Source organism: Durio zibethinus, chromosome 3 (assembly GCF_047325235.1).
Source record: "Durio zibethinus cultivar Kanyao isolate XHJ-2024 chromosome 3, ASM4732523v1, whole genome shotgun sequence".
NCBI classification, from domain to species: domain Eukaryota; kingdom Viridiplantae; phylum Streptophyta; class Magnoliopsida; order Malvales; family Malvaceae; genus Durio; species Durio zibethinus.
In genome coordinates, this window is record NC_143164.1 from 8,906,163 (window position 1) to 8,973,463 (window position 67,301).

The following is a 67,301-nucleotide window of genomic DNA, read 5'->3' on the forward strand; positions in this document are numbered from 1 at the left end:
ATCCCTCCCCTAATAATAATAATAATTTAGTTGCTTTATTGTTCCCTGCAGCAACACCTATTCATGATGGCATGAGAACACCTATGCGTGATAGGGCCTGGAATCCTTATGCACCAATGAGTCCACGCAGGTTTATTAGCAGATTCCATTCATCTGGAGCATCCCATGTTAATTGTTTAAATTCACGCCATGCTTTGACTCGATATTTTGTTATGTTGACTGCAAAATAGGGATAATTGGGAAGAAGGGAACCCTGCCTCTTGGGGAAACAGTCCACAGTATCAGGTTAGTATCTTGCACAATTAGGTTCTATCAGCGATATAGCTATTTTTTTCCATACTGTATTTATTTAAGTTTGGTTCTTTGTTTGTAAAATAACTGGAATGCTATTACTTTCAGCCAGGAAGTCCTCCTTCTAGGGCATATGAAGCACCTACCCCTGGTTCAGGTTGGGCCAGTACTCCTGGTGGTAATTACAGTGAGGCTGGAACACCAAGGGATAGCAGTTCAGCTTATGGTTGTATTTTATCCTATTTTTGCTATTTGAATGTTTTAGTGTTTTTTAGAGTTACTTATATCGTATGTTTGTTGCAGCCAATGCTCCAAGTCCTTATGTGCCCTCAACTCCCAGTGGGCAGCCTATGACACCAAGCTCAGGATCCTATATTCCGGGTACACCTGGAGGGCAGCCAATGACACCAGGAACTGGTGGTCTTGATGTTATGTCTCCCGTAATAGGTGCTCTTTCTGTTTCCTCACCTGTTTTTTCCAGAAAAATGAACAATCATCATTTGGGTCATTGGCTAGTGGATATTTTACGAAATTTAAATTCTCTCATAGAATACAGTAATTCTTTTTTATATAAAAAATGTTTTTGCTGATGAGCTTATCTTGGGGAATATTTTAAGTTTTTATTTTTATTTTTTATTTTTCTGATTTGAACCTTAGAATCCATTTTTCAATGGTTGTTACTGAATAAACTAAGTCTTGAGACTTCTGTGGGATTTGTTGAGTGCTTTCAGTTTATCTGGAGTTATTTCCTCCAACACAGTTCTAAGTTTTTAAGAAAATAAAAGAAAAAGCAAACTGTAAATATACCTCAAATTTAATATCTGGCTGCCTGCAGGTGCTGACAATGAAGGACCATGGTTCATGCTAGATATTTTGGTCAATGTGCGCAAATCTGGAGATGAGACTCTTGGAGTTATCCGAGAGTTGCTTCCGGTATGTCTTCCATCAATTTGTTAATGCTATTCTCTTTTTCTTCTATTTTGCATATCTCCCATGTGATATCAAGAATCCTTCAGCACTGAGAATTGAAATAGTTTTGGCTTACTTTTAATGATTATATATTTCAAGTAGCTCTATGGAGTATAGGTGCACACACCATCCACGGATTTCCTTCATGAAATATTTGTATCAGTCCAGTCTCCAGTATTCTTAATGTGTTCTATAGATATTACCCCTAAAATAAACCGTCGTTTTTAGCCCTAATGATTGGACCAAGTTCTTGTTGAAACCTCACCTATGGTGAAGCATATTATAGGCATTTTTGGCAGTTACTGGCTGTAAGTTTCAAAAACTTATTATAAAGAACAATTTATTTCATAATTGATGGTCCATGATACAGGATGGCTCATGTAAGGTAGCACTTGGGTCAAATGGAAGCGGTGATACAGTAATCGTCCTGCCTAGTGAGATGGAGATTGTACCACCAAGGAAATCAGACAAGATCAAAATCATGGGTGGCTCACTACGAGGTGTTACTGGCAAGTTAATCGGTGTAGATGGCACTGATGGCATTGTAAGGATAGATGACAGTCTTGATGTCAAGATATTGGACTTGGTTATACTAGCAAAATTACCTTGACCAACATGCAAATAAAAAAAAAAATAACAATGTATATTATCATATTATTTATTAGTTATGAGCAAATTTTGTGAGGAGTTCATATTATAGTAGCTCTACCCCTTTCTCTCTGCATTTGCATAAATGCAGAACTTGCACGTCCGTACTGATGGTGTGATTCTCAATTCTCAAAAATTTTAATGCAAGTAGACGCATAGATTAACAAGGCTCTTAAATGTGCTCTATAGCTTTGATATGTCCCATTGAGGTTGAGGACGGGAGTATGGTCGTTTCATATGCATGTTAATCAAGGTTTAGGGTTATTTATGGTCACGACCATGTTATGCTGCGGTCATGTTTTCCCGCCGTCGTTATAAAGCCCAAATTTGATTGTTTGGAAGTTTAGTAGTGAATTCTATTTCAGAATCTTTGTATGATTTGGCTAGGATTGAAATCAGTGTACTGTAGAATGTGTTGGTAAACTTAGGCTTCATTTGATTGATGCATTTATGTAGAGCATCCAAATGGTTTGATTTACGAACTAAACTTGAATCTAAAAGTAAAAAGATTGGTTTGGACTTGTTTTCGTGATGACTAAGCTGAACTTTGAACATACGGTTTTGATTGGATAATTTCGACCATTGCCAAATTTGAGCCTGGACTTCTCAAGCACATTGGCAGGGCCCAACTCCTACTACTATTGTTATGTTGAATGTTTTAAGAAGGAAGTTGAGTCTCCTTTTCCAGTTTACGTCCAAAAAAAATTGCTTTGATAGTAATCCAATTAGGAAACTACACGGAACGAAATTCAGCAAAATCTAATATAAATGAGAATCAAGTGTAAGTTTAGTGATTGCTAATGTAATTTTACCTTCGGGAGTTTGTAAGCCTTTCGAGACATTGGCACAGCTTTTTAGATGATTACGTGATAAATACCCCTAATTTAATTAGTATGAATTAATTGGTATAAATTAATTTTGGATGAAGTGTCGAACAAAGTTAACGACAAAGTTGATCCCTGTCAAGTTAAAAAAACAAAGAAAGAGAACCAAATGAAAGGGAGAAAGGAAAAAGGAAAGACAAGACAGGAAGCAACATTCAAGGAAAGTGGGGATGGAGGAGCCGAAGATGAGCATGAGAGAGTTGAGAAGGACTGATGCCTGCGGTTGGAGCGGAACGGCGCAGGGGATTGGGCATGCGGTGGCAGTCAGTTCAGCTGGGTCGTGGGGCCAACCGCACGCCTCATATCACCTTTTCACCTTTATATCTGAGATCTCCACACAGCCATAGAAAGCTTTGCCTCATATATTGCAGACACTGTACCGTCCCCATCCCACCATGATCATCTCCCTTTTTTTTTTTTTTTTTTTTCCTTTTTTGGCAGCTTCTCTTGGCTATTTCACCCTTTCTCGCTTTCTTAACACTGCTTGTGCCAGCTGCTATATGTTTTGATACTTTCAAAGGCCATAATTATATAAATGCATGTATGTGCACTAATTCTAAAAACGATCTGTGCCCCTAACCTCATCTTGGTTTAATTTGTGGTCTATAAATAGCATCTAGTCATTTGGGTACCTTTGTGCTACAGCTTAATTCCTAATTCATGCAATTATTGATTTAGTGCGTTTCAAATAATATACACTGAAAAACTCATGGTTGAAGCATGGATCAATAGATGAGTAGCTAGTCTATGGAATTAATTTTATCACTAATTGTCATTTTTGTATGATAGCATTTGCAATATAAATATTAATGCATTTAGAAATCAGATAGGAGGATGCATTAACTTATCCATTCTTTAAGAGGAAAATAAAGTAAATTACATAATGGTTATTAAACTTTCACAAACTGTCATTTTCGTTATTAAATTTTAATTTGTTTAAAATTAGGTCACTAAATTTTGCCAACTGTATTAAATTTATTTACCTAACAGATTTCAACCAACCCAAAAAATGATGTGACTATCACATAAATTACTACATAAACTATCACATCAATCAAAATCACGATCCTAATCTTTTTCATCTGAAATTCAAATTATATACTTGCTTGTGAGGAGAAAAAAAAAAAGAGATAATTAAGAGAAGAGAAGGGAAATAAAAAAAATGAAATGAAATTTTTTTTATTAATTTTTTTCGCTTGATTGGTGGAAATTCATCAAAGTGATCAGATTTGGTATAGTCCATAAATTTCATTGATGATTTAAAATAAAGTAAAATTCAGTGATTAAAATGAGAATTTTGTGAAGGTTTAATCACCATTCATGTAATTTATACTATGATCTCTTTTTCAAAAGCTTTGGAAGCTTTTTCTTTTCATTTCCAAATTTTGAGTTATACAGCCAGAAATAATCATTTTTTTTGGAATAAACTTAAAATTTCTTTTTCCATGAGTATATTTTAATCAGAACATTTCTTTTTGCTACTTTTGGCATTACGATTTTACAAGTAAAGGACTCGATGAGATTCATTAGAAAGAAAAAAAATTAAATTACTGAAAATCAAGAAAGCTTTATGGTGACAAAACAACGATCTTTATGGGAATTGAAAAGGTTAGGCAAAGCTTTTCCCACTCCTCCTATACATAGTGAAAGGCAAATTTGCAGCTGAAATGTTAGATCCAAAGTCAACTGTTACTTCAACTTTATAAAGAAACCCAAAAATTAATGAAACCCTTTGAAAAAGATCATTGCCCCCCTAGATTTTGAAAGCTTCTTTCTAGATTCTCAACGATCACACATGGCTGTAATGCAGTGTTGGTAATAGCAAAGATAAGGCACGATGGTTTTAATGCTAAGATGAGGACACAGTTGTTGAGGCGGCCGGCCACTCAGAAATTGAATAAGCCTTTTGATCTAGCCTTTCTTGGCAGCCTGAGACATGAATTAGTATCATTTTTATTTAGTGGGAAAAACTTTACAAATGTGATGGAGTCCTGTCAGCTGCTTCATGCTTTAACTTGGAAGTTGAATCCGCTTCTCCCTTTCTTTTTTTTTTTTTTTCAAGTCATTAGAATTACCCATCAATGATCAAAGTTGAGATCGTTTGTTTCTCTACTTATGGAACATACTACAATCGTAATTTTTATGTACAGTTTTTTTTAATCTTAAATAGCATATTTAGTTGTAACCTCTAGTCTCTATATATTCTATTTATAAATGTTGGATGCATGATTGTCATCTTTATTATTCTTTCTAATTATTTCTACTATATGTAAATTATCATGTATCTGGATCTTATATTGCTTTTTCTTCCAATAAAAAGCATTGCATTATCTTCCACAATTAGTGTTAAGTAAAGGAATCGGAAAAACTAAACTCAATTGACTTATTCATTTAAATTTTGTTCGATTTAATTCAAAATTGGAAAAAATATGAAATTTAGTTTCAGGTTTTCATTTTAAAAAACTGTTAAAAATCGAATCAATTATTATTATTATTATTATTATATGGATATTTGAACTGTAACATTAAATTTGGTTTTGGTTTTGTTCTCAAAATTTCTTTGTAAGTCTCTTATTTTCTTTTCCAAAAGTAGCTGGCTCTCTATCTACTTTCTATATAAATCAAATACATCATTGTTACTTGATTTATTACATTCCAATAGAACTTAATAATATTTGGAATAGGAAAATTACATTATAGGCATTTTGGATTTTAGTAGCGTTTTTTTTATCGTTTAACGGCATTTATTAACGTCACTATAAGGTTTGCGGCATTTATGAAAAATACCATGCAAAGTGCCACCTATACACACGTCGTGGTAAATAATGACGTTTTCAAAAAAATGCCTCAATATTAGTGACGTTTATAGATATAAAACATTACCATTTTAGTAGTGTTTATATCTTTGAGATGCCGATAAATTAGTGGCGATTTTATGACAAAAAATGACGTTGCTTTGATGGCGTTTGTAATTGAAAATGCTACTACTTTAAAGGCATTTGAATATGAAAACGTCTCAATATTAGCGGCGTTTGTATCTTTTAGTCACTGCTAATTCAATGGCCGTTTTATGAGGAAAACGCCATTGCTTTGATGGCGTTTTTATAAAAAACGCCACCTAACTAGCGACGTTTGCTGGTAAAAGCGTCGCTATTTATAGTGGCATTTTATGCTGCAAATGTCACTAAATTATTCATTTAGTGGTATTGCCTAATGCAAATGCCGTCATTATGTAAAAATATATATTTTTTAATTTCTTATAATAAATTTTATTTTTAGTAAATAGCTTAAATTCAGAAACTGAAATTAATATTAACTTCATTCACGTTTAAATATACATCTAATCAATACAAAGTTTAATAATTAGTATAATAACATTCAAATATTTTTAATACATTAACAAAATAAAAAATTAAAATGTATGAAATGGATGACTGCATATATTTTGCTGGCTACCAATTTATGAAGAAAAATTTTCACCTTGGTCATTAATGTGCTTAAGAACCTACTGAATAATACCATACAATTTTCAACACTTCATTGTATGCTTTTTTTTATTTAAAAATTTTAATATTTACTAAATATAATACCTAAGTTAGTGGAGCACCAAGATCATTTTCTGAAAATTGTTGTTGCATAAAATTTATAAGATGATCGAATCAATCATGCAACTGCTGAAATTTTGCACGTTCTAGCTCCATTATATCACGTTCTTCTTCAATTTTGACGCGCTCTTGTTCTCTTTCTGCTTTCATTTGCTGAAAACATTGTTGCATAGTTTGCAACTTTCTCTCAATATTGAAATGTCTATCAAAGATTGACTTGCTGAAAGTGTAAATTGCTAAGAGTTATGTCCATAGTAGGCAGATGGTGTTGGACCCAATCCAAGGCCTCGGACCCATCCATGCCTTTCTTTTCTAGCAACTTCTATGAATATCTGATTTTTCATTTCTTGCATGTTCAGAGAACTTTTAGATGCTACTTCAATCTTAGCAGTCATTTTCTCTTTCGCTTTCTCCTATGAATTTGTCATATACAACTATCAAGTTTAATGATTAATTGATTATATGTTAAAAAGAGTAAATATTTATTTTCTATTAAACTAGATGATACAAATTATCACAATTGTTTATGTTTCGATATTCATGTAAGATCCGTCTTTTTTTGTGTGTGTTACGCGAAAAAGTTTCACACGTCTAATTGTACCGCCCATCTCATTCTCCTATACAAAAACATATGGTATTTGATAGGACACATATCATCCATAACTTATTTATGCATATCAATCATGTTAATCAAGTATTAAAATTTTGAATAATTTTAATATCATGTATTTATATTTTGGTCCCGTAACAACACAATAGTCTTAAACATACGTAAACAATAAAAGCATTTTGGGCTTTCACACATATCGATCATGGAAACCAAATTCAATTATTTTCTCTCGGTTTAATATGAAGGATTGAAGCCATTCAATATATTGAAAGGCATCCAAAATTTTAATTTGTATATTTGCCTTTTATATGCAAAAATATTCTCAAACAGACATAACTGACAACTTTTTCTCTCATATCAACCATAGAAACCAAGTTCAATCAATCAGACAAGCTTAATATCAAGTAATTTAAGCTATCAAAATTGTTAAAATACAACAATAACAACAAATTTGTATTAAAGGCATAAATATACGTAAACAATAACTTTTCATATATATCATCTGTGTCAACTAAGTTCAAAACTTTCGATAAGTTTAATATCATGTATTGAAACTATCAAATCTATTAAAACAGAACAATAAAAATGTTAATTTGCATATTTACCTTTTAACAGCAGAAAAAATTCATTCATTGGAATAAGTTAATTATCATAAACTTACGATTTCTTTTTGCTTTCTTGCAAAACTTTTTGATCCACTTGTGTGGCTATATTTTTGTTGCTTTCTACTACCAATCCCAATCTGTTCTCTTTTCTGTCATAAAAAATAATTGCTTATATGATAGAAATACAAATATTACCAACTGAAATCATCAAATAGTTTCATCATTTCATTCTATTATACAAAGTTATAAACTAGTATGTTTTCTTTTTCTTGAGAACCAAAATCTAAGCAGTTGTTCATATTACCACCTAATCACATTACGGGGTAGATTTTGCATCATCGCCTCTATAGTAGTATTTCGATCAAAATACTTATTCTTTAAACTATGCTTATAATCTTTCCATTTTTTTCCCAATGACTTAAGCACAAATGAAGTTGGTATTTCAAGTACAAATATTGACTGTAATAATACAATAAGAAAAGTTTGAATAAGTAAACAAAATGTAAAATAAAAAATTTGAATATATCTAATTAATTATACTAATACCTCAATAAAGTTTAACGCATCGACCTTAACTTATTCTGGAACATTATGCCATGTTTCATAATGAATAGGCAATTTCATTTCATTACGGGCTAGCATGCCTAGAAATCCAGTCAATAGTTGAGCTTCTTTACCAATTGGTTGCCTATCAGAGTTTACAGACACTACAATACGCTCGTTAGGAGGTAGTGCAAACAATTTCTTCAAAGTTGTCCGGCCTCTGATCATCCGTTGACCATTGTTATCAACTACAGCAAATATAAAATATATTTGTAAAATCACAATACTTTTATCATTATACTCAAATTTTAAAATTGGAGTATATCATACCTGCATTCAAATTTAAAGCATAATCAATTTATGGGGTACTATCTAAACCTGGACCTCACGTATTGCTAGATCCAATATCAGTTGAAGGGTTAGAAGTGACAGAGTTAGATTCGACAGTACATTCATTTACCTCCAAAAGATTCAGTCCATAGCCAATATCTATAGGTGCCACAGATGGTTCTGAACTAATATCTTTGATATATTTTTCATTCAACCTACTTCTTCGCGTTGTAGCTTACCCATATCATAAAAGTGAATATAAAAAAAATGTTAGCTCAGAACACATATAAAGAACATATCGATTTAATTAAATCAAAATATAATGTATGATTTAGAAGACAATAATTATACAATAACGAATGTGACATTATTTACATATTATTATTTACTACATTATATCTTAAACACTCGAATTACAAATTATAGATGCACCATTTCATGGTTCGTAAATGTCTTCAGTAACATCTTGGCGGACCCACTGAGCGTAGGTACTAGAAATATTCTCATCCAAGTTTTGTTCAGCAAAAAGATAACATTCAATTTCATGTTCAACATCATCTTTGGTATCTAACCCCATATCAAATAAGTTTCTAGGTTTGTTTCGAATAAAAACAAAACAACCCAATTCTTTCGGATCTTCAGAGTAAAATACTTGTTTAACTTGAGATGAAAATACATAAGGTTCATCGATGAATTGTTGTCCAATGTGAATTAATCGAAAAAAATTTACAAGTGTAAATCCATACTGATATTTCTTAATACCCCTCGTACTATTCACATTAGCCCAATCACACTGAAATAAGATAACTTTTCACTTGCCATAATAATCTAACTCAATGATGTCATTAATCATGCCATAATAGTCAATATTTTCCTCTAAAGGGTTTGTGTCCCTAGCACTAGCATAGCTAGTAGTTGATGAAATCATAACAACTCTTGAATTTTGTGTACTTCTAAATCTCTCATGAGATTTAGTGTAAAATCTAAATCCATTGATGATGAAAGCTTTGTATCATTTCACAATCCGGTTCAGACCGTGTGAAAGACACTTCACCTCTTCACTAACAAGTCTTCCACTCCAAACCTATAAAAGTGAAATATATATATATGTGTTATTAATGTTATTTTTATCGTAAGCATTCTATGTAGATAAAAAATAATGAAAAATATGGCATTACTTACAGTTGCTCCTAACTATTTATGAAAATTTTCAGTGAACAACTTATCGAGCTCTTAAGAGTTTGATCGTCGATAATGTGTAGGATCTCTCGAATTATTTTTATACTCACTATAAAGCATGATGATAATGTATTAACAATAAAAAAAATATAATAAATTATGCCTAATGTAATGAATAATTTTCTTACTAAACAACTTACATGTGAAATGATTCAATTAAGTTATGATGAAAAAGAGCATATCCATGTGCTTGTGCCTAAGATTTATCATCTAACTCCACCAATTCAGCTTTGCCTATGGGTTGTCCAAAACTTTGAAAAAGATAATTGTAGGCCGAGTCTGTATGCTGCATACCAACATTTTTGGTAGTCTATTAAATCTCATTTCAACATCTTCCAAATAATGAGAACAAAATGTCATACACTGTTTTACTAAATATCTTTCAACAATAGAACCTTTCGGATAGCGTTTGTTGCGACAATAAGACTTTAACCTCCCTAAAAACCTATAGCATAAAACATTAGTCATATGTTATTTTAAGTAGATTGGCTTGATAATCAATAAAAACGTAATTAATCTATTAAGAAATAATATCTTTCAATAGGATACATCCATCGATAATAAATCAGCCCACCAACTTTTGCTCATATGAAAGGTGGATAACCAAATGCATCATAATAGTGAACAAGTTTAAAGAAAAGATCTTATCTAAATGGCATAAAATAATCACGGCTCGATCTTGAACTTTGTCAAGCTCTTCCACATTCATACATTTTTTATATAGAGATTTAAATATGTTACTCAATTCAATTACCACAGAAGTCACTTGCTTTGACATTGATGAACGTAAAGTAATTAAAGTAAGTCTTGTATCAAAATGTGATAATCATGTGACTTCAATAAAGAAAGTTTTCGCTCTTTCATATTCACACATCTTGATATATTTGATGCATAACCATCTAAAACTTTGACATTTATTAAAACCTTGTAAAACATATCTTTTTCAGCTTTAGAAACCCAAAACAAGCAGGAGGCAATCGATAGTTGCCATTAGGAAGCAATGTCGGATAAAGGTCTGGGCAAATCCTTATATCAACTAGGTCAAGCTAACTCTTTAAGTCATCTTTGGATCTTTTATTCACATTGAAAATTGTCTCGATAAAATTTTTGCAAACATTCTTCTTTATGTGCATCAAATCAAAGTTATGACGTAATAAATTATGTTCTCAATAAGGCAACTAAAATAATATACTTCTTTTTTTTCATAACTTATACTCATTGGGGTCATCTGCTTTATCGTCCTTTTCATCACTTTGAACATTAAGATCATCAACTTCTGTATGACTATCACCAACTTGCGTAATATGAGGTCAGACACCTTCAAAGATGTCCTTAACTCTTTTCCTTGATAGTCATTTTTTCATAAGTGAAATTGATATCTTTTAACTTTGACAAGATATTAGACCCACTAATGGGTAAAGATGATCTCTTCAACTCTTCAGTTTCATCAAAAAAATGTTTTTGAAATCTAAATCGATGGTTATCATCTAACTATCGACGATGTCCCATATAACAGAACTTCCTACCATTACGTAACCACATCGAACATGTCTCTGTAGCACAACATGAACAAGCATAATGACCTTTTATACTCTAACTAGATAAATTTGCATAAGTAAAAAAATCATTGATGGTCCATAATAAAACAGTACGCATATTGAAGTTTTTTTCTTTGATGCATCATAGGTCTGAATTTCTTCTCATAATTACTTTAACTCTTTAATAAGAGATTGTAAGTAGATGTCTATATCATTACCTGAACCTTTTTTTTCAAAAATTATCATAGACAATATAAATGACTGTTGCTTCATAGCAATCCATGGTGGCAAATTGTAAAAAATCAATATAACTAACTAAATACTATAGAATTATTCATCATTTTGAATGGGTTGAATCCATTAGATGCTAATCCAAGCATAACATTTCGAGAATTAGATGCAAAGACTGAAAACTTAAAATGAAATGACTTTCATGCCAAAAAATCTATAGGATGCCTCAATGATCCATCATCCGTTCGCTTCTCATGATGCCACCTCATTGAATCTGTAGTTTTGAAAGACATATAGAGTCGTTGAAGTCTTGGTATTAATAGAAAATAGCGTAAAACCTTAACATGCTTTTTTTTTGACACATACCTTATCACCATCATCATTCAACCTTTTATCGAGATTTTTATCGACCCAACGAGAAATACCACACAAATAATAAAATTTTTTATTTTTTTATCCCTCTAATACAACATGCAATCATTGGGACAACTAAAAAATTTCTCATATCCGAGACTTAAATCTTTGATCATCTTTTTTGATTCCTTACAAGATTCAAAAATTTTTATAAAAGGAAACATTTCTTTCATAAACTGTAATAATAAAGTCAAAGAGTTTTGTGTCCATCCACAAAAGCATTTCAAGTGAAAAAGATGAACACAGAAAGACAATCTTGAATACTTTGATCCCTTAAAAAGTTCTTCATTCATCTCCTCAAGCAATCTATAAAACTTTGATGTTTCTCCTCTAGGTTATTGGTCATGTACACCTATCCCAGATTCACCAAATTCATGTATTTCAATATTGGACTAATTAAATCCTTCATTTTAGAGAAAAAGATTACGAAAATTTGGTTATGAATGTTATAAACATCTTGTAACATGCCTTCAATGTCATCTGCTATAAAAGGATCATGTTGGTGATGAAGAGCCTTTGATGTTAAAAAAACTCTAGTTGAAGACCTTGATAGTACAAACTCTCCATGAAAATACCAATTAATATATCTCTATAGAAATCCAATAAGATTAAATGTTCAAAAATAACTTGACGCATTTGCGACTCGATATTAGCACACTTCACACATGGGCATAATATCATATTATCTTCACTTGTATTCTTAAATACAAAATTAAGAAAATTTTCACCTATCTCTGTACTTTTGACTTAATCTTGACTTTTGCATCCAACTCTTATCCATTTAGTAGTTGCTACATTATCAGACCAAATGTTTATAAATAATTTATATGAAAATGAACATGTACAATACTTAAGTTTACTATGTCAAAAGATAATAACAAGACCAGTACTTACACAAAATGAGAATTTCTTATTGTGAAGTAATTTATCAGCTACCAGATATTATAATTGTTAAAACTCTGCTGCTAACATATATAATACCCAAGAGTATTTGTAGTTGGGGTTGACATAAAGTGAAATAAGGTGGGTTTTAAAAAGAAATTTTTACACCAAAAAGAAAATCGCAAATTACAAAAGCTGAAAGAATAGTTGAATGAAGTAAAAGCTAAAGTCAATAAGTAATGAATAGTCGAAATAGGGTTCTAAAAGATAATGCTCGAATACTAAAAGCAAAAGGAAAGGAAAAGTAAATTATACTTGATCTAGAAAGAAAAATAGTATAATAATGAAGATGAAGCTTGAAGTTGGTGATTGGATGCTCTAAGTTTGAGGAGATTTTTATTGGACAGGATTATGGAAGGCATTTACTAACAAAAAATGCCAATAATAATTCCCTCATAAATATTTTTAGAATATATTATAGGCGCCATGAACATATCGCCACACAAATTTTAACATAGTTATTAAAGACGTATATCTAAAACAGATGCCTTTAATAATTTTTATCACAGTTTATAGATAATTAGTGAAGGTTGTTGCAGATAACAACGCGTTCAATAATTTCCTTAAAAAAAATTTTTTGAATTATTAAAGGCATCTTTTATTATGAAACGCCTTCAATATACCACGATGGTTATGGAAGGTGTTGATTCGAAAAAGTGCATTCAATATACATTTAAACTTAGTAATCCATTACTGAAGGCGTTTGTTAATAACAAATACCTTCAAAATTTTTTCACTAAAAATTTTAAAAATTATTAAAGGCATCTTCTACTATAAAATACCTTCTATATACCGTCGCATAAATTTTAACATAGTTATTAAAGACGTATATCCAAGAAAGACGACTTTAATAATTCCTATCACAGTTTGTAAATAATTAGTGAAAGCGATTACAGATAACAATGCATACAATAATTTATTATACACTTTAGAAATCCATAATTGTTGAAGGTGATTTTGTACTGAAAATGCCTTTTATAATTTTTAAAAATTATAATAAGTTGGCTGGACAATTTTAAAGGCTTATAATTAAAGGCGTCTTTTTTATGAAAAACGTCTTCAATAATCTCTAATGTGATTATTAAAGGTGTTGTTCCATAGAAATGCCTTTAATAATTAATTTTATATTCATTTCCCTGCCTTGAACATAGGAATTTACAGACGGCTAGTACACAGAACGATTAAAAGCTGCGTTATTCAACCAAACAAACAAAACCCTTAAACACATTTTTAGCAGACCATTGGTTTCTTTATTCTTATCATCACCACCGACCTTTAACAAATCACCGCTGCAAACCACTATTTTAACCGGTAAGTCTTTTTTTTAGTTTATTGTATTATTCACAATATTCAATAGAGATTTTTTGTTTTTTAGGTTCCTTAATATTGACATATGCGTTTATATATTTTCATTAACATCACTGTCAGCATAGTCGTCCAAGATTCTATTCATATTGCAAGTATGTTGTTTCTATGTAGTACGTATTAAATATTATGGTTTGCTAAACCTTGTTAATTGATATTGTATTACCGAATGGTATTGTATGATATTGGAGGTCTGAATCATATTTCATGCTGAATGGTTTGCTGAACCTTATTGTCTGATATTATTTTACTGAATGGGTTTGAATGAAATTGGAGGGCTAAATCGTATGCTGAATGGTGTTTATGAATGGTTTGCTAAAGGGTGTGTATGAGCACATTGCTGAATGGTGTGCTAAATACTATTTCTGTACGTAGTATGATATTGGTTGTATTAAATTACATATAGTGATCAATTTAGAGGGTCATATTGTGTAATTCGTATAATTGTGATCAATATTATAGGTATTATGGACTCCAAACAACATTATTCTCTTTCTAATGAACATGCAAAAGATAGAAGTGTAGGCTAAAAAAGAAAGGGAATGAGTCTAAATAAACAAATTAAAGTGACTGACACAAAAATTCATGTTGACTTTAATCAAAATGGGTAGCCTGTATCGGAAAGAGCTACCAAGATGGCTACTTATATTGGAGTCATTATCCATTAGAGGATTTCAATTACATACATCGATTGGCAATGAGTTTCTGATGATCTAAATGATGAGATATGACAGTCGATTGTGGTATGTTTATTCAACTATTTCGTAAAATTTGTTAAATGATCATTTAATTAAAATTTAATGTGTTGATACTAATTGTGTTAACTTATTTAGGAACGTTTCGACGTCCCAATTGAATGTAAAAAGATTACGTTACAATCTGTTGGGAAAGCATTTAGAGATTTTAAAAGCATATTGACAATCCATTATATTTTACCGTTAGCTAGTGAAAGTGATGTATTGACCGTTCCACCTGCGGCATATGCAGATGTCATAAGTGTTGAAGATTGGATAAATTTTGTTCAATATCGACTTTCAAAAGATTTCTCAGTATGCAAACCCATTACCAAAATAGTCTAAGTTTATTAGTTTTTATGCAATATAGCCTTTGATATTCATATGTGATTGATGTAATTTCTTGATTTTATAGAAAATCAAAGAACAACATCGGGACATTCAGGCTAAACAATAATATCACCATCGAACAACAAGAAAAGGATATGCAAATGTGAAGTATGAGCTTGTATGTATTCGTACACTTATTTTATCTTATTAATGAATATTTATGAACATTCATTTCATACATTTTGATTCTTTTATTACGATAATTTAATAGGAATCAGTGAGCTCAAACATAAAAGTTTCCAAATGAGATGTCTAAAAATAAGGACATCTACAAAAGGATGGATCATTCACAGATGAAACAACTAAAGAAATTATAAAAAGATTATATGTATAATTGATTTTTTGATATAATGTATGATTGGCATTGTGGTTGTATGCATGAGTGTATACTACCTTGTATAGATTTGTTCTAACAGCGTAACTTATTATTATCTTTTAAAATGATTATGCTGCCAAAGTCAAATCTGGTGAACTGGCAACTCCTTTATCTTTAGCATTAGGCACTAAAGAAAGGTCTGATCGGGTTCGTGAGGTTGGTAAATTTGTCTTGCCATCAACGTTTTTTTGGTAAACAACCAAAAATCCTACGAATGAGAAATGCATGATATGAAGTAATAATTAAGCAACAACAGCAACAAATTAATGACCAGGAGCAACACCTCAATGACCAACAACAAAGATTCGCTGCTTTGGAGTCCATGTTGGTAACAATGCAGCAGGTTATGCCAATAGCTAGACTTGATAGCATCATCCCCATACGAGAAGCTTCCATTGCAAGTAAGGAAGCGATCTCATCATCCGCTACCGGCCAAAAAGTATGATATTGTTTATAATTTGAATATTAATTTTTTTATTATATTGATTGATTTGGTTTTAATACTTATATTTTATTAAATATTATAACAGGATGTTCAGATTCACAGTATGACCCTTGCCCAGGCTTCCATGGATGAGTTAACAAAATATTTGCTGGAGCATTTATTCGATGAAAACTTCATATCCATTGAGTCTGAGGAAAAGTTATTTCATAAACAATCATTTTCTTTCATTGGTGTGAATGAGGTTAAAGAATTTTGTGAAATTGATGAATTATTAGCTGCTGAAATCATTGCTTATATGAGGTTAGCTTATAAATACAAATATGCACATTCAATATGTAGTAAGTTAGTATTAGGGTGTAATACTAACCAGCAATGTTGATTGTTATCGTGTAGCTTCCTATATAGAAAGCTAAAAGGGAGACAGTTGACGAACAGATTTAGATTCATTGACCTCAACTTTATTAGTGAGTAGAGTGGCACAGTCGTGTATCGTGCTAATCATGTGATCCTATATATGAAAAGACCAGCTAATTATTATTTGCTCCTGTATAATGCGCAGTAAGCTATATTCTAACTTTAATTACTCTAACCTTACCCAAATATGATCTGATATGTATTCTGATTATATCATTGTTATTATTTTGTAGTCGTCATTGGGTGCTTATTGTGATTGACACAAAATCCTTAATGTCATACTTTCTTAATTCAGTTAATCCAATGACGATGCCTAACTCCGATATTCAAACTTTTATAAAGAGGTATTACACTTTATTATATTATATATGTTCTGTTTCTTCATAAGTAATTTTATTTATGTTCTCACTATTTTTTTTTCTTTTTAATTTAAGGTAATATCTACATTCGATAAGAAGATAAAGAAACTGAAATGAGTGTCATTACCAGTAAATGTGAAATATATTCTTTTAATGCTGTGTTTGTGTAGATAAATATTTTCTAAATCCATTCAATTTAATTTTCAGGTACCTCTGAATGTGGATATTATGTCATTCGTTTTATGCGAAAGATAGTGTTACATGATTTTATGATCACACCATTCAAGGTTAGTATAAATTTCATAAACTCGTTATATATTTAAAAATATAAAATGATACATTATGTTCTCATTTATTAACATTTACTTCTGATATTTTTTTTAGTGAAAGGGTAAAGAAAGCTTCACGGAAGAGGAGCTGGATGAAGTCTGTAAAGAATGGTATGATTATGTATTGTCATTTATCAATGTTGATAAACCTTCATATTGGACATTATTGGTTGAATATAAATATATATGGAACAAATTGTTATAATATTTTTAACATGCCATGTTAAATGGAAACTTTAAGTTTGTACATTAGGGGTATTAGTTTAATATTATTGTTATACTTAATATGAATACACTATGTGTACTTAATAAATTATTGAGTACGATTATTTCAGAAAAGTATATTAATATGGCAACGTTATCAGTTTTAATTTTGGATGTGTGGTCAATTTATTGAAATACAACAATGTTCATTATATAAATTCCAAAATGTACATCATAGTATCAGATATATAAACCAAATATTTTTTAGGCATAAATATACAACTAACTGCAAACGTTTTTCTGGGCATAAACCTATAACTAACTTCACATATATAGTATCAAATATATTTTTTTGATGAGATTAATGAAGGTGTTTTTAGCAAGAAAACGCTTTTAATCACCCCTAACAGAAAACATTGAAGGTGTTTTTTACCAAATCGCCTTCAATAATCCCCCCATAAAATTATTGTGTGAAATATTAAAGGCATTTTGGTTGGGCAAAAAACGCCTTCAATAATACCAACTAAAAATTAATCGAATAGATTATGAAGGACATTTTCATACGAGTAACGCCTTCAATAATTTCTAACAAAATGTTTATGAAGGCGTTTTTGGATATAATTGCCTTCAATAATCCAACCGTTAAAATTTATTGTTAGGAATATTAAAGGTGTTTTTAGGGAAAAACGCCTTCAAGCATCCCATCCAAGTTTTGTCTATGGATTATTGAAGGCGTTTTTTAAAAACCACATTTAAAAATCTCAAAAAAAAATTTATTAATTGGATTATAGAAGGCGAGTTCAGCAAAAAATGCCTTCAAGAATCGACTTCATATTTTTTCTATGGATTATTAAGGGCATCTCTCCATGAAAAACGCCTTTAATATTCTATGAAATTTTTTTTAAAGCAATTAGTGAAGACATTTTTGTCAAGAAAACGCCTAGAATAATCAATTACAAATAATTTGTGTAAAAACCCAAAAAAATGCTAAATGAGGGATTGAACCTACAAACTTATGGTAAACATCTGTACGATCCAAACAATTTGATAAGCTTAATATTGAAGGTATCTTCGAACAAAATAAATTCGATAAGCTTGCGAAAATTTTTGGTCCAAATATTAAAGGCGTTTCTTATGGAACATGCATTCATTAATCTCATACAATTTTTTATGATATGATTATTAAAGGCATTGTTTGCCAAAAATATGCCTTAACTATTTACTGAAATTTTTAATAAAAAATATTCAAGAAACGCCTGTAATATCAAGTCTTGGGTGACGTTTATAAGTAACGCCGCTATTTAAAGGCGTTTGAATAATAAACGTCTAAAGTTTTATAAAAACATGAAAGCTAGCGACGTTTGTAAGTTAAATGCCATTACAAAACTATCGCTAATACTCCATTTTACTGTAATGTTACCTATTTACGTAGTTGCATTTTCAATAAAAAATAGACATTTAATTATTGATCATCTTACACTCCATTATTAAATTAATCATTATGTCAATCTTATTAATAAATAAATTTAAAATTTTTAACAATTTTTAAAAATAAATAAATAATTTTTTTCTAATTAATTATTTAAAAATTTACAACATCATCGATATGTGCTATAAACAAAATGCTATTAGTCTCTCAAACTGTTGAGTGATGAGTGACACAATTGTAATACCCAAACTGTCTATTAAAGTCTATTAAAGTCTCTCAAAATTCTTACAACCTAACTAATACCCAAACTGTCATGCATAATTGTAATCACTGCTTTCCTTGAAGGCCGACTTAATTATTAGTAATAAAACTTGTTCCAGTTTGTCAAAAAGGTTTACGATAAAATATTTTTGCTTTTACCCACACAATGAAAGCTTCTTCGATTTATAGGTTAGCATTGATAAGTTAGACAGATACAGATAGGCTAATGTCTTCGTTTCTATTACTAAGACTAAGACAAGCTTCAAGCTAGGGCTAGCTAGTTCGGTCTACCATATTATATACTATCATATATATATTTAAAACATGGACCAGGCAAGAATCCACTGGCCAAAGAAAATATAATAAAACGAAAACATTAGAGCATGCTGGATTTTCTGATTGCTTTGACATATATATATATATATTATTATTAAAGGCAGAATGATGAGCTTTGAAGAAGGGGTTGTTTTTTCTCTGAATCATGCTTGTTATGGTCCATCCGTGGCAGGCAGGCCCAGCCAATCGTGTGATCCCCTCAATACGATCCATCACCAAACCTCTTTGCCAATTCCTGAATAATTTGCACCGTACGTACAAAATGACCATCAAAAGCTCTCTCTCTCACACTCACTCACGTACTTTACTTTCTTTTCTCTACAATCTCTTACTTCTTGTATGAGAGAGACAATATCGTAACTCGAATATTAGATCTTTACTCAGATCCCCTATTATTCTTATCACTTGAGTACGTAGTTATAAGTTGATCAAGTGATGTTTTTCCTTTCTATTACATATTGACAAACAATTAACGTTTCTCTTCTTTTGAAGACCAAAGAATTTTAATATTTATTTTTTATTACTCCTAAGAAACAGTTATCACTTAAGTTTATGTCAAAGAATTATTATTATTATTTTTTTATATTGAAAAGCAGTCAACAGCTCATATAGCAAAAACAAAATCACGCCTGGAAATAGCAAATACCAATTCTCCTAATATCTCCGAGAATCAAGAGCAGTATATAAGAGAATCTCCAAAATTTAACGTTAAACCTATAGTCCCATACACAAAGATTTTTATTTTTGAACTACTACTATAAAAAGTTAATCGTTTAACCGTAATTCCCGCTGAGTGCAGTGTCACCCAAAGTAAATTATCAACTTTTCCAGGGCCAAATTTGTCTATAAATCCTCTATATAAACACCCTTTTGCCACATCCACGACAGAGCTCTCCCATTAAAGAAAAAAGAGCCCAAAGAGAGAAAAATTTAAAAGATGATAACAGGAGGTGATTTTTACAAGGTGATGTGTGCAATGGTTCCATTGTATTTCGCAATGTTGGTTGCATACGGGTCGGTGAAATGGTGGAGAATATTCAGCCCAGAGCAATGTTCCGGAATCAACAGGTTCGTGGCCGTTTTCGCTGTGCCGGTCCTGTCTTTCCATTTCATAGCTCAAAACAATCCGTACCAGATGGACACCAAGTTCATCCTGGCTGATACCCTGTCCAAGGTTTTGGTCCTTGTCTTGCTCTCGCTCTGGGCTATTGTCTTCCCCGGAGGATCACTCGATTGGCTCATCACCCTTTTCTCTGTTGCTACTTTGCCCAACACTCTCGTCATGGGCATCCCTTTGCTTAATGCTATGTATGGAGATTTCACTCAAAGTCTCATGGTGCAACTCGTTGTTCTTCAATGCATCATCTGGTATAATATTACTATATTGCAATCTTCATCATCATATTTTTCAACCTTTTTTACTCTTTTCATTTACTACATTTCTTCTCATTTGAAAAAATAAAAAAATAAAAGAGCTCTTCCGACGTCGTATTGGGTGTAGGTACACACTATTGCTCTTCCTCTTCGAATACAGAGCAGCAATTGTCCTAATCAAAACCCAATTCCCGGGCCCCACTGCTGCCACCATTTCCAAATTTGAGCTCGACAACGATGTCATCTCGTTGGACGGCCGTGATCCTCTCCGTACAGAATCCGAAACCGACATCAACGGCCATATACTTGTTCGCATCAGGAGGTCCACCTCATCGGCCCCGGACTCAGCTCTGTCATCCTCCATCTGCCTCACCCCTAGAGCATCCAACCTCTCCAATGCTGAAATCTTTTCCGTTAATACCCCGGGCGGACCAAATAATAATGAGATTGTTTTTTGTAACGGCGACTTGGGGTTCGGTTACCGTGCGGTTAGCCCGCGTTTGTCGGGGTATGCTTCGTCGGATGCTTACTCTTTGCAGCCGACTCCAAGGGCATCGAATTTTAATGAAATGGATGTGATTACGACTGTGGCGGCAGGAAATACACCGATCTGGATGACGTCTCCTGTGGCAGGTGGGAAAGTTTTCCGGCAGCCGTCTCCGGTGGTTCCTCCTATGAAAATGGTTTGGGAGTGTCAAGGTGGCGGTGGGGGCGACAATAGGCAGGGATTCAGAGACGTTGGTGGTAAGTGTATTAAAAAAATTATTAGTAATATATTTTTGGAGTTTGATTCTCATATATATATTTTTTATTTTCAAAAGGAATAAAGATTTACACAGTCAAATTTTTTAGAATAATGATCAATTACATACTACTTTTTATTCCCTTTGATTGTTTGTGACTTTGATGGATATCCAAAAAATTATGATTTTGGTATATTTTATTCTATAAAATTTATATTTTTTATAAAATTTTTATGATTTTAGTTTTAAAAATTAAAAGTATTAAGTATTCAAATAAAAAAAGAAACATTTGTGAAACATTTAAGAAATATAATTTTGAACCATTCCTGTAATTATTTATTCAATTTTAATCAATTAATAGAATTTCCTTTTTTAGTATTTACTTTAATTTTTACATAAATTTAATTAAAATACTTTAAAAATAATAAAATTACCACTCAAACAAAAATTGAATAAAAGCTTAATTTGAAAATATTGTAATAAAATTTGTGATAAAGAGATTATGATTGATAAGTGAGAATTTCCTTTGATTATTGAGAAAAACTCATGTCAATTGGGATTTTTGTTATTATACATTTTATTTTATTTGACATTACATTTACATTTCAAGATCAAATACAGTTGTTGTCTTTGGGCAAAAAAAAAAAAAAAATACAGTTGTTGTAACGATATCAATAGTTAATAAGCATCAAAAGCAAGTTTTGTCCCAAAAATTGTCCTTTTTTTTTTATTCCTACAAAAACAGTGCTACTATTGAGTGCAGAGAATTATAGCCTAGATCTGACGACGAGGGAAAGTTAAAATAAAACATCAAAGAGTCCTTGCAGATCTTACCGGAATACATGCACGTTTTGTCTCTTACAGAACTGCGAAGAGAAATTTGAGAAACGTGTCTGTCTGAATCTGATATTTACTTGCTTTCTTTTGTTTTTTTTTTTTTTTTTTTTTTCAAATACTTTTTCGTTTTTATATTCGAGGATTCATTCTCGTATTAAGTGAATTAATGCTGAATTTCAGATTTAATTTAATTAATTTACATAATTACTTTTAAAAAATTTTAATAGATATGTAATTCAAATTTTTATATTTACAATTGTATTTTTTATTTTTAATTATAATTTTTTCATTAAAAAAGTGCCGATTAAAATTTTAAAAAATTATTTTTGAGTCAATGATTTCTTTAACTTTGTCGTCTTATGCAAGCCAAAATAGCCATTTTTTTAGACAAAAAATTTGCATTTTAAGTTTAAAATTTATGAAATTTTTTTCATAAAAGAATTTAATGAAATTTTTAAATAAAAATAAATTCTAATAGTTAGGACTTAGGATAGTGTTTAAGATTTTATAACATATTTTTACTAAACATTATAAGGCAAGGCTTACCCCACTCAAGCTTTATTCCAAAAAAAAAAAAAAAAAAGAAGAAAACCCTTTAAACTTTTTATTCATACTTTTGGTTAAAGTCAGATCGTTACTTGATGATAGCATCATTAGGCTAGAGCACGTGTGTGATGATAAGTGCGAGAGGTAGGACAATATGATTCTCTAGTTGATATTATTACTAATAATTAATAGAATAATGCAATACTAATAATCAAAACCAAAACATGGTCAACCCAATTTCGATTATCTTGCATAATTTAGAGGTTGACCCTTTGCTAATGAGGTTAAAAAGATTTATGAACTTATCTTTGTAATAAATTATTTTTGTAATTTATTAAATATGTTTAAAATTTTAAGTTAATCTAATTTGATGGGTTATATTTTATAAAATCTTATTTATTTAAATATGATACTTTTAAACATAATATAATGATACGTATGAAAATTATATGAAAAAATATAAAAGTTAATATGATTTAAAATTTTAATAAAAATCATAAATTAGTTCAACAAAATTTTTTTTTTTTGTATTTGACTAATTAACACAAGTTTTGATATAATATTTACATTTTACACGTATTCGATATGATATAGATATACAAATTATTTTATCTACATTGTTTTATTTAATTACTATCAAATTATTAAAGGTAAACAACACTGATTAGCATTATTACTAAATAATGTTGGATTCCTATGAATTAATTAATGATGTTTCTTTTGTAGAGAAGGAAATTAGCTTTAGGGACAACACCAGAATAACAGTGGCAGAGGTACCAGATGGAAAGGAAGCAGCTGCGAGCAAACAAGAAATGCCAAATGCCATAGTGATGCTAAGACTAATACTAATTGTGGTTGGAAGGAAGCTCTCTCGCAATCCAAATACTTACTCAAGTATCTTAGGGCTTCTTTGGTCTCTCATCTCCTTCAAGTGGGTTTTTTTTTTTTTTTTTATTTATTAGATAACACCCTAGCCATCCAGGACTTAAGGCAGCAAAAAGCTTTGATCTAATCTCATGGATTGTGTGCAGGTGGAATGTAGGGATGCCAAGTTTGGTGAAATATTCAATAAAAATAATTTCTGATGCAGGCCTTGGGATGGCAATGTTCAGTTTAGGTACTTGAGTTTCCTTCTTTCAGCATTTATTTTTTCTCTGGCACATGAATTTAATTTGGACCACAACTGTACATACATGTTTGCAAAATTTAAAAATTTCAATCAAAACAGACCCCAGATGATAATCAGGTTGATATTGTAGGGTTATTCATGGCACTTCAGCCAAGGATTATTGCCTGTGGCACAAAAAGAGCAACAATGGGGATGGTGATCCGTTTCCTTTGTGGCCCTATAATAATGTCCACCGCGTCGATTGCCATGGGATTAAGAGGAGCAGAACTACATGCTGCCATAGTGCAGGTAACTAGATCGAATGTGTTTTATTACATGGTGGATGAATTTTGATTAGGCTTTGATTGAAACATTGTATTTTGAAACTAATAATCGCAGGCAGCACTTCCCCAAGGGATTGTACCATTTGTTTTTGCCAGGGAATACGGTTTGCATCCTGACATATTGAGTACTGGGTAAGTTAAAACCAGAAAGTAGTCAAAACAGTGTTAATTTTTTGTTGGTATTCTTTGATGTCTCATTTCCCTAAGACCTTTAAATATGCTTTATTTCAGTCTTTTTCATAGGATGTTGACATCACATGAGTAACACATTGATGCACTTATATTCTTGCAGGGTTATCTTTGGCATGTTGGTTTCATTGCCTGTAACACTTCTGTATTACATACTTTTAGGCATATGAGGAAAGGAAGAAAACAAAACCATAAGCTGTCCAAACTAGCTTTTGAAGTTCATCAAGGGTATTATTTACCCACAATTTCGCTGAATCCTATCACTAAGCATGAGCTGCCGGGTGCCTTATGCCGGTTCTAGCCACTTATGTCATTAGCCAAATCATAGTTACTTTTCTGTATCCTCATACGGAATGGATAGAGTCAAAAAGGAGATTAACCTGAAAATTGAGGAATCTCCAAAGGAAAAACTAGTAGGGTCATCTTAGAATGTTACAGGATCATGATGATATATTAGGGTTTTTCATGCTTGGCTCCCCTATAGTACATAGATTAGTGGTAGCCGAAAGGAAAAAAGGAATATCATGGCTTATGATTAAGGTAGGAGACTTGTATTTTTCTTGTTGGGGGGTGGGTTAAAAGATGCTGCAACCAAGCGTGTTTGACTCAAGAAAAGAAGAGAAAAAAAAAAGCGAAAGAAAAGGCAAAATCATATCAGTTTCCCTACTTTAGTTTTTTCATTATTATTTTAATGTTTGGAAACTATAATCACTAAAGTCACTGGAAACTATAATCACTAAAGTCACTACTACAAACACTTCTTTCTTTCTTTATTTCTTTCTTTCTTTCTTCCTTCTTCCTTGAAATTAGATTTCATGTATAAACCATCACCAAATTGGCTTACTATTGAAGCTTGCAAACAAGAGATCTGGAAGCAATATTGCTTGTTTCTTTGTCTTTTCATACCCGAAAGTGAGGAGTCAATTTGGATTGGATGGGCACCCATCAAAAACTCCACCATCAAAGCATTGAAAGTAAGGAGCACGGGATTATTGTGGCCAAAGTCTTAAACCACAATAATTCTGTTTGCTTGTGCTGAAAAGCATCAATTTCCTTTACCTTCAAAGTTCAAAAGAAACCAAATTATGTATCAATCAGGCCCTGAATGGGACTTTATATTTATAACAAGTGATCGGACCAAGGAAATCTCACAGATACCAAAATGCAATAATCTAGAGGGTCCCTCTCTATGAAATTAACCTCTCCATTGTGGAATATATTGAAGGGACAATGATTTTAACCTCGAGGAAGACACTGCAATTCCTATAATTAAATAATAATTAAGCCCAAATAATAATAGATACCAAAGAGTTATGTATTTGTCCTAGCTGCTTTTAATTAGGAGATGTCTATTTTTAAAAATTTTCATTTTTTCAAGGAAATACTAAATAAAATAATTTTTTCGAATGACTTTAAAGACACATTGTGCCAAATCAACTCGAGTCTTTTAACCCTTTTAAATTCAATTTTCTACTCCTTATAAATCAAAGAATACTTAGCTAAATAAACCAAAAAAATTCTAGTACGTAAAAAGATTAACCATAAAAAATAGAACTAATTATGTTGAAAGAGACACTTCTTCAATCACCTTATTTGTACTATAAATAAACTAATTAACATTTCACTACTTAACAAATTGTTTTTAAGGTAAAAACAAATAAAAATCTTAGTGTTTATTATATATAAAAAAAAAAGCTCAAAAATTGGATAAATGAAACCGTTGTGAGCAATGACATTTTTTTGGGCGAAGAAAAAGCACAACTTGAACCCCCAAGCTTGACACGATGAAAGGAAAAATCCGAAACAATCATAAACTATTAAACTAAGGCTACGTGACTGTTTCTGGAGGCCCCCGTGGTTACGCCAATTATGTTTCAAACGCAGCGGACTAAACCAAAACCACACACGGAATCGCCTTAAAACACTGACAAATTATTTATCAAAAAAAAAAAAAGAAAAACTGACAAATCTTTAAACAGTTTATCAAATCTAATGAACTCAAATGGGTTCTACAACAGCTTTTTTTTTTTTTTTTTACTATATGTAGAACCTAGTTACTTCAAGTCGCAATAAAACAACTAAACTAGAGAACAAAAAAGTGATCAGATTAAAGAAAAGTCGTTTCTTTTGTGGCAATTGTAAAATTAAACGGCCATGAGTACTGCTGGTCAGGTCATCCGTTGCAAAGCTGAACTGTCCGTCTGCACATACTTATACAATTGTTTCTATTTATATGATCACTGTCCTCTGTTGGGTTTTGGTTTTGCATTTGTTTTTATTGGTTTTGAGGTTTTGATGCTCAGGTTTTATTGCTAAAACTTCTTTTGCTTTTACTTTTGAGATCATTCTGTCTTTTGGCATTTTGTGTTTTGAAATATTGATGGCTTATTATTTAATTCCAAGCTGTTTGTTGCAATGTTTTGAAATATTAATGGCTTATTTTTTATTGAGCTTTATTTTTTACCAATTTACTTGGTTAGAATTCTTCTTTGAATCTTAGGCACTTCTTCTATTTACTTCTTGATTAATTGGTTGCTAATTCAGTAGTACTGAATTTGCAGCTGCCGTGGCATGGGAGTCAGGGAAGCCACTGACAATAGAAGAAGTGGAAGTGACACCATCCCAGAAGAATGAAGTCCGTATTAAGATACACTTCGCTTCTTTATGTCACACTGATGTCTACTTCTGGGATGCTAAGGTTACTCTTCAACTTGTTTTTGGTGATTGCTGGTTCTATTATACATACTTGGTGAAGAAATAAAATAACCTAGCTTTTGTTAGGAAAAAGAATTTCAATCAGAAAATTTTTCACAAAGCACTATATATGGTATTGAATGATCTGTTAACAATCTGTAACATTCTTGATTATTTCGAAAATATTGGCATTGTATTGATGTTGGGCTTTAGTCTATTTTTAGCCAAATTTCTTATCCTCTACATTTGGCTTTGACCGGTGATGAATTTTGCAAAGAGTATGACGCTTCCTGATTATATAAGTGCATCTCTTGATTACTTCATCTAAGACTATGATGCCTCTTTTGATTCCTTCATCTCTGATTCCATTCCCTCACATATCATTGACAATATATAATTTTCTCTTTTTGCAGGGACAAAATCCTCTTGTTCCGCGCATTCTGGGTCATGAAGCTGGAGGGTATGTACATGTCTAATTGCTTACGAGAGTTTCCTAATGCTAGATAGATATAACCTTGAAATTGAATTAAAACAGTTCAACTGAGATGTATAATAGTTAATTCTCAGAATTTACATTAACTGGATTAGGTGTCCTATTAGTTTCAGAAATAGCATTCTTATACTTTTTTTTTTTTTTTTTGCTATTAATTGACCAAATTCTCATCTATTAACCAATAACCAGTTTCATTGAACTTGATGGTCTTTAGGATTGTTGAGAGTGTAGGTGAGGGTGTGACTGATCTCCAACCAGGTGATCATGTTCTCCCCATCTTTACTGGATAATGCAAGGAGTGTCCCCACTGCTTATCAGAAGAAAGCAACATGTGTGATCTCCTCAGAATCAACACTGATAGGGGTGCAATGATTCATGATGGAAACTCTAGGTTTTCCATCAATGGGAAGCCTATCTACCACTTTCTTGGCACCTCAACTTTTAGCGAATACACTGTTGTCCATGTCGGACAAGTTGCCAAGATTAATCCAGATGCTCCACTTGATAAAGTGTGTGTTCTAAGCTGCGGAATATCCACAGGTTTGGGACATAGGGAGAAGCCTCCTTTTTCTTTTCTTTTTTCCGGATACATAAATGATTTTAATGAAAACGAGGCATTTGTTGTTTTACAACTTATTTTGCTTCTGTACTTGTAGGTTTTGGTGCCGCTGCGAATGTTGCTAAACACAAAAAGGGTCAGTTTGTTGCAGTTTTTGGACTGGGTGCTGTTGGCCTTGCTGTGAGTTTTTCTTGTTGTTGGCCTTGCTTTTATGTTTTTTCCTCTTAGCAACAAAAAAAGTGTTGGAATGATCATTTATCCTTATTCTCTTTTCTCAACTTTAGGCTGCTGAAGGAGCAAGAGTTTCTGGGGCTTCTAGGATCATTGGTGTTGATTTGAACGTCAGCAGATTTGAAGAAGGTGGTATTACTGTAGTTATTTTCATAAATACAATCAAAGATTTATTATATTCCAAGATAAGCAAAGTTATAAATTGATCATCTTTCTTCTTATTCCTGCTGGCAGCAAAGAAGTTTGGTGTTACAGAGTTTGTGAATCCAAAAGATCACAACAAACCTGTTCAAGAGGTTGGTTCCTTGTTGAAAATTTTTTCTTCCGAGTCCTGTTCTTTTAGTTTCAAAAAGGTGTCAAAGATGGTTAACATTCCCGAATCCTGATCCTAAAGCTCGAAAAATCATCTAGGATTCTGGCATGACCATAGAATTACTGGGATCACCTTACATTAAAGCTGTACATTAAATATGCACTTGTTTATTTTTTGGCCAATAATGGCGCACTTGAATAGTACCTGGTTTGTGAAGGACATCCTTGTGGCAATCAGTTAGTTGATTATGATGGAAGTATTGATACTAGAAACGTACTGCTACTAATGACTTATTGTTCCGAGAGATTAACATATATATTGCTTTAGGTGATTGCTGAGATGACTGGCGGAGAAGTTGATCGCAGTGTTGAATGTACAGGCAGCATCCATGCCATGATTTCTGCATTTGAATGCGTCCATGATGTAATTAGCTTTCACAACCTTTCTTCATAGATAGAGATTATATCTGTTTACATTAATGTGTTTTAGCTGAAATCCCTTACTTTCAGGGTTGGGGAGTTGCTGTTCTTGTTGGTGTGCCAAACAAAGATGACTCATTCAAAACTCATCCAGTGAATCTACTGAATGAGAGGACAATCAAAAGTACTTTCTTTGGCAACTACAAACCTCGGTCTGATATTCCAGCCGTTGTCGAGAAATATATGAAAAGTTGAGTTTATAGATTCCCGTTTAAACAATTTTTTCTAGTACATATTTTTTTTAAGGCGGTCAGGGGTTGGACCTAATTCCCTCCTCGACCAATTTTAAGGACGTATTTCTCCATATCGGCCTAGTGCATTCTAATACATTTTCTTACTTGAGGCACATCTACCTCTTTTCGCCTCTATGCCAATACCAATGAAAAGTAACCTTGTCATTTGTTAATGTAGCAGGAGCTTGAACTGGATAAGTTCATCACTCACTCTGTCCCTTTCTCCGAGATCAACAAGGCATTTGAGTACATGCACCGGGGCGAGTGTCTGAGATGCATGATTCGTATGGATACTTAGGGAACTGCTCCATGGATGAATGGGCACTTTCATCTTAGACTTTTATATATGTGCAGATCGGGATTGAGCGAATAAACAAGTTCAAATAATATTATCATTGACCCTAAATAATATTATCCATTCCCATAGTTACGGCTTAATTCTCATTTTCTTGCTTAGTCCTTGATATTTATTGTAAAGAAAATATAACATATTGCCCGTCAGTTTTTAGTTCAATGATTAAGAGGCTTTGAGAAAAGCACATGAGCATGGGTTCTAGCTGAGCCATTTCTCTTTTCCTTCTAAGATTTTATCTTCTTATGAAAAAAAAAAAAAAAAAAACGTGATTTTTTTTTATCGCTTGTTTCAAATTCAAAGATTTTTTTTTTTTTTTTTGTAAAAGCAAGAAAATAATTATATTGATAAGAGAAGATAAAAAGGTACAACTTTCTCAAACCATTGTGATAACTTCAAGATATGCTATTTGAGGGCCAATCACATTCTAGTAGCTCCAACTGATACCAAGATTAAAAAAAAAAAAATACTATACTCAATTATCTTTTACTCTGTACATAGATTTTTAATATATTTATGGAAATAAATTCGACACGTATAAAACTCTTGTGGTGAGCGAATAAATAAGTTGTAATAACATGGTTTGCGGTTATGAAATTCTTTTTCCAAACTTTAGTGGATTCTGTTATTTTATTCAACTTTAATATGGATAAATTTATATTGATCATTGCCTAGAAAATTGTATACATTGCAAATATTACGTGAAATATGTTTCTTAATATATGGCAATGGCAGTACAATTGGATAGACAAGAGAATAAGCATAATTAACACACTCTCCAGCCAACAAACCTATTAGCTAAATGGTTAAAATAGAAGTTGTGATATATTGTAAGACTTAGAATTCAAGTAACCCCAATACTTACCTCCAATATAAAAAAAACACACCCTTGAACTTGCATATTGTACGGTTTCAATCCTGCTTTATCGAAGAAATTAGAGTTTAATTGAACATATCTTCCAATTCTGAGACGAGGTTTTCTTTAACTCTCTGGAGTCTCGAGCTCAAGGCAAAAGGATTCTGAAACCCAACGACTCACAGGAAACTAGGTCATCGAATCATTTTCACCTAGAATAGATAGCAAAATATCCTGTTACTGTTGATAAGAATAGATAGCAATAATTTCTTTGCAAAATCTCTCTTTTTTTTTTAGTTAGTGTAATTAATGCAATTAAATGCTACCCAAACTTTAAGAGAAAAAAATGAAAACTTTCTTTTATATATTTAAAATTATTTAATTATTAAAATTTAAAATTCAATTTCATAATCGAACACTCAATCCGAAATTAAAAAGTTTTGAATTTTAAATTTTAAAAATTATTGAAAAAATTGTTGCAGTCATTGTTGTTGTTTCCTTGGTAGATCAATATGATAGTTAAAATAAGTATTACATGACTGGAATACTCTTAGAAGTTGATATGGGTATACAACCAATTCTGTACATAACCTTTTTTTTTTTTTTTTCTATTTTATTATTTCCTGTAACCCATTAATTTCCCTTTCAAATTCCAATATTTGTCTTTTTAAAATTCAAGGTTGGTTACCCAACAAAAACAGCTAGTTGACAAGTATTAGAAAGAAGATGGGAATTGGGAAATGCAACAGAAAAAACAGAGTAGTTGACCAAGAACAAAAGCACACCCGCCTCACTCATTTTTCTACAACGGAATCTCCCTATTGAAAATCCAACTAAACTTCACTCCCTGAGGCTCCATCTTTTTAGCCTTCTTCTCAGCTCGTTCTTGTAACTTCCTAATCCTAGGCGCTAACCCACACACAAAATCCTGTGCTTGCCTCCCTTCACCCGTCAACCCTTCCAACTTCTCCAATCTCCACCGTTGAATCAAAGCTTCCAAAATATCAGCATAATCATCAGCCGTATACACTCCAATCCGCTGTGTCACAGCTGAAAAGTGCTCAAACAGCTGTGGGTCCTCGCCGTCGAACATCAAGTGAGCTGGCATTGTTATCTTTTTCTTCATCATATCAGAGATTGCTAGCATTGCTCCCGTTGGATCTACTTGGAGTAGCTTTTCGACGATCTTACAGTAGGCGAGCTCGTGGCGTTTCTCGTCCGCTGCGATGGTGCCGCATATGCGTGCGAGGACTGGGTCACCGCCTTTCTTGGCTAAACGAGCTGTGTTGCCGTGGGATACGAACGTGGCTCGCTCTTGGAAAGAGGTGTACACGAATCCCAAGTATGGGTTGTTTTCGGTTCCAGGATCCTGTCAAAAACCAACACAGGACAAAAGGATCTCATGACCAGGTGTCACGTGACATTTTTCACTTGCAATTTATCAAGCACGTGCCCCTTGATTCTTTTAGTTTCGTTTTTTTCTTTTTAATTTCAAGAGGCAAAAAGAAAATTTGAGTACAAAATTGTGATGTCTTGAGATGGATTTTTGGAGTCAAAACTCAAGATTATATAGGTTAAATATTTTGAAATTGCAATGTCCAATTAGCAAGAATTTACTCTTCAACGGAAAAACTTGGATGAAGTTTATAAAATTTTGTATTAAAAACTAAATTAAAATAAAAATAAAAAATTTCAATAAATTAAAAAATTTTATTATATAAATCAAATGTATAATTTTAAAAAGAAATTTAAATTTTAATAAATATTGTATTAAAAATTTTAATTATTTAATAAGTATTAATCAAGTTTAGATTGTAAATGATATTTTCAATAAATGTTTACATATCATTAGTTTTTTCATTGAACACTTTTCATTAAATTCTATCCATCCATCTATTTGAAATTTTTATTTAACTTTTTATCCAATCGTTTTAAAGAAAAAAGTTTATCAACTTCAACTACAATACTTCATCTTTTCTCCCAATTCAACCCATAAAATAGCAATCAATGTGACTGAAAAACTTACCATTCCAGCTCCAATCAGATACTGCAGAGTCTTCTCAATCATAAGCATATCAACCCTCCCAGATAAATACAAGTAAGTCTTTAACAAATCCCCATGCCTGTTCTCCTCAGCAGTCCAAGCCCGGGTCCAAACAGCCCAAGGGCTCAAGCTAGCCCCAGTCTCATCCCTCACACCATCCAGCGTATTGATCATGGTCTGGTACGTTGGTAATGCTTCCTCCGTAATCATATCCCCCACCAGCACCACGAAATACTCATCAGGCAGCTCCGCCGTGCGTTGTCTCAGGGCCTTCACTTGGTCATTGAACTCTTCCACTGGCAAAGCCGGGTCTGGCAAAAAACTCTGGGGTTGCCAGCACTCTTTGACTGGTTTTAGTAGTGGTAGGATATCTTTGGTAGCCCAGTTTTCCAGTGACTTGAACACTTCTTGCTTTTCGGGTGGCATTGAGTGGGTTTTTGGAGATCTTGGAGGGGCTGCTGCCACGGCCGAGATTGTGGAGAATCTGACTGTGGAGATTGGTGGACGGAGGCAGGAGATGTGGACACGTGGGGTCCATGAGAGATTTTTGGTAGAAAGGCAGTGTCTGGATTGCATGGTGGCAGTGTAGTTTAGTATCTCAGGAATTTGCCGGTGAACATTTGCGAGCAATACTGTACTATATAGGTGCAAGGAGTCAATATTTGGCCCAGTCCTTTACTGTAATTACAATGGTGCCATTTAGGATTTTATTTTAGCAACTTGTTGAAATTTGTTTTTCTTTTTCCCCTTTTCTTAACTTGAGGAATTGGGTTATATTAAAGTAGATTTAGCAACTTTGCAGTGTTTTTAGTTAGTTTTTCTTTTCTTTTCTTAACTTGTGGAGCTGGTTTTATATAACGAGTAGATGACCAAATGTACATCTTTTTCTTTCTATTCTTTTTCATATGAAATTTGTAGTTGTTAATTACTTGAGAAGAAAGATTTTGAACTTTTATATTTTTTTCATTTTAAAATTATGAAAGAAAAACTTATTTTTGGTTAATTATATTTGCTATTTAATTTTTTAAATTTATATTTGATATTTTATCTATGTATAAATTTTATAAATATAAAATCATTTATTAATAAATAGACATAAATTTTTACATGATCTTAAAATAAATATAACAAAATTTGATTTTTTAAAATTTTGTTATTAATGAGTGATATCATATAATTTATTGATAGTGTATTAAATTTATACATCGATAATATATTATTAATTTTTATATTAAAATCTTTAATTTCTTTTTTTAAAGCCAACACCTTTAAAAATCTTTAGATTAATGTTCCAGTTTAAAATTTTGAACTGAATAATGTAGTTGCATGTTATAATTCTCAGAAAAAGAGATATGACGCTTCTGTATTTTATTTTCTTTTGGCGCAAAAAAATGTTAAAACTACTTGAGTTGATGTTGGGAAGGAAAAAGAACAAATGTAATTAAAAAAAAAAAAGAATAGAGAGAAGGGTATCATGGTAATTTAGAAATCGAAAGACTCGTGCAAAAGGTGGAAAGTGGAGGTGTAGAATTGGAAAACAAGGGGTGCAGTGGTTTTGGGTTAAGGAAGCGAAGGACATGACTGATTCTGTGGGCTTTAAAAACCAAACCTAGCTGGTCGGCCTATTTTACAATGCTAATTGACAGCACATTTTTATTTTAAATTATTATTACTAATAACTAATTTTTTTTTGGGTTAAATAGAAAAATGTCCTTGAATTATATTTATATATATATATATATATTAGTTTATTATTTTAAAAATAAAATTATTAGATTAGCACTTGAAATTTTATTTCATTATCAAGTTAGTATCTTATATTAATGGTGTTAGTTAATTTTATTAATGTAACATGAATATTTAATAAAATATTGATATATATAAATTTAAACAACATCACATCATCAATGTCATATCAATATAAAAATAAATTTTTAAAAAAATTTAAAATTTTTAAAAATTTTAAATTTCCTAAAAAAAAAAACTAAAATTGTTTCTAAAAAATTTTTAAATTTTTTTTATAAATACTAAAAAAATTTTAAATTTTTCTTTAAATTTTTAAAAAATTCAAAACAAATCTAAACATTTTTTTAAAAAATCATAAAATATTCTAAAATATTTTTAAAATTTTTAACAAACTTTTTAAATTAAAAACAAATCTCAAAAACATTTTGAATTTTTTCAAAATTCTAAGAGATTCCAAAAAAATTCTAAAAAATTATAACAATTTTGAAATATTCTAATTTAAAAAAAAAAAAACTTTATATTTATAAAAAATGTGAAATATTTTTATAAATTATAAAAATTAGGATAATTTTCAAAATTTTAAAAATTCTAAAAAATTTAATAAATATAAAAAAATTTTAAAAATAAAAATTTTTAATAAAAATTAGATTTTCTAAATGTTTAAAAATATCTCAAAAACATAAAAAAATGAAAACTAAAAAAACCTAAAATTTTTTTAAATTTTAAAAAATATAAAAAATTTTAAAATTTTATGAAAATTTCTAAAAATTATCTTAAAAAAAATACTTTCAAAACTCTAAAAATTCTAAAAAATTAAAATTTTTTTAAAAATAGAAAATAACATAACTTGATATTTTAATAATAATCCAAAAAAATTTTTAAAAATTATAAATTGAAAAAATATGTAAAAAATTTAAATTGTTAGATTCAAAAAATATGAAAAATTTTTAGAATTTTTAAAACTTTTTTACAATTTTTTAAAAATTTTTATATCTTTTCAAAAAAATTATATATTTTTTATATATTTTTTATTTTAACTATTTATATGTTTTTGTGAATTTTTTGAATTTTAAGAGACTTTTATTTTTATTAAAATCTTCATTCTTTTTAAACTTTTGAATTTTTTTAAATTTTTTTAGATTTTCTAAAAATTTTTAGATTTATTGAAAAATTTTAAGTTTCTTTAAATTATTTTAGAATTTTTAATTATTTTTAGATTTTTACAAAATTGTTAAAAAATTTTAAAATTTTTTAGGATTTTTTCAAGTTTTTTAAATTTTTTTAATTTTCAAAAAAATTTCTAAAATTATTTTTGAATTTTTAAAAATTTTTAGAATTTTTTAAAAATCTTTTAGATTTTTTTTTTGAAATTTTCTTTTAATAATGATGTGACATTGATAATATGATGTTAATTGGATTTTTTTCTTCACATATGTTAGTATCTTATTAGATGTTCATGTCATATTAGCAAAATTAGCTAATAGCGTCACTCTGAGGTACTCTCGTGGTAACGAAATGAAAATTTAAGTACTAATCTAACAATTGTATTTATTTAAGTAACAAACTAATAGAAAAAATATAGTTCAAGTGCCATTTTATAATTTAGCCCATTTATTTTTATCATAGTTATTTTTATTAAAAACTTTAACAAAATTTAATCATTAGATAAAGATTGGTCAAATTTTAAAATGTTAATTTTATCCAAACTCATTGAAAAACTTGATTTTTTATCCGAATTGAGATAAAAATTGATATTACATTATGCATATAAGAATAGATATGGCTCTAACTTTAAATTTTTATTAGGTATAGAGATAGAAATAAGTAATATAGCAGGTAATATAGCATCCACCCCATATCCATATCTTATATATATTTAGCAAATAGATTTTTTATTAAATAATATAAATTATTATTTTTGATTAATTAAATTAATATATTTTTATTCAAAAATATATATTAATATATATCTATAAAAAATTACTTAAATGTAAAAAATAAAAATAAAAAATATATTTTTATGTTTATTTTTATTTTTTTAAAAAAATATAGGTATGGAGATTACCAATACTTATTAAATACCTGCAAAGATGAGGATGTAAATAAATTTAAAATATTTGTTCAGTATGGGTATGAAATAAGTATAATATAAAAATTTGAGATGAAAATAAAAAAAAATTCTATCCACTCCATATCCAATCCATTGACATTCACAATCAATTTTCAATAATTTTTATGTATTATTAATTTTATAGTTAAATTTTATCAATTTAATTTTATATAAAAAATTTTATTATATCATTTTTAATAAAAGAAACTCAAAAACTATATTTAAATAACTTCATCAAAATTGCACCCTCTACCACTAATAAGATTTAAGAGATTTTTCCTAATTTTGTGGTTAAAGGAGTAGAGGGCGGCTGAGATTTTATTGGAGTTAGCTTGACCCTTCTAAATTTGGTTGCACTATTCTAATTTTTTCAATGTTAATTAATTAGGTCATATTAAAATTTTAAAATCATGAAATATAATTAATCAAAATATTGATTTACTTTTATATTCAAATACCCACTTTTATTTTAAAAACAAGAAAATAATAGTAAAAAATATATATATTGGAACAATTAGCTCAATAATTAATGCTAAATACTCTTTTTTTTTTTTTTTTAGAAAGGGCATAGCCCTTATGAGGAAGAAAGGAAGGAGGTTTTGATTCGAAATTATAATTTTTACATTTTTATAAAGCCTTCTTAACCATTAGACCAAAAGAAGAAGAACAAATACTTTGCTTTTCTTAAAAAATTTAAATTCAAATGCTCATCTTCAATATAAAAAGAAAATCAAACAAACAACTGAAATCTAGATTTATTACATTATAGTTGTATAAGTTGTCAGCAAAAAAGAAGGGGTACCCTGCAAGAGTTACAACAAGACAATTGAGGAAGCAAAAAGGAACGACAGCCTTCGAAGTTTTAATTGAGAATCCATTTCCTTCTATTTAAGAAGCTAATAACAATTCTATTAGGCTTAAAGGGAGCTGCTTTTTGTACCCCTTTTTTTCGTATTCAACATCCAATGCCACATATGATATAGAGAATAACAGGTGACTTTATAAAGAACAATTTTATTTTTCTTCATTGTTTCTTTTTCTTCTCTGAATAATGTTGGGACAAAAAGAGTCACTAGATTTAGCATTTTTCTTTGATTAATTAGTTATAACACATTAATTTGAGCATTTGATTAAATCTACTCTACTATTGCTTACATATCTCAATTATTTGATATATATTTATCTACACTATATAATTATTTTATTTTTTAATTAAAATTATTAAAATTTGAACTTTAATCATTAAAATTTAAAATTAAACTTACTTGATGTAACCTATTCCTGTTTAAATAGTTAGCTCCAGCAATTTCCCATTCAAAATTATTGACATTTTTCATAAAAAAAATCCCATAAATTTTGTTCTTGCCACCCAAAGTTATTAAAACTTTGCTTTATATTGATTAAAGGTTCATAATTTTTTTTTTGTTTTTTAAATTACGATTAGGATTCAAACTCGATACCCCTCAAGCTTGAAGTTGATTTTAATACTATTGAATTAAGAGTACAATGGTTAGGTTTAAATTATATTGTGTGGGTTTACTTCAACTCTATATTAAATTTGTTAAGTTATGTTCTCATTTTGTTGATTAGTTTGTTTCTTTAATTATTTAATAAATTTTTATATATGAATGTAATACTTGATTATGATGATAATTTTTCTTATATTTGTAATTTTATTAAAATAATTTTAAACTAGAATAAAAGACAACTCAATTCGTCCCTTAGACTTTTTTTCATATGTAAAATTTATCCTTTTTATACTTTTATAGATCTAGGTGCAATATATCAATCTACTTACATAGGCTTTATGAGTGATAATATTACAACTTGATTTTTTGATCCAACTTTTTAAATTTTATTAAACTCTTGAAATGATTTTAAATTTATTATCAATTACTAAAATATGAAAAATGCATTTTATAACTTTAATGTAAAAAATAGTTACTTAAAGTTCAACAAAATTTTAAAAATCTTTTTTAAAAAATGAAATGGTGACAAAATGTGTGGGTACAAGGAGAACAAAATTTTTTTTTTAATTGTTAAACTGTGGAGGTTGGTCGTGAATTTCAATTGTAAAGCATATATATTGCACAAAATTGAAACAATTAGACATTTATAAACATTTGCAAGATCATTTTATTACATCACAATTTTCTTTTGGTAATAATGTTTGTTTCGTTAATTGTTAAAATATTAAATGAATATATTATTATAATGAACAGAAGAAGACTAGGCCTTCTGTTCCAGCTGGTGGTTATGATCTGAACTAGAAGATGCTGCTCCTGCCTCAAGTGCCTTTGGATTTTCCTCTGCAGAGTGGACATTCGAACCTTGTTTAATTCTCTCAGTCTTTACAATCTCTTCATCAATATGAACATCATCCTCAATTTCCAGAAATACAGCGCGCGGTCCATGGGGACCAGGGACAATAGCCTCCTTCATTTTCAGATGTTCATCAACATGAACATTATCTTTTTCTTGAACTGTTTTCTTCTTCGTCTTCTTGAAGAAACAAAAGAGAGCGACTGCAAGGAATGCGAGGAGGAAGAGGCCACCGCATGAGACAAACACAAAGATTATAACCGTATGGTTACTTGAAGATGGTGCAGGAATAACGGGTGCTGGTGGTGGATGTACATCCGGAGGTGGAGGAGGGTGCACATGAGGTGGTGGTGGTGAAGCTGGATGGTATGGTGGTGGAGGTGGCTGGAAAGGCTGGTGTCGTGGTGGGGGGAAATAAGGGAAGTTGAAGTTGTTCGGAGAGGCCATTGTGATATTATCAGAGGATATAAATAATATGAATTTGATGACTAAATTGTGGTGCAGAAAATGGTAGCATTGGAAGCCTATTTGTAATGAGAGTTGTTTTTTATTTTTTTGGCATTAGAATTCATATGAAGTTTTAAGTGACTTGACTCTCATTCCAAGTTTACAAAAGGATGGACTGATGGGGTTTGTTTGCATTGGAAAACACTTCTTAAACACTTCTTAAAAGGCACCCCACCGTGCACTTGGAGGCAAAATTCCACTTGAATTTCACCGCACGTGCGATAGAATCCAAATGAAGCCTAAGGTAAACAAAGGTTAAAGACCTGCAAGCCATTCTTCTGTAAAAACAGAATTCCTTGTACGTTTTATGGTATTTCAATCTGCTGTAGTAAATATTTCTAGCTGCTAAGATATATTATGGAATCTGAAGGAAAGGTGGTGGCCTGATGAAGAAGGAAATCATGAAATACAAAGAGTTTGACCAACAAGGTTAACTCCTTCGTTAAAACCTGATGTACAGTAGACATTGGACTTTGTATTGACCTATTGGGAAAACAGAATTGCTTGTTCGTACAGTGTTGGTATTCAATCCTTGTTAATGTTGCAGAAAGTTGTAAAATTGAGGCTCTTTGTTTCTGCCTGCTGGACTTTGGTGATCGGCAAGTTCAGAGTTTGAGTAGAAATTTTTCATATATGAAAAGATAAAGATAAAAATAATTTCATTCCCTGTATCAGGTACTCCAGTAGACGTACACCAAAGGCTAAAATCAGGTACCGACGAATTGTCACTCCAAGTGCCCACATAAGCATCCCATGGGGTTAACATGTAACACTGTCACAGGAGTCGTCATTTTCTTCACGACATCAATTATAATGTCATGAGAAATCCGGTTAATGGTCCCCCCTTTAGTTTTCAGCACTTTGCAGGAATTACGGTTTTGGCCACTTATACAGGCACAAAGATTAGTTGAGTTCTGCAATGAGCCCAACTGCTTAAAAATCTGGTGCATTACACACAAGTAAGAAAAAAAGAGTTCTTTTTGTTTGAACAATCGGAATTCGGCAAGACGAGTTTTGCGTTGCACATTCTAGAGGCAAATTATCTTTTGCTGCTGTTATGCTACAGGTCACATGAGGAGCACACATCTATCATATTTGGAGGGAAAGGAATTAAGCAGTCATCTCAAACTGCTAAAGGTATTGAGCAGTTAATCAGTGCTGATGTTTTTCCAACTCAAGCAGATAACTAAAGATGGAGAAACTTTTTATTGCAATCTTACAGTTGTTTTTCAACTCGACTGGGCATTTGAAGGGAACGCAAAGCCCTTTGGCTTGCTATCGCTGGAGTAGTTAAGAATAATAATGAAATAAAAGTGGAGGGTGAGGGTATTTTGGGCATTTCATTTAGTGGTTATAGACGACGTGAGAACTAAAACATTAGGAGTGTTGCACCCCACTCTTTTCTCTTCGCATTCTATTTTTTTAAAAGAATTTTTTTAAGTGAAATTGTTTAATTATTTTTTTTAAACAAATTTTTAGAAATAAATTTTCAGAAAGTCTTGAAGATTTTTGGAAATGAATTTTCAAAAGCCTTTATTATTTTAGAAACCTTTAAAATATTTTGAAATTTTTAAATCTCACTAAAATATTTCAATATGAAATCTTATGAAATTAAATACGAAATCAAACGAAAAGGTAAAAAAAAAACAAATGATTTATTTGTGATTTCAAACTTTTTTTTTACTTTAAATGGATGGAATTTTTAAGTGCTTTTTTACCTTTAAAAACTTCAAATTGTTTGTTCTTTCTATTTTTTTATTTGATTTCAAGTTTAGTTTCATGAGATTTTGTGTTGAAATATTTTAGTGCATTTCAAAACTTTGGGAAATGGATTTCCAAAAGCCTTTAAGACTTTTTATAAATCCATCTTTGAAAATTTGTTTCAAAGAAAAAGGCTAATTAAATAATTTTACTTACAAAAAAATTTTTTAAAAAAAATTGAGGTGTTTTGGGAAAAAAAAATGGGTCATTGAATCCAATCTTAGATAATGAATTAATTTTGGAAAATTTGATTCCCAATCTCCATGCAAAAGGAAAGATTACATAAGATACTAAATTTCACTAGTTCTCCTACATTCTGTAGAACTTAAAAATTTTTAAACTTAAAGAGATTCAGTTCCTATATAAGAACCTTTTAATTTATTAATCAAGACAGAGACAACAAGCAATATAGCAAGCAATTAGGCAGAAACAATAAGCAATTAAGCAAACGAGTCAAGCTTTTTGGCTTTGTTTTTATTAGTTTTGAGTTTCTATGGTTGAGTTTTCTGTGTTAGATTTTGGTTTTGGGAATCCGATTTGGGGAAGTCTTAATTTCTGGGTTTGGGTTTTGTTCCTAGTTTTTGGAATTTAAGTTAGATTTTTGGGATTGTTAGAATCTTTCTAAAGTAGGTGTTTTGATTTTTGGTTCTTGGTTTGAATTTTAGAATTTGAGAATTTTTGGTTTTTTTTTTTTTGTTTTAGTTTTGTTTGAATTTTTGGGAATTTAATTGTTGGGAATAAATTGAATTTCCTAGTGGGATTTTGAGTTTTTTGGCGAGATTTATGGTGGATGGAGAGAAAAGGTTGCAAATGGATTCTAGGTTCTTGGCTAATTTCTAGAAAAATCTGGATTTGTTTGAAGCTTTTGGTGACCAGTTGAATTTTTTGTCACCAAATTGTAGGTGTTGGTCAATTCCTGGGTAAAGTTAGATTTTTTGGTGGAACTTTCTAGAGAAAAGGCAGAGCAACTAAAGGTTAAAGAGAGAAGAAACAAGACAGGTTTGAGAAAATAGAAGACTTTTTGGCTTTTGTCTGAGCACTAAATGGTGTCGTTTTAGCAAGCCTTGACCCGCGGTTAACCTACGAACGACCCGCGCTCCAACTTGGTAAAAATCCAACCTAATCACAACATTTTCCTTTTCTTTAATTGCATGTTTATTTGCATTATTTATATTATTATTATTTGCTTGATTATATATTTAATTACATGTTTTACATTGTTAAGTACATGATTATATATTTAATTACATGTCTATTTGCATGATTATTAATTTATTAATTTATGTGATTGTATGATTATTAATATATTTATTTGCATGGTTGTTTATTTATTAATATTATTACATGATTTTATATTTATTGCATGATATGTTATTATATTTTATTGCATGATTAATATTTTATTTGAATGATATCAAATTACATGTTTTTATATTTATTGCATGTATTATTGCATGATCATATTTAATTGCATAATTACTAATATATTTGCATGGTATTTTATATTATTGCATGATTATATTTGCATGAATGATATTATATATTTATATGATTATTATATTTGTATGATAATTAATATATTTGCATGATATTATATATTTATATGATTATTATTGCATGATAATTAATACATTTGCATGACATTCTTGTATGAATATTTTAGCATGATCTAGGGATGATATTATTACATTATATTTGGTATGATTTATAATATATTTGCATGATAATTTTTACATGGTATGATTTTTAATATTTATTGCATGATTATTTGATATTTTTTATAGAATTTATGTATGACCATGGTGTGTAAAAAGATCGAAATTGATTTGCATGATAAAGATTATCTTTCGTTAAGGTTTAGGTATGATAATACATAATTAATTTAGTACCAATTTTAGGCATAAATGGGTGCTAATATCTTCCCTGCATATAACTGACTCTTGAACTTTAGTTCTGTTAATGTAAACCAGAACATATTCTTTTAGAAACACTTAGTTTACACTTAAGATAATATTAAAAATGATAGATTCGCATAGGTGGCCAATCACACCTAGGTAAAAAAGATTGGTGGTGACTCCATGATTTTTTATGTCTAATGGGTAGGTTCTCCCAACCTAACGTTATGATAGTTTGGTGACTCTACAGGGGATATTAGAGAGTCAAGCCATTGGTTAGTTATGTGTTATATTAAGCCTTTCTTTGATAGTTTTATTATGTAATTATTTTTTATTTTTATATTACTAACCAAATTTGTTTTTATTTTCTTGTTTTGTATATTTTAATTTTTTATGTGCATTAATTTATTTGATTATTTGGCATGTCCTTTTACACGCACCACTCTTGCATTTATGCCTAAGTTATAAAACCCAAATTTTGTCCTTTATTAGGAAGGTATAAGTATCTACATTCTCGTGAGGTGATAACTTCCATGTGAGCTACTGAAAAGTTTCACTCAAATTGAATCATTTTCGTTTGAGCCTATAATGGTGGGTAAAGATTAGACTGCCTTATTTTTTTATAATAGATGATGATGTATGAAACAATTTAGGAGCCTTTAGATTGTCAAGTCTTTGAACCCAGCATATACATGAAACCTAAAGACTTAAGCCTAAGTTAAAGCCATGCCTTCCCTTTGGTTAAAAAAACACCTAAAAAGGATACATGATGGGATAATTGTTATTATTCTTGTAAATTTATTATTCCTTAAATATATTCTTCACATACTAAACTTTTATATTGTTTCTTGTATATATTATATTATGTTAACTAACCCTTTTTTTCTCTATTTTATTGTCCATGCATGTATCATTAGATTTATTATAAAGAGTGATTGCCACAAAACAATTTTAACAAAAAGAATCTTGATTACATTCATGGAGAGTTTATCAAAGTTTCCTATATGCCTGAAAATGAAGTTTAAGGCAGCTCAGTTTAAAAAAGGTGATTATTTTCCAACCAATTATGTAAATATTCTGTTCGCAAAATCCATCTCAATTTTAAACGAGATGATTTTAGCAATTTGATTAGCATTTGGAACCAATAGGGTGTCATTGCCAAGGAGACCTTTTAAAAGAAGTTAGGAGATCTTGCATTACTTATTTTAGTACTTGTTGATGATAAGCTTATAAGGGCCATGGTTCAATTTTGATATCCTTCATATTGTTGCTTTATGTTCAATAAGGTTGATATAGTGCCAACTATTGAAAAATATTCAACTCTCTTTCATTTAGATCTCCCTAATTCAGATAAGGTATATTGAAAAAATAAAAAGACTGGTTACCAAAAAAAAAACTTGCTCAAATGATGGCCGTAGATGTCCAAACTGTTGATACTTGGGTAAAAGGAAAAAAATGAAAGTGTTGGTATTCCTTAGTCCATTATTTGTGACTTTATATACAAATATTTTGGCACTGAAAGAGCAATGGATTTGAGGGCATTGGCTCTATATAGGATGATTGTATTTTTAAAAGTAATTAGTTATATTGATGTTACAATGGTGGATTTCTTTGATCACTTGATTACCAAATCAACCATATTCTTACGATTTTAGCTAAGACTATTAGATCTTTAAATCATTGTGGTCAAAATGGAGAGAGGCATTTGACTAGATGTGTTCAATTGTTAACCATTTGGATGAAAAGTCATATTGAAAATAATGGTGGTAAATTCGCAAGCCTTATTTCACTACAAGCACTTTCATCAAAGAATTTTGTGAAAATGAATGACCTACAAAAAATCCAAGTATGGATCTTATTTTTGCTCAAGCTACTAGCCAAGATGTGATATGGAGAGCTTTTTGGATGCCTTATGGACCAAAAGTGTATGGTTGTAAAAATAAGCTTTGGGTTCCTCTCTTAGGCCTTTGGGGTATAGTAGTGATTCTCCTATCATGGTACAAAGACAATATGGCTATAAATAGTTTATCCCAATCATTTTTGGACTTGGTAAAATGGAGTTCTTATATGCTAAAATTGATGTCCCCATGAAGATAGCCAAAGCCTTACAAGCTTGGAATTTGCCTCAAAGGGAAAATAGAATAAAGCACTTAAATGAGGTTACACTTAAGTATTTTGTGTGGTATATTAGGCAAGGTAAAGACACTACATTCCCTGAAGAAATAACTCCAAATGGCATAATGAAATCACCACCTCTTAATCTCGTATTAGTAGTGAAAACGATTAAAAAAAAGCTGCAAATTGAAAAAGATAAATTGGAGCTTCAAAACAAAAGGCTAAAAAGAAAGTTAAAGAAAAGAATAGACAAAAAGGTTCTAGCACTCAGACAAAAAAAAGATGAATGAAAAAGTTTTTTTTTCTGATCTCAACATCATACAATCATCCATCAATCATGAGTTACCTAACTTTTGAAAAAAAATAGAATGTTGCAAGCAAAAATGCAAGAAAAAGAAAAAGCACTCACTGAAGCACAAAAACATAACCAAATGCTTAATAGGGTAGTGGTTGAAATTGAAACACAAATGCGTGTTGTTAGTGAAAAATGTGAACAAGTAAATGAGGCATATGTGAGAAAGCGTGACCAGTTGAGTACCTACTTGATCAAATCATTATGGCTACTTAGTAAGCCAAGGACATGGTAGAAAAGTTAAAGAATGAAAGACAAAAGTGCCACCAGTGGGAGCATATGGCCAAAAGCTACTAGCTTTCCTTAATAAAGTGCACGACCAATATCAACAAATTAGGAATTTTTTTTCATAATAAATTTTAGACCTTTTATGAATGTAATATTAGATTTGGTTATAACTAACTTTCAATTCAATAAAGATCTTTTTTGGTAACAGTTGTTATGTGGTAAGTCCTTCTTATTGCATTCATACATTCATGTATTCATACAAAAATATCTTTTCAAAGTACGTGATAATAAGTTATCCTAATTTTTAAAAATTATGATAAATCAAGGTTCAAAGATAACTCAATCTTCAAATAATCTGGGGTGCTACAACACTATATATGAAGCAAAGATCATGGAAGAAGAAAACATTCTTTGCCTCCAAAAGTTGAAAAAAACACAAGAAGAATTGAAGGGGTAGTTGGAAACTATTACTGAGTTGTTAAAAAACATGAGTAAGGAAAAAAAATTGGCGAAAAAGATGGTGATACAAAATAAGACTGATCCATTATATCCCTATAGTTTTGGCCTACGTTAGCATATGTATCTTAGAAGGCCTAGCACCAAATACCATTCATTATAAACTATCTTTATGTGAAGACTAATATGCTAACAACTATTGCACCTACTTCCATTACCCCTATTCTTGACATCAAGACATCTGATCCTACATAAGTTTCAAATCTTGATGATCTCAAGGAGCAAACAAGCTGAAGATTAGCCCTATTAAAACTAAAGAAAGCTCTGAAACTCAAAAGATGGATATTATTGAAAAAAAAGCTTAAAGCTATCAAAGGGATAGATTTTTATAGGTTATTGGATGCTACTAGACTCTGTCTAGTCCCTAATGTGGTGATTCCACCAAAGTTTAAAATGCTTGAGTTTAAAAAGTATGATGGGATCAAATTTCCTATTACACATGTTATAATGTATTATAGTAAGATGGTTGCATATATTCATAATGAAAAGTTACTCATCCATGTTTTTCAAGATGGTCTTACTAGTTCAGCTGCTAGATGGTATATGCAATTAGATAGACTTCTCGTTCATGGATGAAGATAACTTGTAAGGGCTTTCATTGCACAATATAAGCATATTATAGACATAGCACTAGATCATATGTCTCTTAAAGCATGAAAAAGAGACGAGTGAGAGTTCCAAAGAATATGCTCAAAGGTGAAAGAATATGGCTACCCAAGTTTAACCTCCATTGATCGAAAAAGAAATCATAATTTTATTTGTCAATATTCTTAAAGTTTCCTACTATGAGAGAATGATTGGCAATGCTACCAAAAATTTTACTAATATAATAATCTATTGGAAAATCATTAAAAACACTATCAAGAATGGGAAGCTGGAAAGGGATGAAACATCTAATGTAAAAAAAAAAAGTTACACCAAAAAAAAAAAGAAAATTGATACTCAAACTGTGAAGGGGCACAATTCAAAAAGTACCTTCAACATCCTCCATACCCTATGTACCAAGACCTTTATCATTTCACCCATAACATTTCTCCAAACACCTATCTTTACCATCCCTATGACCTAGACTAAACTATTCCCTAATTTAGTAGAAGGCCACTTTATAGCACCTATCCATTTGTCACCTTTGAAGTCTCCATATCCTAAATGATATGATACTAATGCTAGATGTGACTACCATACTGGGAATATAGGTCACTCAACTAAAAATTACCTTAGTTTGAAATACAAAGTATAACAACTTATTGAGTAGGGTGTGTTGAATTTTGATACCTCTGAAAGGCCAAACATTAATGGAAATCCTTTACCAAATCATGCTAGAATAACTAATGCTATAAATGGTGATAAAGCTTGTCACATTAAAGAAAATGTTGATGATGTTAAGATTCAATTAAAATAACTATTTGAAACTTTAATGAAGGCAGACATGATTTGTCTCATACCTCTAAGTCACAAATATCAATATGACAAGATAGATCTGAACCAATCTTTCAAATATCATAAAAAGGTCTTGATGCATTATATTCAGCATTGTGATGCTTTTCATTAAGAGCTACAAAAGATGATAGATGCCTTTTAAATCAAGTTTTGTGAAAAAGTTGAAGAAACTATATTGAATGTAATAAGGGGAAAAAAAAACCTTCCAATGCTTAGGTCAAACCTCTCACAATCTACTGCAAGTCGATTCAGAATCGAAAGAAACCTACTCCAAAATCAATCTTGATAGTCAAAATCTTAAATTTTTTTCCATATCAAAGTAATAAAGATGTGTCATGAAAACATAATTATGATGGGGTGACTTAAGGATTAGGTGATAATCAAACTGCAACTGATTTTACAAATACAACTGAAGTTGGGGTATGACCAGAAATGAATAATGTTATTCACTTGGAATGGTAGATAAGGCTAAAAATGAGAAGAGAATAGTTGATCTCAAGGGATGTGAACCTGAAGATGAAAAGTTAATCATTCTTTATCTGGATGATACCTTTTGTTCTAAAAGATACATGTATCCTAAGTCATCTCAAGTTGTTAATGAATATGCTTTATGAAATCTAAAGAAAACCTTTTCTGGGCTCTCAATTATGATGGTGAATGATGAAGCTATTAAAAATAAAAAAGAAAAGCCATTTATGTATCTTACCTTACTATGCGATAAAGTGAAGAATTGAAAGATGTTGAAGTCACCTACTATCTTTAAACCTTTGAAAAATTAATGTAGTGAGTCAAACTCTAATTGCTTAAGCCCAAGCATTAGAGGTATATTTTATGTATGGGCTAATTTTCTCATTATTATTCCAATAAAATGATTTGTAGAATGCATTATCATTACATTTCCTCTTTCAATTTTCTATTCTTTTGTTCTTTTGCACGTACACCTATCCATATCTTTCCATTGCACCCACCAATGTTTTAAATAATGAATGTTTAGATAATCATGATAATAATTCAAGATTTAATTTTGAAAGCATTATTATGTTGATATGATTAATAAATTGTGACTCTTAATCTACTGGGATTACTGAAGTTAAAGAGCATAGATTTTATGAAATAAGGAATGAGTTTTGATTATTGAAAGATGAAAAATATACAATATATGATTTTTTTAACGATTCATTCACAAGTTGGCTTTTAGTCAATAAATATTTTTAATTAAGAGTATTTATGTTTGATATAAGAAATGGTCATCTTTCTTCTACCTTTCACAAAAGAAGTAAAATTATCTATTTGTTACCTTATTTAAGCTTATTGAAATTTTCTTTGGAAGAAACCCTAACCAAATATCACCCCTACACTAGAGGCAAAGATGAAAAATTTTGTTCATAAAAACAAAAAATAAAGGTCCTTAATGATTTTAAAAACAAAATCCTTTTATACTTAGATCTTTTTAAACAATGACGAAAAGTGCAAAAAATATATATAATGAAAAAAACGAAAAAGAAATTGATGAGGCAAAATGTCAAAGTGTTTTACATGAAAAGAAATGATCATTGGTTCATAACCCTTCAAATATATTTTAAACCTATTTTATCCATTTCTTTCACAACCCCTCACCTCACCTCAACTTACATTACGTCTCTTAAAAAGTCCCTTTTTTTCAAATGGAAATACTTGAATTAAAGAATCATAAATTGAACTAAAGCAGACTTGTAATGGGATTGTTTAGGATTTTGATCTAAATGTCATTAATGGATCAAAGGGAAAGGAAATAAAAAAAATATGAGAAAAAGATGTGTAGGAAAAAAAAAGAAAAAAAGTTAAAAAAAAAAAGAATGACCCAAGGTAAAAACCTAAAAAGGGCAGCTTGAGTCCAAAAGGGGACCATCTAAGTTGAAAACATGAAAAAGATGCTTAGATGTAAAGATGGAACAATAACATAAAAGTCTCACCACACAGGGGCAAATTTGGTTTGATAAAGCTTGTCATGATCAAAAACGTTGATGGAATAGGCTTTGAGAAAAGAATTTTGGATTATTTGTTCAAGATTGTTGGAACATTCATTGTTTGGATAATTTATTACCCATTCAATTATTGATTAACCATTGTCCTATTCTTTCTTGGATATTTGATACTCAGTCAATTTATTGATTGATTATTATCTTTTGTTTACCAAAACCATATCTTTCAATAAATATCTTTTTGACCTTTCACATTACCTTATTTATCTCCATTTTGATTTAAAAAATATATGATTGCATTGTGTTTGTTATGATATTGTAATAATGATGAGTAAGTAAAAAAAATGCATAAAAGATCTTCACATTGCTTTAGAAAGGGGAAAGAAATAGTAAGGGTAATAAGAAGGCCTAAAAGAATGCTAATCCCCAATAATTCAAAATAAAATTCTTGAGACCCTTCTTGTATTTGGATGATAAAATAGATGAGATTACTTGATAGTGCATGATGTCCATAGCGCATGATAAACAATAAAAAACTTGTGTACTTGGATGATAAAATGGATGAGATTACTTGATAGGGCATGATAGCTCGTGTTGAAAACTACAAGTGTTAAAGAGTTAAAGAAAGTAAGAAGATGAATCAAGAGCTTTAAGAACCTTTTGATTTACCACAATTAAAAAGATAGAAGAATTGCATGGCATGCATTGTATTTTTCCACACGCATTACATGTATCACACTAAAAACAACATTCAGTCTATGCATTATGCATGTTTAAAAAAGACAAGATAATTAAGGATTGAATCATGAAATTGAAGTGAATCTAGAAAGATTTTGTCATTGATTGTTTGCATTCATTGCATACATTTGGAAAGAAAAAAGGTAAGTAGATATTGAAATTTTTTGAAAGAGACATTAGAAGACAATCAATGATGATTCAAATAAGATACAGAGACTTAATTTAAAGTAAGATTTTTTTTTTAAGTTTCAATATCTCTATCAAAGAGAAGCTTTTTTGAAGGTAAGAATAAACTCATTTTATTTTTTAAAGTTCTAAAGCCTCAGTTGTGGGAGAGCATTTTATTTTTTCAAAGTTTCAAAGCCTTAGTTGTCGGGGAACATTTTATTTTTCAAAAGTTTTAAAACTTTAGTTGTCATGGAGTATTTTATTTTTCAAAGTTTCAAAGCCTCAATTGTAGGGGAGCATTTTATTTTTTCAAAGTCTCAATTGTGAGTGACTTTTTATTTTTTTAAAATTTTCAAAGCATCAGCTATGGAGAAACATTTTATTTTTCAAAAGTTTTAAGCCTCTATTAAGGAGAAGCTTTTGCAATTTTCTTTTTCAACTTTTCTTGACCCGAACAAAATGAATGTTTTTTGTGTTTGTACAATTCATGTTTCATAAAAAATGCACAAATAGGGGTAACTGTAGACACCCTATTTTGTCAAAGAAATTTTTCAATAACAAAATGGTCTTCATTCGTGAAATTAGGCTTTAACATGAAATTATGGGCTTAATGATTGAAAGCCTAGACATGAAAATTCTTGAACCTTGATTTTAATTTCAATTTTTAATCAAGATTTTAATATTTTAATATTAATTTTTAAATGGGTTTTTCGTTTTAATTTTGATTTTTTTGTTTAATTTTGGGTTAAAGTTAAATGTAAAAAAAATACAAGAAAAAAAATAAAAATTAAAAAGAAACATGGGATTTGGCTTCTGTTGAAACCTTGGATTCGATCTTGTCGTTGAATCCAAACTTAAATCATGAATTAATTTTGGAAAATTTGATTCCTAATCTTTATGCAAAAAAAACAAATTAAATAAGATATTAAATTTCACAAGTTCTACTAGACTTGATAGAACTTAAAAATTTTCAAACATAAAAGGATTAATCCCTCTATAAAAACCATTTAATCTATTAATCAAGATAGAGACAACAAGCAATATAGCAAGCAATTAGGCAAAAACAATAAGCAATCAAGCAAACGTGTCAAGCTTTACGGATTTGTTTTTTTTAGTTCTAGGATTCTATGGTCAAGTTTTCTAGGTTTGTTTTTGGTTTAGGAATCCAATTTGGTAAGTCTTAATTTCTAGGTTTGGGTTTTGTTCCTAATTTTTAGAATTTAAGTTAAATTTTTGGAATTTGATTTCTGGGATTGTTAGAATCTTTTTGAAGTTGGCGTTTTGATTTTTGGTTCTTGGTTTGAATTTTAGAATCTAAGGATTTTTTGTTTTTTTTTTATTTTGTTTAAATTTCTGGGAATAAATTGAATTTTTCGATGGGATTTTGAGTTTTCTAATGAGATCTACAACGGTTTGAGGGAAAAGGCGGTGAACAAATTCTAGGTTCTTAGCTAGTTTTTGAAAAAATATGGATTTGTTTAAAGCTTTTGAAGATCGGTTGAATTTATTGGCGCTAGATTCTCGGTTTTGGCCAGTTTCTAGGTAAAATTTTGTTTTTTGATAGAGCTTTCTAGAGAAAGGGTGGAGAAACTGAGGGCTAGAGAAAGAAGAAGCAAGACAGGTCTAAGAAAACAGAGGACATTTTGGCTTTTATATGAGCACTAAATGGTGTTGTTTTAGCAAGCCCTAACCCATGTTCAGCCCACGCACGACCCCACTCCAACCTAGTAAAAACTTGACCCTATCGCAACATTTTTTTCTTTTTTCATTTTAATTTCTATTTTTATTTTGATTTCTATTTTCCAATTTTCTTCTTTGATTTCTTTTCTATTTTTTATGTTTTTAATTAATTATTTTCTTATTGTAATTTTGTGATTGAATCAAATGATGAAAAAAGAAAAAACTTTGATTATTTATTTGCATGGATTTAACTTAATTGCATGTCTTATATATTCTTATGTGCATGATAATATATCTAATTGCATGTTTGCGTGATTATTAATTTATCTGCATGATTATCAGTTTATTTGTTTATGTGATTGTATGATTATTATATATTTAATTGTATGTTTATTTGTCTAATTTATATTATTATTTGTATTATTGCATGTTTATTTGCCTGAGTTATATTATTATTTGCATTATTATATATTTAATTACATATTTTACATTGTTAATTGCACGATTATATATTTAATTACATGTCTACTTATATGATTATTAATTTATTTATTTGTGTGATTGTATAATTATTAATATATTTAATTGTATGTCTATTTGTATGATTATTAATTTATTTATTTGTGTGATTGTATGATTATTAATATATTTATTTGCATGGTTATTTATTATTAAAATTATTACATGATTTTATATTTATTGCATAATATGATATTATATGTTATTGCATAATTAATATTATATTTGAATTATATCAAATTGCATGTTTTTATATTTATTGTGTGCGTAATTGCATAATTACTAATATATTTGTACGGTATTTTATATTATTGCATGATTATATTTGCTTGAATGATATTATATATTTATATGATTATTTTATTTGCATGGTAATTAATATATTTGCATGATATTATATATTTATATGATTATTATTATTGCATGATAATTAATATATTTGCATGACATTCTTGCATGAATATTTTAGCATGATCTAGGCATGATATTATTACATTATATTTGGTATGATTTATAAAATGATAATTTTTGCATGGTATGATTTTTAATATTTATTGCATGATTGCATGATTATTTGATATTTTTTTATAAAATTTATGTATGACCATGGTGTGTAAAAAGATTGGAATTGATTTGCATTATAAAGATCATCTTTGATTAAGGCTTAGGTAAGATAACACATAATTAATTTGATATCAATTTTGGACATAAAGGGGTACTAATACCTTCTCCACACATAACTAACTCCCAAACCTTAGTTCTATTAATGTAAACCAAAACATATTCTTTTTAGGGACCTTAGTTTACATTTAGGATAACTTTAAAAATGTGATATTCACATAGGTAGCCAATCATATCTAGATAAAAAAGATTAGTAATGACTCCATGATTTTTTATGTCTAATGGGTAAGTTCTCCCAACCTAAGCGTTATGACATTGACTTAATAATTTGTGCATACTTCTTTTTGTTTAAAAAGCTAGATCCATATCTTCTTAAATCCAAATAAAAAAAAGAAATATACTCAATTACTTATAATTGTAATTTTATTTTAAAAATACTCATAAATTTAATTAACCAATTCAACCATAAAGACAATAAAAATAAGACATTGAAGATGAATGGAAAACAAAATTAAATAAGGAACTTTTAAATTGTTACAAAGATGAATAAGAAATATTATATTTTTATTAGGTTACTATTTCAATTAGAATTATGGTTATGTTCAATTATTTCAGGTTTTAAATAGCTATTAAGTTATTACCTTTTAAAATCAATTGAAATTGAGTTAAATTAATTCATTTTTATAATTATGTGTATTATATTATTTTTAATTAAATTAAAATTTAAAATGAATAAAAATTTATTTACACTCAATTTGAATTTTAAATTATTTCGAGTTTGAATTGATTAATTCAGGTTCTTTTAGTTATACTTTTATGACATCAATAATAAATTTCATGATAGTATGAGAATATAATATAATAAAATTTTAAGTACAAAAGTGATGGAAATACTAATAATAATTCTAGAAGAAATTTTTATGTTTGAATTTTATAGGGATCAAAAGATATATCTTCTTTTGAGGATTTTGAAATTCGTATTGCAAAAATATTAATATAAATCAATGAGTTTATAATTGTTCATTTGTTGATCAAGTTGTTGCTATATGAATTGAGGAAAACAATTCAAACATTTTACTTGAAAAATATATTGTACTTCATACTTATTTAGGAAGATAACATACAGTTAAACATTATTTAGATTGTTGTAACTTTTTACAATATTTTTTAGTCTTTCTAAATAGAGAAGTTCATAGTATCAAAATATTAAAAAAGTTATTTTGAATGATGATAATAAGAATGGAGTGATAATTAAAAATATACACATTTTTATTATTAGAAGAAATTTTTTATGAAGAATGCATAGGTAATTATTGTGAATTGAATATTTTTATAATTATTGTTTCTTTAATTTTTATAAATTTTATGTAGTAAATTTGTTTTCATTACTTCTAACATATATATAACAAAATTTTTACCTAAAATTATATATTTAAAGATAAAAACATAAGGTAAAATTTATTACTTTAATTTGTAACAGAACATGTCAAAAATTTCAATCTTTTATATGCAAGTGTATTTCGCTAACAGTTATGAAAACACATATATTAATTGTTAGCCTTAAATTTATCCTTATTTTGAAATGACAAAACATTAAGCTAAATAAGCTTGATTAAGATTTTTAAAAAGATTTATTTAGTACATGTTCTTAAGTTTTCTATTTTAATACTAAATAAATAATATGTTTTTCATAGAGTAAACAAATCTTTCCTTGTTTTCATATTTCTCAAACCAAATTTATCTCTAAAGATTATTTATTTGAGCTTAAATGAAAGTTCAATTGTTGTTTTTAGGGTGAATTTATTAATTTTGGACTTAATACATTTTTGATAATATTGGTTTTGAGAAATAGATTAACTTAAAAAAGTTGTTTTACAAGAATAAAGTTTTCCAACATTGAATTTATTTTCTTTTTTTGTATTAATTCACAAAGTTTTAATATTTAAATTTTATATGGTTGGAAAGCTCTTTGAGTCTACTTTCTAATGAATTAAACAAAATCAAAATCCAAATTTTTTAAAAAAAGATTTTGAATTTTTACTAGACTTTTTACAGTTATCTAAAAATTACATTAAGGGTAGTTCTAAAAATTAACTATAATTTGTACACAATGAATTAGGTGGTGAATTTTATGTTGATAGAAAACCCTTTAAGTTTAGTTTCTAAATCTTCAAACATTTGTTATTTGGATTTATAACTCAAGATATGATCAAATTAGTGAGTAGAGTGCAAAATAAGAGACAACCATCCAGCTTTGATAAGATCGATCCCCTTAGGAAAAAGATCGATTGATTTTTCTTACATAATGAAGATTTGTGCTCCTAGTAAAGAAGGGATTGATCATCCTATATAGGGGATCAATCACCTTTTGAACCAATGATCATTTTAAGAAAGGGTTCGATCGGGTAATGCTTGCAAGGCATGAATTGACTTCTAAAAGTGAACCAATCAATCTCCTTATGGAAAGGATCGATTGGGTCTTGTTTTCCAAGCGTGCAATGGGCAGCAAAAGTGAACCAATCGATTCTCTCATGGAAGAGATTGATCGGGTATGCCTTGAAACAATTCCAACCGCTAGCTCTTCAATTTCTTTATATATTGGCCTCTCCAACATATTAAGAAGGTTGATGAAACAAGAGAGTAAGAGCCAACAATTTATATTTTCATAGAATCCAGAGTTGTTAGAACTTAAAATCTATATCTTTTGTATTTGTTGTATCCAAGCAATATTGTATTCTTCATTCATCATATTTCTTTATACTTCATTAGGTAAACACTTAGCCTTTGAAAGATGTTTTAAGTTTACATTTCTATTAAGTGATTTTGTAATCAATATGTGAGGTATCCTTTTAAATTTATGAGATTGAAAGATTACTACTTAGCTTAGAAAGTAAAAAGTATAAGGTTTCTATCTTAAGCCTTAGAGCGAAAAAGATAGAGTCGTAATTTCAATTCAAGAATAGTGGATTGAAGCTTTGGTGTGGACAACCAAGAGAAAGGATGTGGATACCTTATGGAGAATGATTGAACCTTTATAAATCTTTATGTTTGATTTTTTTATCCCTATCTCTTTATTTTGATTATAGTTTATATTTACTTATAGTTCATCAATTCATTATTATTTGCATCATATTTTAATATTAGTTTTAATTTTTATTCAATTATATTGAAATCATTTGTTGGGAAAGAATTTGAAGAGATCTAATTCACTTTCTTTTGGATCACGATCTCACCTAAAAAGCTAACAATTGATATCAAAGCTTTGGTATTTTTTTATAGGTTTAACCACCTTAAGTAAAGATCTTATTGCTCAATTTAGGTTTCAAAATGGTGAAGAAGTCCTTAAAGCTCCTATATTTAATAAATTTAAATTTTATGAATAGAGAAGGAGGATGAAGATTTTCATAATGGCCCTAGATTTTATAGCTAGGGATGTGGTTGAAAAAGGGCTTAGAATTCCTTCAAATGTGCGAACTACATGAGGCAAGTGATAGATGATGCCAAGGCCATGTGCTTATTATATGGAGTTCTTGACTCCCACAAATTCAACTTGGTATCAAAGTGCTCAACCTTAAATGAGAAAGACAACAATTCAACCAAAATGCATCATGTCTCATGGCTCTTGAAGATTCGAAGGTAACCTCTAATTTTATTAATTCAAATTCATATGCTTTTGATGAATTGCAAAATACTTATAATGAGCTATATATTGAATGTGAATTAATGGAGAGGAAATATAAGAAAATGTTTTCAAAGGTGAATGTAGAGAATGAGTTTTTTATGAATGAAAAAAAATGTTTTGGAAAAAAAAATGAAAAAATGAAAATAGATTTTAAAACCTTTCAAAGTAGAAATGAATTTTTAGAAAAAGAAATTTTTGATTTGAAAAAGAAATTTGATGTTTTGATGAATGAAAAACAAGAGTTTTTATATAAAAATTTAAGTGCTAAAATGATTAAATACAATTTTTGTAATTTTCATGGTCATACTATACATACTTGTCTTATAAAAAGAAAAATTTTATTTAGAATTAGGCAAGTATGGGTTCCAAACAGAACCAAAGACTTGGTCACTAACTTTCAAGGATCCAAAGCAATTTGAGTACTAAAAATAAAATGAGATTTTTTGTAGGTGTATTAGAGTAATGAGCTACAATATGAGGTTAAAAATTGAATACTTTAGACACACAATAGAGATGGGTAACCTCTAAACTTTTATTTGAAGAGAATTTTAATTTAGTTACCTATTCTTGATGAAATTTGAGTGCTTGATTGATTATGCAAAATTTGATTGACATTGATTACAAGACATATGTTGCATAATCTTGAAAAAATGTGACCTTGAATTGAATATGCATTTATTTTGCTCTTAAATATATTTAAGATGCTTGTTGAAATTGTTTATGGTATTGAATTGTTTGAGCATAATTTTGTTGATCAATTTTTTATTGATAATTGGTGTGATTATTTATGTGCTAAATTATTTTTATATTTATGCATAAACTTTAGGGGAGCACTCAAAGCTTAATGATTTTGAAACTTTATGTTTTGTTTTGAAAATGATTTTTGCTAGAGTCAAGCCTTAAAATATAAAATTTTGTTTTAACAAGTTTTTAATTGTAAAATGAGTTTGAATATCTTGAATTCAATGATTTAAACTTGCTTAAACAAAGAAAACTTGATAACTTGCATTGTTTTTAATTTTTCATAGTGTTACATGCAAGTTTCAAAAGATTTTGGAGCTTAAAATATCAAATTTTGTTTTTGATCATTCATAGGCATAAAAATCATTTGGACTTTTTCGAAGTGTGATATAAAAACTTTTTTAAATGGTTTGAAGAGCTTAAATGTGTGTTTAAACATATTTGCCCATCTTAATAGCCTTTTTTAAGAAAATATAGGATTAAGAGTTGACTTTTTGATTTCCTTATTTCTATTGCCAGATGACTACTTGAACAACTTTGTTTTATCATTTGAAATTTGTTGGAATGGTTCAATTTGGTTAAAATTGAGCTTGACTAGTTTTGAGATTTATTAAGTTATTTTTCAAGTAAAAATGAGTTTTAAAGTGTAAAAATCAAAATCCTAGACATATTAAGCTTTAAATGATTTATCTTATGGTATTTTGTATAAATATAATTGTTTGAATGATTTTAGCATGATGAAAATTATTTTTGTGATTTTTATGCACATTAATTTATAATTATTGAACATACTTATATGACCATGTAGATTAAAATTACTCAATTTGTTCTCAATGCTTGGATAGTATGAAATATTTTTTAAACTTGATTGTTATATTCTAAATTATCTTAACTCTTGACTTGTGATCGATGAATTGATGAACTTTGTGTGCTTATATGAAATATATTAATTCTTTATTTATTTATGTTTTTGGTCAAGATATGTGTTCATATGATGATTGATTCAATTTGACCTTAATGCTTGTGGTTTAAAATGCTTGAATTGTTTATCGCTTGATTTTTAAAATATTTTTAAATATATGTGCTCTTGTGCTTAAATGTTTTATTAATTTTATGAAATATTTTGGATCTTTGTACTCAATTGATGTATCTCTTGATTTGTGAATTTGAATATGATGAACTACTTTTTTGTAAATGAAATATGTTGTTAGTTCATCTATTATTCTTGTCAAATGTATGCTTACGTGATAAATGTTATTTATCTTTACTTGACATGCTTGCAACATAACTTAAGTGAGTGATTTTCTTATGATGCTTATTTTTAACTTAAGTCATTATTGATTATGGCCTATAATTTATGTAGACATATTTATGCTTTTGTGCTAAAATTTTCTTGAATATATTTTTTATGATAAATATGTCTTCCTTGAGTTTTTAATTTTCATATAGCCTAAAATTTATTTTGATATATTCCTTGGTGATTTATTGAATATATATGAATATTGAATATGTCTATTTTATGTTCATGAATGATCTAAAAAGTTTGATTTTTGTACATTACATGAGAACTTTTGCTTTAGTACCATTCTTATGCTATTTGATGTTTAAATTAATATATAGCCTTTAGCTTAAATATATACCTCCCTTACAATTGATAACTTGTGCTTATTAAAAAAATTTTCTTTTGCCTATAATGACTTAGAATATGAAATTATTTTCTAACAATTAGTATAATTTTTATCAATTGACTTTCTTAATGCTTTTAATGAAAACCCTTTGTCAAGAAATTTTTTTAAGTTTATACTAGGAGAACTTGAAATAAGCATGAATGAACTAACATTTGTGGGATTTTAAGTAGAACAAGCAAAACAAGTCATCTTCATCAATCAAGCTCAAATACATCAAAGACTTAGCTCAAATGATGTGGAATTGAGGATTCAAAGCCTCACTCAACTATAACGAGCACAATAACATAGCTTAACAAGGATGGAGGTAATTGTATTGAATTTATGCTATGTGCTTATGATTTATAATATTTAATGCATGATTTGATAAATGCTTTCTTTGATATGTGCAAAAATAAGATAATATGTTTGAATTTATGAATACTTTGTAAAAATTAATCACCAAGCTACTTGATAGAATTTGTTTTAACTTTGTTAAATGCTTAGATTGATCAATATTCATGCCTAGCTCTTGATTGCTTTGATTAATAGTTTTTATTGCACGAATATTTGTTTGAATATTTGGACATGAATATGAGTTGAATATATTGATTTTTTGATCTTTCAATTGCCTTGACTCATGGATTATGAACTCATAATTTTGAAATTTTATATACATGTTCATTGATTGAACCTATTAAGATAGCACGTACCAAATTATGCCTAAATGCTTACATATTTTTTAATTAGATATATTGCTTATGCATTTTACATATGCTTGTATGATTTTGATTGAAATATATGATTGAATACTTGCATATGTTTAAGTTAAGTGCTTTGATAGGCATTGAAAATTTTGGATTATAATTTAATAATTATGCTTTCATTATTTCTTTGCTATAGCATATATGCTCATCATGTTTGAAAAATTATGCTTATTTAATATTTGTTATGATATGATGATAATTGAACCTTATTGCTCATTAGTATTCACTCTTTATTAAATACAATAAGCTTTTGGTTCTTGTTTGGATAGGATAGCTTATGAAAGATTACTATTATCATTATACATGTATTGAATGAATCTTTCATATGCTTGAAGTATGTATGCTTTATGAAAGTTATTGAATAAAATTGCTAACAATTGGTATCAAAATTGCTAAAGCTTTTTTGAACTTTTGTAGATGCTTATTTATGTGCCTATTTTTTATATAACTTATACCTTTGATGTAAAATTGTGTGTGCCTTAACTTGATTAATCGTTAATTTGGAAAGGAGAAGAAATCTTAGAATACAATTTTGCTTGATTTATTTTATGATAATAATTAGTATGCTTTATGATAACATATCTTTAACAATTGGTATCCTTAACAATTGATATGAGCTTTCATGCATGTGCTTGAATCTATGCTTAATTGCTATTTATGTTTTAGGTTCTAAGCACATCTTATGATATTATGATTTATGAGTAGATTGCATATCATTCATTATCCTTTGCTCATAAATTTCATGTAGTAAATTTGATGACTTATGCTAAAATGCTAAAATTGGATACATTTATACTATTATGCTTTTGTGTTTGAATATATGTATATGAACTTCATTGTGCATATTACACTTAATTACATGCATTCAAAATACTCTTAATCTTATTGGTATCAAGCATTTTGTCCCATGCTTTGAATTGATCTCTCTTTCTTTTGAAATGACAAAAGGGGAGAAAGAGTTTAGAGATATTTCTTCTTGTATGCTTATAGCCATTGATATAAGAGCATAAACATTTGGTATAAAGAGCTTCAACAAAAACGAAGAGAAATGTTTTATGAATATATTTGTTAATAATGCATTTTTGTGTTTATTTACTCATTAATTTGCTCATGCCTTTTTGTTATGACAAAAAAGGAAAGAAATATCTTATGGACAATTTTGCTTGTGCTTGACATGCATATGTTTGATTGTGCTTATTTCATATATTTGACTAACATATGCTTGTTGAGTTGTGTTGTATTAGGATACATAAATTAAGGGGGAGTTTTGCCATACATTGTTTAAGAGAGAGTTTTTCAAAATGGTTTTTCAAAATCTTAAATGTTTCAAAGAAAGTTTTTCATCAAGCAAATATATCTTTAAGTTTTGTCATATCAAAAAGGAAGAGATTGTTAGTCTTGATTGATCCTTATTTTGAAATGACAAAACATTAAGCTAAATAAGTTTGATCAAGATTTTGAAAAAGATTTATTTAGTACATGTTCTTAAGTTTTATATTTTGGTACTAAATAAATAATATGTTTTTCATAGTGTAAACAAACCTTTCTTTGTTTTCATATTTTTCAAACCAAATCTATCTTTAAAGATTATTTATTTGAGCTTAAATGAAAGTCCAATTGTTGTTTTTAAAGTGAACTTATTCATTTTGGACTTAATACAATTTTAATAATATAAGTTCTGAGAAATATATTAACTTTAAAAAGTTGTTTTACAAGAACAAAGTTTTCCAACATTGAATTTGTTTTATTTTTTTGTATTAATTCACAAAGTTTTAATATTTCAATTTTATATGGTCGGAAAGCTCTTTGCATCTACTTTCTAATGGATTAAACAAAATCAAAATCCAAATTTTCTAAGAAAAGATTTTGAATTTTTACTAGACACTTTGTAGTTGTTTAAAAACTGCATGTTTTGAAAATTAACTATAATTCGTACACAATGAATTAGGTGATAAATTTTATATCGATAGAAAGCCCTTTAAGTCTAGTTTCTAATCGTCAAACGGTTTGTGATTTGGATTTGTATAACTCAAGATATGATCAAATTAATGAGTAGAGTGCAAAAAAAGAGACAATTATTCAGCTTTGAAAGATTGATCCCTTTAGGAAGGGATCGATTGATTTTTCTTACAGAATGCAGTTTGTGCTCTTGGGTGAAGAAGGGATCGATCACCCTATGTAGGGTATCAATCACCCCTTTGAACCAATCGATCCTCTCAAGGAAGGGATCGATCGGGTAATCCTTGCAAGGTGTGAAATAGGCAGCAAAATTGAACCAGTCGATCCCTTCATGGAAGGGATTGATCAGATATTCCTTGGAACAACTCCAAAGGCTAGTTTCTCATGCTTTTCAATGGCTATTTTCTTCTCCCCAAGCATCCCCAATGGCTAGATCTTCAATTTCTCTATATATTGGCCATTCCAACATATCAACAAGGTTAATGAAGCAAGAGAGCAAGAGCAAACATGTTATATTTTCATAGAATCAAGAGCTGTTAGAGCTTAAAATCCATATCTTTTGTATTTGTTGTATCCAAGCAATATTGTGTTCTTTATTCATCATATTTTTTTATACTTTATTAGACAAACACTTAGCCTTTAAGAGGTATTTTTAGTTTGCATTTTTATTAAATAATTTTGCAATCAAAAGGTGAGGTATCCTCTTAAATTTGTGGGATTGAGAGGTTACTACTTAACCTAGAAAGTAGAGAATGTAAGTTTTTTATCTGAAGCCTTAGAGAGAAAAAGATAGGGTTGTAATTTCAATTCAAAAACGGTGAATTGAAGCCTTGGTGTGGACAACCAAGAGAGAGGACGTAAATGCCTTACGGAGAATGATCGAACCTTTATAAATCCTTGTATTTGATTTTTATATCCCAATCTCTTTATTTTGACTATAGTTTATATTGTTTTTAGTTCATCAATTCATTGTTATTTGCATCATATTTTGATATTGGTTTTAATTTCTATCCAATTATATTAAAATCATTTGTTGAGAAAAAAATTTGAAGAGATCCAATCCACTCCCTTCTTGGATCACCATCTCACCTAAAATCCTAACGTTAATAATTCAATAAAATCATCAATAAAGCTTATCTTAATATGTACTAGTTTACCATGAACTAAAAAATTTAAAGAATATTTTAATAAACATTGACTTAATATATATTTGTATATATTTATTTAATTTAGTTTTAGTATTTGCATTAGCATAAAAAAATTATAATTTTAACTTATTTTTACTTGCTAAACCATTGATCTTAAATTAAGAGCATTTACTCATACTTTTTAAGTTATTTATATTTTAACTTTTTTTCTTTCTTTCTTTCCCTTATAAATTGCATATTTTAACATACATTGTGATTACTTTTTTTAGATATGCACAAATCAATAATCATATAGCAATAAATAATTAATAACTTAGTAATTATTTATTGAAAATTTAAATGTAATCAGTATAACTTAATAATAATTATCGATAACTTAGCATTAAATTAGTGATAACTTAATAGTAAATGAATGATAATTTAATAGTTAATAATTGATAACCTTTTAGTAAATAAGTAATAAAACAATAATAAATGCATAATACCTTAATGGTAAATTAAATATAATATAGTTATAAATGCATAATAACATAGTATTAAATCAAGGATAACTTAATAAAAAATAAGTGAAAATTTAGTAGTTAATTATTGATAAGTAATAAATCAATAATAACTTAATAGTAAATTAGTGATAATTCAATAGTAAATCAATTTCAGTCTAATAGTAATTAATTGATAGTAGTAAATCATAAATAAATTAGTAGTAAATCAATTATAAATTAGAAGTAAATGATTGATAATTTTTAGTAGTTAACCATTAAAAACTTAAAAGTAAATCAATATAATTTAGTAGTAAATCATTGAAAACATAATAATTAATCAGTGATAACTTAATAGTAAATCATGCATAATTTAATATTAAGCAATAATAATTTGGTAATGAATTAAAGATAATCTAATAATAAATTGGTGATAATTTTGAAATAAATAATTGAAAATTAAGTAGTAAATTAATGATAATATAATACTAAATACATAAAAATATAATAATAAATCAGTGATAATTTAATAGTAAATTAGGGGTCGTTTGTTTTTTGTTTTCGTTTTCTATTTTCAATTTTTTGTTTTTGTTTTTAATTTTTTTTTAAAAAATTGAAAACAAAAATATGTTTGGTGGGTTGATTTTGCTTTCTATTTTTGAAAACTGAAAACAAAATTCTGCAAAATTTTGAAAATTGTTGAAAGCAGAAAAATTGTGTTTTCAGTTTTTTAAAAACAATTTAGTACAGTTAACACATAGGTGCTATTTACAAAAATTACAATTAAATCGTTACAGTGACATTACAATTATTATATTAATAAAATAATAGTTTTATTATATAAATATTATATTAATAAATAATATTATATTCATAAATAAATAATTTATTAATAAATAATTTATTATATTAATCATATATTAGTAAATAATATATTAAATCAATATTACATTATTAATATAATATATTAATAATAAAATAATATTATTATAGTTTAATAAATAATATAATATATTGTTAACATATTAATAAATAATATTATATTATTCATATAATATAATTATTTATTAATATACTATTTTAATAATATAATAATATTTTTATTAATATAATAATATTTATTAATATATTATTTATTAATAAATAATATATATTAAATAAATATATTATTTTATTATTTTATTAATATTAAAATTAATAAAACTATTAAAATTACATTATAAATTATTGTTATATTATTATTAAAAATTATAATATCATATATTATAACATATTATTATTTATTAAAAATATTGTTTCATTAATATATAATATTATGATAAATATATAACTATATTTATTTAATAATATATTTATTAATAATATATTAATAAATAATATTATATTATTAATACAATATATTATTTATTAATATATGATTAATATAGCATATTATTATATTATTTATTAATATATTCTATATTAATATAAATATAATAATATTTATTAATATATTATTAATATAATATATTAATAAATAACATTATATTAATAAATAATATTATATTAGTAAATATTATTAGATTATTAGTAACAAATGGAGCCTAAAAGCTTTAATCACTTTTTTTTACATATTTTTGTTTTCACATTTCTAAAATAAAAATATTCTATCCAAACATGTTTTCAAATTCAATAAACTGAAAATAAAACAAAAATAAAACAAAACAAAAGTTTCAAAAACATAAAACATAAAGCACACAACAATACCAAATGACCCTTTAGTTAATCATTGATAACCTTTTAATAAAGTAGTAGTAAATCAATTATAACTTTTATAATAAATTATTAATAATTTAGTTGTAAATCACTAATAATTTAATGATAAATAATTCATAACTTAATTGTAAATCATTTATAAATTAGTAATAAATCATTGATAATTTAATAATAAAATATTGATAGCTTAGCAGTAAATAACAAATAATTTAATTGTTAATCATTTATAACTTTCTTTATACTTAAACTTGTTGGGGATTAAACCTTGATTACTAGTAGAAACGAAGTCAAAACCTTTATTTTGAAGTTAGAATAAACCTACCATGAATCTATTTAATAAAAAAATTAGTGAAAAAATTTTAAATTTGAATAAAATAATAATGTTATTATTATTATGGATAATTTAATATAAATTTGTTATAACTTAATAATGAATTACAGTTAATTTAGTAATAAATCTATGATAATTTTTTGCTAAATAATAAAAAATTAAGTGGTAAATCAATGATAACATAATAATAAATCTCTAACAATTTAATTATAAATTAATGATAATTTAATAGTAAATTAATTAATCATTTATAACTTTATAGTAAATTATCCATAAATTGATAGTAAATCACTTATAATTTTATAACAAATTATCAGTAATTTAATAGTAAATTATCAACAATTTAATAGTGAATCAGTTATTAATTAGTAATAAATCATTTATAAATTAGTAATAAATCAATGTTAATTTAGTAATAGATTATTAATAATTTAGCTGTATATTATTAATAGTTTAATAGTAAATCGTTGATAACATATTAGTAAATTAACAATAATTTAATTATCAATTATTAATAAATTTTTTATACTTAAAGTTGATAGGAATTGACCTTGGTTACTATCAGAAATGGAACTAAAAATTTCATCTTGGGAGGCTAACATAAACTTACCATAAATCTATTTAATAAAAAAATTTAGTAAAAAGATTCTAAATTTGAATGAAACAATAATGTTATTATATAAAAAGAAATTTATCTTATACTAGAACTAAAATCACACTTTCCTGCTGAAATTTATTGTTAAATATATGATTATTCAAATTTTATTAATAATTACCAAAAGTATATCATAAATTATCAAAGAATTACTTAAATTACATCAAGAGATTACTAAAATTTTGTCAAAAATTACCAAAATTGCATCAATAGTTACCAAAATTATATCATAAGTTATTAAAATTTTATCAAAAGTTATCAAATTTTACTTATATTATATCAATGATTATCATAATTATATCACAAGTTACCAAACTTGTATTGAAGTTAACAAAAATTTATCAAAATTTATTTATATTATATCAAAATTAAAATTAAATTATTAATATTTAGTATTATCATTATAGTATAAAAAATTATTTATTAAAATAAATTTTTAAAAATAAAAATTTAGCATGCGTGTTATGTACATGTCAAACACTAGTAAATATTAAAAATATTTTAATCTATTAATAATGTATTTTATACATACTAAAATTTTAAACCACCAACCAA

At 28.7% G+C, this 67,301-nt stretch overlaps 5 protein-coding genes across 7 annotated transcripts in view; 3 read left to right on the top strand and 2 right to left on the bottom strand.

Moving 5' to 3' along the window:
- LOC111298888 (putative transcription elongation factor SPT5 homolog 1) overlaps nt 1–1,957 on the top strand; it is an 8,712-nt gene extending 6,755 nt beyond the window's left edge. The window contains exons 17-22 of one of the 3 annotated variants that reach the window (XR_002691199.2): nt 52–130; nt 231–285; nt 404–517; nt 595–738; nt 1,127–1,224; nt 1,631–1,957. Coding sequence is in view for 1 of the 3 variants with exons in the window: in XM_022893631.2 (XP_022749366.1) it covers nt 52–130; nt 231–285; nt 400–517; nt 595–738; nt 1,127–1,224; nt 1,631–1,870 (734 nt within the window). In the remaining 2 variants the exon portion in view is untranslated. Of the gene's footprint in view, nt 1–51; nt 131–230; nt 286–399; nt 518–594; nt 739–1,126; nt 1,225–1,630 lie in introns of all 3 variants that reach the window. The other 2 variants (XM_022893631.2, XR_016340923.1) reach the window with 2 other exon arrangements.
- An 18,168-nt stretch (nt 1,958–20,125) lies between these two features.
- On the top strand, nt 20,126–25,298 carry LOC111301915 (auxin efflux carrier component 6-like). Its single transcript, XM_089758383.1, has 7 exons — nt 20,126–20,859; nt 20,993–21,609; nt 23,718–23,922; nt 24,023–24,108; nt 24,251–24,408; nt 24,499–24,575; nt 24,736–25,298. The coding sequence occupies exons 1-7, from the start codon at nt 20,429–20,431 to the stop codon at nt 24,800–24,802; spliced, it is 1,641 nt and encodes a 546-aa protein (XP_089614509.1). The 5' UTR covers nt 20,126–20,428; the 3' UTR covers nt 24,803–25,298.
- A 1,634-nt stretch (nt 25,299–26,932) lies between these two features.
- LOC111301925 (alcohol dehydrogenase 1-like) lies at nt 26,933–30,190 on the top strand. Its single transcript, XM_089758384.1, has 9 exons — nt 26,933–27,330; nt 27,740–27,786; nt 28,034–28,359; nt 28,476–28,558; nt 28,663–28,738; nt 28,844–28,905; nt 29,250–29,345; nt 29,432–29,591; nt 29,816–30,190. The coding sequence occupies exons 3-9, from the start codon at nt 28,149–28,151 to the stop codon at nt 29,821–29,823; spliced, it is 696 nt and encodes a 231-aa protein (XP_089614510.1). The 5' UTR covers nt 26,933–27,330; nt 27,740–27,786; nt 28,034–28,148; the 3' UTR covers nt 29,824–30,190.
- Nucleotides 30,191–31,420: 1,230 nt separating this feature from the next.
- On the bottom strand, nt 31,421–33,518 carry FTM1 (Plant stearoyl-acyl-carrier-protein desaturase family protein). Its single transcript, XM_022893649.2, has 2 exons — nt 32,869–33,518; nt 31,421–32,211 (listed from the first exon to the last, which is right to left on the bottom strand). Exons 1-2 carry the CDS (start codon nt 33,460–33,462, stop codon nt 31,645–31,647), a joined length of 1,161 nt encoding a protein of 386 aa, XP_022749384.2. The 5' UTR covers nt 33,463–33,518; the 3' UTR covers nt 31,421–31,644.
- Nucleotides 33,519–38,840: 5,322 nt separating this feature from the next.
- On the bottom strand, nt 38,841–39,862 carry LOC111300041 (protein TRACHEARY ELEMENT DIFFERENTIATION-RELATED 7A-like). The gene has a single exon (XM_022895647.2). The coding sequence runs from the start codon at nt 39,509–39,511 to the stop codon at nt 38,972–38,974; it is 540 nt and encodes a 179-aa protein (XP_022751382.1). The 5' UTR covers nt 39,512–39,862; the 3' UTR covers nt 38,841–38,971.
- Between the last annotated feature and the right edge of the window lie 27,439 nt (nt 39,863–67,301).

What these genes read in the sequence shown, in the direction of transcription:
- FTM1 (XM_022893649.2), bottom strand. Translation starts at nt 33,462, where the DNA reads ATGCAATCCAGACACTGCCTTTCTACCAAAAATCTCTCATGGACCCCA. An exon ending in ATCTGATTGGAGCTGGAATG is followed by an intron (nt 32,212 to 32,868) that starts GTAAGTTTTTCA and finishes GGTTTTTGACAG; the next exon opens with GATCCTGGAACCGAAAACAA.
- LOC111300041 (XM_022895647.2), bottom strand. Translation starts at nt 39,511, where the DNA reads ATGGCCTCTCCGAACAACTTCAACTTCCCTTATTTCCCCCCACCACGA.
- LOC111301915 (XM_089758383.1), top strand. Translation starts at nt 20,429, where the DNA reads ATGATAACAGGAGGTGATTTTTACAAGGTGATGTGTGCAATGGTTCCA. An exon ending in GGGATTCAGAGACGTTGGTG is followed by an intron (nt 21,610 to 23,717) that starts GTAAGTGTATTA and finishes TTTCTTTTGTAG; the next exon opens with AGAAGGAAATTAGCTTTAGG. An exon ending in TACATGCTGCCATAGTGCAG is followed by an intron (nt 24,409 to 24,498) that starts GTAACTAGATCG and finishes TAATAATCGCAG; the next exon opens with GCAGCACTTCCCCAAGGGAT.
- LOC111301925 (XM_089758384.1), top strand. Translation starts at nt 28,149, where the DNA reads ATGTGTGATCTCCTCAGAATCAACACTGATAGGGGTGCAATGATTCAT. An exon ending in TGGGTGCTGTTGGCCTTGCT is followed by an intron (nt 28,559 to 28,662) that starts GTGAGTTTTTCT and finishes TCTCAACTTTAG; the next exon opens with GCTGCTGAAGGAGCAAGAGT. An exon ending in CGTCAGCAGATTTGAAGAAG is followed by an intron (nt 28,739 to 28,843) that starts GTGGTATTACTG and finishes TCCTGCTGGCAG; the next exon opens with CAAAGAAGTTTGGTGTTACA.